Source organism: Malus sylvestris, chromosome 5 (assembly GCF_916048215.2).
Source record: "Malus sylvestris chromosome 5, drMalSylv7.2, whole genome shotgun sequence".
NCBI classification, from domain to species: domain Eukaryota; kingdom Viridiplantae; phylum Streptophyta; class Magnoliopsida; order Rosales; family Rosaceae; genus Malus; species Malus sylvestris.
In genome coordinates this window covers 14,307,981-14,380,069 of record NC_062264.1, presented here as the reverse complement: position 1 = coordinate 14,380,069, position 72,089 = coordinate 14,307,981, and the positions used below count along the sequence as shown (strand labels likewise).

General features: G+C 36.5%; 1 protein-coding gene and 2 long non-coding RNA genes across 5 annotated transcripts; 2 read left to right on the top strand and 1 right to left on the bottom strand.

Moving 5' to 3' along the window:
• The first annotated feature begins 36,852 nt into the window (after positions 1-36,852).
• LOC126623471 (uncharacterized) lies at positions 36,853-39,144 on the top strand. Its single transcript, XR_007623766.1, has 2 exons — positions 36,853-37,791; positions 38,654-39,144. It is a non-coding gene; the product is annotated as an uncharacterized LOC126623471 (long non-coding RNA).
• LOC126623468 (cold-regulated 413 plasma membrane protein 1-like) lies at positions 39,111-40,951 on the bottom strand. Its single transcript, XM_050292380.1, has 4 exons — positions 40,469-40,951; positions 39,997-40,104; positions 39,813-39,883; positions 39,111-39,595 (listed from the first exon to the last, which is right to left on the bottom strand). The coding sequence occupies exons 1-4, from the start codon at positions 40,645-40,647 to the stop codon at positions 39,342-39,344; spliced, it is 612 nt and encodes a 203-aa protein (XP_050148337.1). The 5' UTR covers positions 40,648-40,951; the 3' UTR covers positions 39,111-39,341.
• A 5-nt stretch (positions 40,952-40,956) lies between these two features.
• Positions 40,957-51,941, top strand: LOC126623473 (uncharacterized). Of its 3 annotated transcripts, none has more exons than XR_007623770.1 (6): positions 40,957-41,312; positions 44,080-44,148; positions 44,302-44,388; positions 46,867-46,940; positions 49,376-49,469; positions 51,910-51,941. It is a non-coding gene; the product is annotated as an uncharacterized LOC126623473 (long non-coding RNA). The 3 variants fall into 3 exon arrangements; XR_007623769.1 differs by having other exon boundaries at positions 40,958-41,297; XR_007623768.1 differs by lacking the exon at positions 40,957-41,312 and adding an exon at positions 43,664-43,769.
• Positions 51,942-72,089: the final 20,148 nt, after the last annotated feature.

The following is a 72,089-nucleotide window of genomic DNA, read 5'->3' as shown; positions in this document are numbered from 1 at the left end:
TGAACTTCCAAGCTTCCTTCTCCTCCTCCTTGGTGCGGCAAAGGGTCTAGGGACAAGTTTAGGGCCTTAGGTGTATGGATGAATGGTTATGGAAGGATGTAGTAGTGTTTAGGGGAAGGGGATGATGCGGCAAGAACTTAAAAACTAAGGAGAAGGGTGTTTGGTGGCTGCGGCAAAGGTGTGGAGAGGTTTGGGCGAATTTCTGATTTTGTGGAGTGAATGATGTGTATGAGAGGTGGTGGCTGCTTTATATAGGCTTCTAACCCTAGGTAAATCAGGTTTAAGGCTTATAGAAAGCCAAATCCACAAGGAAATAGGTTAAAACAATCAGAAATCCTAAGGGATAAGGGAATAAGGGTGCGGCAAAGGTCAAGGGGGGATAAGGCTTCTAGAAAGCCTTGCAAGGCAAGGGATTAGGGCATCTAGAAGGCTAGGGTGCGGCACCAATGTAGGGATTAGGGTTAGGGCTTCTAGAAAGCCCCAAAACTGATAGGAAATGTAGGAAACTCACGGCAAGGAGGGAAACACTCTAGAAACTTCTCATTTGTGTCCTACAATACTTAGGAGTCCTTCTAGCATTAGGAAAACATGTCTCAATCCTCCATTGACTTGGAATTCTTCTCCTTCTTCATCTTGGAAACCTTTCCTTCTTGGACTTGGAAATCTTTTCCTTGTAGCTGCAACTTAATGCCATTTGGGGTTTACATTTCCTACTCCAAGTAGGAAACCTTGTTCAAGTAGGGAATTCAATCTTCTAGGTTTCCCAATTCAACTAGGAAACCTAATTCACTAGGAATCATCATCTTCACGTCTTCAATTTCGTCCATCCTCATGGCTCCAAGCATATGATCTTCATTCCAAGCTCTAATTTGCTCCAAAAGGCTCCAAAATGCTTCCCTTTGCATACTTTGCCCTTAAAACCTGAAAACACATAAAACTAGCTTGAAAGACTACTTTACTAAGGAAAAACACTATAAATGCACAAGAACAAGCTAAACTAAGGCGCATGAATATGCTCCTATCATAGGGGTTTGACATAATATATCCATACCCTAGTGATGTGATTGAGAGTATTGTTTTAGAGAAGGGTCGAATTACATTGTAATTCCAACTGAATAGGTTCTCCGAACAACTTCTACATTAGCTTGGGTAGCCATGATATATGGTTAGATGTCACTCATGGCTTGTGAGTTCTTCTAGATGATTAAATGTAGTCGTCAAAGAAGAAGGTGAATTAAAAGTAAGTTTTAATTCACTAAGTGATTGGATTAAATATTATCAATTGGATTGGTGCCAATCACCTCATTGCCTTGCTAATTAGAACCTAAAACGATTGTTCACCAATACACTCTTGTAGTGAGTAACTAATGGATGATGGAAATAATTAATTGGATTAATTAAGTGTTGTGATTAATTAGAATGTCTAAAGAAATCATAAAAGCGATATAAGATCGTTTTGGGCTTAAAGAAACGTTCGGGTTTAATTGGGCCCATTGGGCCTAAACCCATTGGGCTTTTATTCAAGCATTGGATGACTTGAAATAAATAAAAGCCCAAAGCCCAAACAACACAAAGGGGGCCGGCCAAAGGAGGGAGAGAAAGGTCAAATGTTGACTTGTTTCTTTTTTGCTATAAAAGGAACTTTATAGCAAATGTTTCATTAGGGGTTTTTTTTGAAGTGTCAAAAAGAACAAAAGAGAAAAAGAAAAATATCTCTCTAACACTCAAAGGGCCGGCCACCATAGGGGGATTTTAGCTAATCATCTTTTCACCCCTTTGGTTATTCCTTCATCCTTCTCACTACACTAGTGGGTGAGGATCTTTAGAGGTTTTCAATTTTGGAAACTTGAAGAGAACCTAGGAGCACTCATACTAAACAAAGTGGAGGAGGCAAGGAAGGAGGCTAGGCTCAAGGAGTTCAAGGAGCAAAGGGCTTGGAGGTGGTCCATCCTTGGTCTAAGATCTAGATCAAGAGGTATAAAACTACTCCTAAACTTTGTTCTTAAATAAATTTGTTTTTGATGCATCTTACATAAACCTATGCATCTTGAAGGGGATTTACATGACTAGAGCTTTGATATTATTTGATAACATGCTTCCGTTGCTTTCGTATATAAATTTTGAATTGTATATGCATGCTAGTCACTAGAAATCCCACATGAAATCTCATAATTTCCCTTCAATGGTGTCACCGGTTCTCGCATCTAAGTAGTAGCATTCCATTCATGAGATCATATCTAAATGCTTATTTAACTCCAGAAATTGCTTCCTTTGTTATACATTTATGTGAGCGTTCGTTTTTATGTCTACATCAATCTTCTCACGTATAACTAGTATAGGGTGTGTAGTTAGAAAATCTGAGTGAAAATTGAGTGCATATCTTGTAAGGAATTGAGCAAATTCTCTAAGGCATGTTACTGCATTCAAAACATCGTTTTAATTGGTTAAATGTGAACTAGTAAGTCGTGACTATGATTAAGTATGTGCTTAAGTGTGAAGATGACTAAAATCTGTGGGAATGGTGATTTTTAATATGTCATGTGCATTGGAAATCCCTGAGGCAAACGTTGGAAGGGTTAGGTTTTGTTTGTTTGTTTTGTTTCATTTTGTTTATCTTTTGTTTCTTTGTTTTGCTCGAGGACTAGCAAAAGCTAAGTGTGGGGGAATTTGATAGGAGCATATTTATGCGCCTTAGTTAGCTAGTTTTTGTGCATTTTTGTTGTGTTTTTTAGTTAGTCTTTTAAGCCATTTTCATGTGTTTTCAGGTTTTAAGGACAAAGTGTGCAAAGAGATGCAATTTGGAGCATTTTGGAGCAAAATTGTGCTAGAATGGAGTTCATGCATGTGGAGCACAAAGAATGGACGAATTTGAAGGATTGAAGAGGCTAGGAATGTGTTTCAAAGTTGAAGAAATAAAGACTTGAAGATGTGAGGATTCCTAGTTGAAGATGGATTCCTAGAAGAATGAGTTCCAGCAACAAATAAGTAATCCAAGTCAAAGAAGGAAAAGGAATCCGAAAAGAAGAAGGATTGACCAAGACAAGCTTTCCTAATCCTAAGGCATAAAGATTTCAGCTACAAAAGGGATTTCTTTTCCTATTCGGAGACTTAAAACCTGATTTCTAGAAGCCTTATCCCTTCCTACAAAGGTGCCACACCTTATCCCTTGTTTTTCTAGAAATCAGCCACAAAACAACCTTTCTAGAAGGCCTTCTCCCTTGTCCTACAAAAGTGACGCCCCAAACCTTTCTAGAACTTCTAGAAACCTGATTATTCCTTTCCCCCTTGGTTTCTAAAACCTTAGCCATTTCCTTCAAGGATTGTGTGTTATTATCCTATACAAATTAGGCCTTTAAATCCTCCTCCTTTGCTACATAGGGGCTGCGAATTTCAGCCTATAAATACCATCCTTTGCTGCACCATTTAGTCACCATCCTCTACCATATTTTTCTACATTCATACATCCCTTAAACACACTCATCCCTCTAGTGCCGCAGATTGCAAGGAAGGAGAAATAAGGAACAACCTGGTGCCGTGCCTATGCCCAAGCCTTGGGAGTGTTGGAGCGTTTCTAGGTGTTTTCTATCTTTGATTTCAATGTCTAAATTTATTTATCTTTGCTTTGTGAGTATGAGAACTTAAAACCCCCCTTGGCTAGGGGGGATTCGAAACCATGTTTATGCTTGCTATATGATTTGATTACTTCTAATTGCGTTTCATAAGTTGTGAATTCAATTTACTTATCTACATGAATTAAAACTAATTTGTGTATGTTGGTTGAGAGTGCACGCTTAATTTTCATGCATAAGTTTGATGCTAGGATATAAGGGAGTTTCACCAAATCGTTATGAACTTATATTCACAAGTAGTAAAGGTTGTTGATCACAATCGTGTTAAGTAAATTCTTAGCATAAGTTTCATGCAATTCATAGTAACGAGTGCTTCGCCAATGCTTATGATTTTCATAGAACTTAATGATTCTTGCTTGTATCTCTATTATGCAATTCATGTAGGGAACTTGTGGGGAATGCTTTGGGTTGTCGTATGCAATTCATCCAATTCAATAACTTAAGGAAAATTTGAGGGTTAATTAGTGCAATTCACGGTTAATCTGGGGTGTTGGGAATTCATGGTTTATCGAAAAGCAATTGGAAATCGTTTTGTATGCAAGTGTGGCATGTGTGGAGGAGAACCCCTTAGCTAGCCTTCCATCCATTCACTTTTATCAATTTCTTTTTAAAATCTGTTTTGAGTTACAAAGTTTTTGTTTTGTTTTAAATTTCGTCAAAACCAATTCCCCCTTTACTTTGAAGTGTTAGATTAGTTAAAATCTGTTTTGGTTTGTGTTTTTAAGTGTCTTGAGTCAAGTTAAAACCAATGTTCGTCCAAATAATTCCTTAGAGTCAGTTTTGAGTCTACTTGGTTGTTTTGTGCTGTTTTGAGTCTTTTAAGTTTGTTTGGAGTCTTGTGAGTCTTGTTAAGTGTTTTTAAATTTATTTTTGTGTTTTTAAGTCAGTTTCAATTAGATTAGCAATCCCTCATAATCCCCGATCCAGAACGATCCCTACTTATACATATACTACAATTGTCAAAAGAGGGTTTAATTTGTGTGTTAGAATATTTCGCACCAATGGTTGCCGACAAGAGTGAAAAAATAGTACCGGTTATTAATACATATAAATGTCGACGTTCACCCTCCATTGCAAGGCAGACATACATAACCCTTCTTCTCCGAGAATGCCTTCCCAACAAAGCCTCTCAAGTCACTCAGTGTTTCTTATTCCCTGGGATACCTCTGCAAACAACCCATCAAAAGCAAAAGTATTTCATATCATGAAGGTTGAAAGCAAGAGTATCTCATATTATGCTTTCTCCCTGTCATTCTCCTTGTCGTTGTTTTTCACCTGCGGGATAAGGAAAAAGAGAGCAATCAGCCAGCACTTGGTATCAATCTTCCGATCTGGAACAGACTGCCTAGAACCCCTTCCTGATTGCTTACCTAGCCTTGCTCTCGAGTACTCATTTTCAACATTTTATGCTTCCGTAGTCTACGACATATGCTTGGGGAACAAATAAGGGAAGTGAAAATGATACCTCGAAGCATGTGGAGACAATGTGCTAATTCATCCTCAGCTAGGGACAAGGAGAAAGAAAGCAAATGGTGGGCACTTGGAAAGATTAAAGAAAGAAACAAACAATTACCTCTACCTCGTGCCTGCCTGCCGTGCAGAAGAAACAAGCAGAAAAGAATGCAGACTGCACAATCAAATTAACCCAGCAGAACGAGTCTGATTTGAAACCAAGGAACTCTAATATTCCTCACTCAAAATTCCAAACTAGTTCGAGATCAAAGCTGTGGAAAGTCGCCAAGAACATCTATCTCCAAAACCAAATTTGCGTTCTTAAACTCTACTCTGTCTGGTTTTTACTTTACCATACTTGTCATGTTTATTCGTTGTTTGTTTGTTAGCTTGTTTTTGTGTGAGTTTATCTTGAAACATTGAGAACAATGTTTGATTTAAGTGTTTTGGGGGGGGGGGGGGTAACCAAGTTGTTTTGCATGAAATTCGTAGGAGTTTATCACCCATTACTTCTAGTGTTGTTCCTTGCTGTTTTTAAGCTGTTTTGGAGTGTTTTAGTGTGTTTTGACATAAAAATCCAAAAATCTCATAAAAATTTGAAAAAAAAAATTGTTTTGAAAAACCCAAAAAGAGTTGTTTTTGTGTGTTTATTTGTGTCTTAGGGTACCTTCCAACACAATGATGAGGATTTGATTTTTAATTACATGACTGTTAAAGAGAGTTATAAACATGGATGAAAATTTGATTTACTCTTTGGTGTATGCTTGGTTGTGGTTATAATTTATGAATTCACATGCAATCCTAAAGGAAAAATCAGTTTTTGTAACATGCTTGAAGGAAGGAACTCAAATGAACGCTACAACCTTGTGAGACTTGAGCCTAAACATTTATTTGGAGAGTTAATAATCTGTGCATCATTGTTTTCTAAAGTCGTTGCATGATCTCATTATTCTTTGCTTGGTTGCTACTTGGAAGGCGCTTCATCATTTAGTTCCAAATGCTAGAACTCATGCCTATTTCATTCAAAGCATGCTATTGATTTGCATAACACATATTCAAGATGAAGTTGTGTAGTGACCACCAAAGCCAAATTGTCGTGCCCCTATTTCATTATGTGTTTAAGTTTAACCCCGTCGAGCCTTGTTAAGCCTATGTTCTTTGTTAATCCACACTATCCTTACCTATCCTAGTTTTAGGACCATCCATACCCTTGTTCTTAAAACATAGTAAAGCATGACTTAAAATGAACTCCTTTTTTATCAATGTATTGCAGAAAGCAAGTGTGGGGGAAGTGATTCTTGTGTGTGTGTGTGTGTGCCAAAGTCCTTAATAAGGCACGGGTAGAAAAAAAAAAAGAGTGAAAAGAAAAAAGTTTGTTAAAAAAGGGCCCAAAACATTGAATTCGGCCCTCAATGTTGCATGAATCTTCCCTTTGTATTTAAAAGTTGATTATGCATTCTAAAGTGAATTCCAAGTTCCTATTCCATTGCTTTCCTTGCTATCACTTTAAGAACGTTTGTTATTCCTATCCTTTCTTTATTAGCCATTACCCTCAAGCCCTGTTACAACCTTTGACTTCAATCTTGAGTGTTGTGTGTTTCAATTTGTGGAGTTGGAAATTGGTATAAGCATATGGTGTCACTGGTTCTCGCATCTAAGTAGTAACATTCCATTCATGAGATCATATCTAAACATGCTTAATAACTCTAGAAAATTGCTTTCTTTGTTATAACATATGTGAGTCTTAGTCTTTCGTGTTTACATTAATCTTCTCACATATATTAGTGTAGGGTGTGTAGTCAGAAAATGTGTGTGAAAATATAGAGTATCTTGTAAGAAATTGAGCAAATTCTCTAAGGCATGTTACTACATTCAAAACATCGTTTTAATTGGTTAATTGTGAATTAGTAAGTGGTGACTGTGATTAAGTATGTGCTCAAGTGTAAAGATGACCAAAATCTGTAGGAATGATGATTTTTAACATGTCATGTTTCATTAAAAATCCCTGAGGCAAATGTTGGAAGGTCTAGGTTGTGTTTTGTTTGTTTTGTTTCGTTTTGTTTCTTTTGTTTTGCTCGAGGACTAGCAAAAGCTAAGTGTGGGGGAATTTGATAGGAGCATATTTATGCGACTGAGTTCGCTTGTTCTCATGCATTTATGTTGTTATTCCTTAGTTGTTTTAGTGTTTAAAGTCATTTTCATGCAATTTCAGGTTCTAAGGACAGAGTATGCAATAAGGTGCATTTTGGTGCATTTTGGAGCAGTTTTGGGCTTGGAATGGAAAGCACATGCATGGAGCAAAGTGGTTGGACGAAATTAAAGATCTAAAGAAGCTAGGAATGTGTCAAGGAGAGGAAGAAAATAAATAGAGGACCAAGGAAGACAAGGAAACCATCAAGAAAGAGGAAAGACTAGTCAAACTTGCCTTATCTTGTCTTTACCTTTTCTAATCTAAATTACCAAGGATTCAGTCACATGAAGGGTTTCTAAATACTTTGAGACATTTCATTACATATTCTACAAGTCCTAAACCTGCCTTAAAAGTCCAACCAATATCATCATTCACCATTTCTCTTCCTTGCCGTGCAGGGGAGCCATCCCTTTCCTATTTTTTGCCATAAATCACTCCAATTTCCACCCATGCCGTGCATCATCACCCTTGTCCCCTTCATTATTTCAGATTTCATGCATCATTACATTGAATCATTGCACTCAATTGCTACACCATTCCTTGTTCCCTCCATCATTTCAGATTCATGCATCATTACATTGAATCATTGCACTGAATAGCTACACCATTCCTTGTTCCCTTCATCATTTCAGATTTCATGCATCATTGCACTCAATTGTTACACCACTCCATGTTCCCCTGCATTGCCATTTCAACACAACCTTCATCCAAACACATCCATTCATCTTCACATCCATTCCTCCATACAAACAAACCTTCAAACACTCACCAACACCTTGTACCGTAGCAAAGGAAGGAAAGGAAAGTGCTTGGACGTGCTTGCTGTCCAACTTGGATCGTTGGAGCGTTTAGGTGTTTTCTTTCTTTTCTTTCTAATGTTTAAATTCATTTCCTTTCGTTTTGTTGTAAATATGAGTGGCTAACCCCTCTTGGCTAAGGGTGATTTCAAAGCCATGATTATGTGTGCAATATAATTTGATAAATTCCAGTTATGAACTCTTGAATCATGAATGTAATTGGCTTAACTATTTGATTGATAACTTATTTGTATTTGTTAATTAAGGGTCGACACTTAATTGGCATGCATAAATCCATTGCTAAAATATAAGGAAGTTTCACATAATTTTTACAAACTTATATTCACATGTAGTGAAGGTCGCTTATAAACGATCGCGTTAAGTTCAATTCCTAGCATGAGTGACATGATGTCATAGTTTCAAGTGCTTTGTCAATGCTTATGATTTTCATTAAACGTAATCTTTGTTTGTATCTCTATTATGATGTCATGTAAGGAACTTTAGAAGAATGTTTTGGGTTGTCGAATGATGTCATCCAATCCAATAAAACAAGGAAAATCTAAGAGTTAACTAGTGATGTCACGGTTCATTTGGAGCATTGTCATTCATAATTCAATGAAGTAGTAACTGAAAATCGAGTTATTTGCATACATGTCATGTGTGGAGAAAAAGCCTCTAGCTATCCCATCCATCATCTTATTTCTCACATTTGTTTTACAATCTGTCTAGTTTTTCATACTTGTTTGTTTGTTTCAACTTCAACCAAATCAAAACCCCTTTTAGTTTCTTGTTTCAAAGTGTTTCAAATCTGTTTTAGTTTGTGTTTCTAAGTGTTTTGATTCAAGTAAAAGTCAATTTTCGTCCAAAGTCATTCCTAGTGTCTAGTTTAAGTTTATTTGGTTGTTTTAAGTTGTTTTAAGTATTTTAAGTTTGCTTTGAGTCTTGTGAGTCTTGTTAAGTGTTTTTAAGTTTAGTTTTATGTTTTTGAGTCAGTTTAGAGGTTATTAGCAAGCACTTCTAATCCCCAGTCCAGAACGATCCCTACTTATACTTGTACTACAATTGTCAAAAGAGGGTTAAATTTATGTGTTAAGATAATTTTCGCATCAGTGCCCAATTAGATTCAAGTTGGTGGGAGAGTTTACAATGACTTTAGGAAGCTCAACACCACAATCAGGAAGGATCATTATCCCCTTCCGTTCATAGATCCAATGCATGGAAGTTTTGAGGAGCATGTCGTGGAGGATGTACCCCTCCATGCCGTGGGCACTAGTGCAACTCAAATGAAGGTATCGTCCGGCTGGAAGACATTAAAGCAAGCGCTTTTTGGGAGGCAACCCATGTGTTTGAATAAAGAGACCTTGGACTCTCCGGCTCCTACAACCAGATTTTCATTCTTTTACCCTTCTCTTTATTATTTTTACTTTGGCATGCTTGTCGTGTTTGCTAGTCGTCTTTTGTTGCTTTCTTGTTTAAGTTTTATTTTGAAACATTGAGGACAATGTTTGGTTTAAGTGTGGGGGGTAAACATATTGCTTTTCATGACTTATCTCTAAATTACATCACCTATCACTTCTAATGTTGTTCCTTACTGTTTTTAAGTGTTTTAAAGTTAAAATTCAAAATTTTGAATTTTTTTTTGAAAACAAATCGAAAATTTTGAGAAAAATACCAAAAAGAGTTGTTTTTGTTTGTTTGTGTCTTAGGCAAGGAAGAAAAAATCGATAATATCGGCGAAATATCGCCGATATTATCGTTTTTTTGGAGATCCGAAAATTTTTTAACTATCCAAATGATTTTCGTCAAAATATCGCGATATTATGGATAATATCGATAATATCGCGATATTTTTTAAATTATCGATAATATCGCAATATAATATTAAAAAATATTTTAAAATGTTGAAAATCTCAACATATACTACACTTGATCAAAGCCCCCAAAGGCTAACCAAGACATGCTTTTCTCACCATGTGAATGTGCCTTTTATAGGCGTTCTTGGCTTGCTCACTGCTCTTGCTGGGCGATGTGGGACTCGACCAAGGAACAAAATAGGAATTTCGGCCGAAAATCCACACCCACTTTAAACGGCCATAACTTTGTCAAAACGCAACAAAATCAATCAAGACAAAAACAAAAGTTGTAGCCCTCGAAGAGACGAAGAGAATGGTACCTCACACGACGTCTGAATCGTCGTGGTTTGGCCGTAAAATGCCTCGAAAGTCACTGAGGTCGCCGGAAACTGGGTAAGATTCAAATGAGTATAACTTTTTCAATACTCAACGAAATTGAGTGAAACAAAAATGAAAGTTGTACTACTCGACGAGACGAAGAGATTGATACTTTGCACGCCGGCCAAATCACCTTGGTTTGGCCGGAAATTGCCTCGAAAGCCACTGAGATCTCCGGAAACTGGGTAAGATTCAAATGAGTATAACGTTTTCAATACGCAATGCAATTGAGTGAAACAAAAAGGAAAGTTGTAGCCCTCGAAGAGACGAAGAGAATGGTACCTCACACGACGTCTGACTCGTTGTGGTTTGGCCGGAAATTTCCTCGAAAGCCACTGAGGTCGCCGGAAACTGGGTAAGATTCAAATGAGTATAATGTTTTCAATACTCAACGAAATTGAGTGAAACAAAAAGGAAAGTTGTACTACTCGACGAGACGAAGAGATTGATACCTTGCACGCTGGCCAACTCGCCGTGGTTTGGCCGGAAAACCAAAACGTATTGCCTCAAGGGCTGGTACATGTGAACTTGTGACTCCAACTAGGTAAGAGCCAGATCTAATTTGGGGCCTTCTATCCTATATTTGTGGACAACCATCAAATGCTAAAGATTAAACAAACATAATATGTTCTACTGCTTAGCAAAAAAAGCTACAAACCCTTTGCTTATCAACAAAAAAAGACAAGTCCTTGCACTAGATATACTTTCAAATTACGTTGAGTAGCAACCTGATATATGTATTCGGACGAATTATAAAACAATTGACACACTCCTAACTTCCAAAATTCAATTGTTTTACTTTATATAAACTTGAAAAAACATAATCGGCATCCAAATTAAAGTTTAGTCTTATTCAATGTATTGATTTTCAATCGTTAATTGATATACTATAATTTGGAACTTCAACGCCTAGACGCATGCTTATGTGTAAGAAATTTAAAGTGTCAAATTCGGCACATTATTCTTCATCATTTTATTCACTTCCCTTTTTTTTTTTTTTAATATCCTAAATAAAACCTCCAAATATTGTACTAATTCATTATATATAAATGATTATGGTGTGTTTAGACTTCTTTCATTAATTACTACATATTTTCTACACTCACAATGTTTGTCAGCTCGCTATATAATCAACTTGATAATGTTAAATCCATCATGCAATGCATTTCTTTCCAATTTTTTGTGATAAACTAATAGATAATTGACTAAATAAACATCCTACAAAGTTTCAATAAAAATTTCCAAGTTTTTCTAACAATTTCCGTGGTTTCCATGTAATTTTTATCGATATCGATATTTTACCGATATTTCCATCGATATTTCCGTGTTTTCAGACTACCGATATTTCCGATATTACCGATATTTTCTTCCTTGGTCTTAGGGTACCTTCCAACACAATGATGAGGATTTGGTTTTGAATTGCATGACTGTTAAAGAAAGTTACAAACATGGGTGGAAGTTTGATATGCTCTTTGGTTAATACTTAGTTGTAGTTGTCATTAACAAATTCAAATGTAATCACAAAGGAAAAAAAAATCAGTTTTTGTAACATGCTTGAAGGAAGGAACTCAAACTAACGCTATAACCCTATGAGACTTGAGCCTATTCTTTGTTTGGAGAGATAATAATATGTGATATTCTTGAAGGAAATTTTGTGAAAAACATGTTCATTTGAGCAATATCTATATAGCATGCAATTAACAATTAAAGGCGGAATCATGCTTGTATGCACTCAAAACAAAACATTACCCATGAAATTCAAAGCCTAGTAGTTAGGTGAACCAAGACTCAACTCAAAACAAAGTGAGTTGAGAAATTTATACCTTTGTTGATTCCTCTTTGCATAAGCAAAGGATAATCACCCAAGAGATAGGGCCTTCATTCCTTGCTTCTTAGCTCCATGGATTTGGATGGAAAAATTGGTTTCTCCAAGTTCTCAAAGTTGAGAACCTCTAAGTCTCCACACCAAGGATTGATGAAGAAATGAGTGACCTAGAGGAAGTAAGATTGCTAGCTATGTTCCTCTAGGGTGGCCGGCCTCTTAGAGAGCAAAGAGAGCTTTTGTTCTCATCTTTTCTCCCAAAAGAAACCCTAAATGAATTTTGGCTATAAAGTCATATTTATACCTTCCTTCATTGGAGTGGCAAACTTGCAATTAAAGCAAGTTCACTACCCTCCTCTAAATGGCCGGTCATAAGGGTTTATTGGGCTTTCAAGCCCTTTGTTTATTCAAGTTGTCATACAACTTGAGTTAATGGGCTTGACATTCAAATCCCATTGGGCCTTGCGGCCCAAAATTAACCCTAGGTCTATAACGAACTTATTCATTTGATTAATTAACATATTAATTAATCCTAGCCATATATAAATAATTAAACCATTTAATTATCCTTACTCATCTCCGTTGTTTCTTCAATCTCTACCTTACACGGTGTACGATCCATTAGGATCCTTTTAGTGAGGTAGTGGGTGATTGTTACTCTTAACGATCGATTGTTAATTGAAACTTACTTTCAATTCTCCCTTTAGTGATTACTCGCCTTTAGGGCTACCACAAACCATGAGTGACACCTAGCAGTATGTCATGGCTACCCAAGCTAATCAGAAGAGGTGGAGAACCTATTCAGTTTAGGATTACAATGCAATACGGTCTTTCTCTAATACAATACTCTTGATCACATTGTTTGGTTTGATAGTTCATTCATGTCTACTATCCAATGTGATTCATTTACTTATATGATTACTTTGAATGTGATTTGGAACAACTTCCTAAATCTCATTCATACTCTGCCCAGAGATTCTTAATCATATCATAGAGTATTCTCCCTCAAACGGTTTGAAGGTTAAAGATCCCTTGTTGCGCATTCACTTGCCTCCATGGCTAAGTGGCTTAACCCCAACTATGCCGTGGACACCCGCGAATGGAGTGACTTTGACATAATCAAAGATCAAGGACCTAACCACAAGACAACTATGATGCCTCAGGTCAAATGACTACTTTGCATTATCCCAACCATGAGTTCTCATGTGACATGAGTATGAGAACTCTTCGTTGATCGTGTTCAGTGAACTCATTCCTTATTAAGCACCTACGTACTTGTCTTGGTGTCAGTCACACCAATGACTCGAGACCAGTCACTCTCACTAAGAGAATACATAGCACATACTGATCTTAACGGACTGTCAATGCCCAATTGGCAATCCTATGATCAGGAACGTTTAGGATATGTATACGAAAGAGAATGGTCTCATGAATCTAACTTCTTTAAATTACATTCTCCTAATTACATATTCCTTGGACTCATCGTTTAAGCATATAACAGTTATATGAGACGGCTTAAAACAATAATTTATGCCCTTGATATTAAACTAGATTAGTTTAACATGTGAAATGTCCGTAAAGTATCATCATATGATTGGTTTTATGGCACATTTCCAACAATTCTTGCTTTCTAAAGTCGTTGCATGATCTCATTATTTCTTTGCTTGGTTGCTACTTGGAATGCTTTTTCAACATTTTAGTTCCAACTACTAGAGCTCATGCCCGTTTCATTCAAAGCTTAAAATTGATTGCATGACAAATAACAAGATGAAGTTGTTTAGTTACGCCATAGCCAAAAAGCCTTATCCCTTGCATATGTATTGTAGGTTTAACCCTTTTGAGCCTTATTTAGCCTATTTTCTTTGTTATCCTACATTATCCCTACCTAGCCTAGCATAGGAATATCCATACCCTTGTTCTTAAAGAATATTGAAGCATGACTTGTTAGGAATTCCTTTTGATCTACGATTTGCAGAGAAATAAGTGTGGGGGAATGATTTGTTCTTTTGAATCCGATGAAGTGTAGTGTTTATGTTTTATGTTTCAAAAAAAAAAAAAAAAAGAGAGAGAAAAATGTTGAAAAAGGAACAGAAAAGAAAGAAGAAAAAAAAAGTTGAGAAAAGAAAAAAAGAGGTTGAAAAAAAATTGTGAATCTGACCCTAAATGTTGTACGAATCTCCCCTTTGTGCTTAAAGTTAGGTATTGCAATCAAAAGTTGAATTCTAAGTGCTGATTTCATTATTTTGCTTACTATCACTTTAAGAATCTTTGTTTATCTTTAACCTTTCTTTGTTAGCCAATACCTTAGCCCCATTACAACCCTTAGACTTTTATCTTGATTGTTATGTTATTCAATATGTGAAGTTTAAAATTGTTACGAGCATATGGAATCCATGGTTCTCCCTTCTAAGTAGTGGCATTCCGTTCATGAGATCATATACATGTTGTATTAATAATTCCAGAAAGTGCCTTCTTTGTTATAACATATGTTGAAGGAAATTTTGTGAAAAACATGTTCATTTAAGCAACATCTATAGCATGCAATTAACAATTAAAAGGCGGAATCATGCTTGTATGCACTTAAAAACAAAACATTACCCATTAAATTCAAAGCCTAGTAGATTGGTGAACCTTGACTCAACTTAAAACAACATTTGTTAGTTGAGAAATTATACCTTTGTAGATTCCTCTTTGCATAAGCAAAGGCTAATCACCCAAAGAGAGGGCCTTCATTCCTTGCATCTTAGATCTATGGATTTGGATGGAAGAAATGGTTCTCCAAGTTCCCACAATTGAGAACCTCTAAGTCTCTTCACCAAGGTTAGATTGGAGAAGAAATGATTGACCTTGGAGTAGTAGGATTGCTAGCTAAACCCTCCAAGGAGGCCAGCCACTTTAGAGAGAAATGAGAGCTTATGTTCTCATCCTTTCCCCAAAAGAAAACCCTTAATGAATTTTGGCTATAAAGTCATATTTATACCTTAATTCATTGGAGTGGCAAACTTGTAAATAAGTCCAAAACTCACTCCATCTCTAAATGGCCGGCCTTAGGGTATTATTGGGCTAATTGGGCCTTTGTGAATCATTATTCATTAAGTTGTCATACAACTTAAGTCAATGGGCTTGACAATCGAAGCCCATTAGGCCTTAAGGTCCAAAACTATCCCGAGGTCTTTAACGAACTTATTCGTTTGATTAATTAACATATTAATTAATCCTTGCCATAAATAATTAAACCATTTAATTATTCTTACTCATCTCCATTGTTTCTTCAATCTCCACCTTACACGGTGTACGATCCATTAGGTTCCTTTTAGCGAGGCAGTGGGCGATTAAGACCATTTCAAATCAATTATGAATTAAAACTTACTTTCAATTCTCCCTTTAGTGATTATACACGTTTAGGGCTTCCACAAACCATGAGTGACACCTAGCAGCATATCATGGTTACCCAAGCTAATCAGAAGAGGTGGAGAACCTATTCAGTTTAGGATTACAAATGCAATACGGTCTTTCTCTAATACAATACTCTTGACCACATTGTCCTATTCAGTTTAGGATTACAAATGCAATACGGTCTTTCTCTAATACAATACTCTTGACCACATTGTTTAGTTTGATAGTTTATTCATGTCTACTATCCAATGTGATTCGTGTGCTTATATGATTACCTTGAATGTGATTTGGAACAACTTCCTAAATCTCATTCATACTCTGGCCAGAGATTCTTAATCATATTATAGAGTATTCTCCCCCAAACGGTTTGAAGGTTAGAGATCCCTTGTTGTGCATTCACTTACCTCCATGGCTAAGTGGTTTAACCCCGACGATGCCGTGGACACCCGCGGATGGGGTGACTTTGACATAATCAAAGATCAAGTACCTAACCACAAGACAACTATGATGCCTCAGGTCAAAAGACTACTTTGCATTATCCCAACCATGAGTTCTCATGTGACATAAATATGAGAACTCTTTGTTGATCGTGTTCAGTGAACTCATTCTCTATTGAGCACCTACGTACTTGTCTTGATGTCACACACACCAATGACTCAAGACTAGTCACTCTCCCTGAGAGAAGACACAACACGTACTGATCTTAACGGACTGTCAATGCCCAATTGGCAATCCTATGATCAGGAACGTTTAGGATGTGTCTACGAAAGAATGGTCTCATGAATCTAACTTCTTTAGATCGCATTCTCCCAATCACATATTCCTTGGACTTATCGTTTAAGCGTATAACATTTATATGAGACGGCTCAAACAATAATCTTTGCCCTTGATATTAAACTAGATTAGTTTAACATGTGAAATGTTCGTAAAGTATCATCATATGATTGGTTTTAGGGCACATTTTCAACAATCTCCCACTTGCACTAGAGCCAATCAGCTTGGTCATCAGTGATGATACCTCTTCTGTAGTCATTTCATAAATGGCTGAGTAGTAGGCCTAGACAATGGATATCTATATGTTATCCATAGAAGCAACCTTGAGAATAACGATGTCACCATTATACATGATTCTCAATCATGTGGTTTAGTCTCTCATTTGAGTTCGGATCGTGATGAGACCTTGATTCCCTGGCTTGAGCTATCACCTCATTAGTGTCATAGTGTCAGTACACTAGAGACACTTTCTGGTTGAAACCGAATAGAGAGTTCATAAATGAACTTTCCCATCCAAACAACATTGTTGTAAGCTTCTATATGGCAATATATTTTGCATTCACAATGGAACAAACTAAAGTCATTACTTTTAATGTTTCCATCCAAATATCTCTTTTAGTCATCATAATAAAGTGATATCTGATTATCTCTTCATTCATAATGAAGAAACATCCAATGATGGATTAGATTCATAATCTAATACATTTACGCTTCCTTTACGTTACTCTAATTCTTCCTCATTCTTTGAGGAATCTATCATTTAGTATTTCTTAAATACTTAAGGACTCATTTGACAGTTGCCATGGTTCTGATCCTGGGCTTGCATTGATATCGTCTTGTACCTTTCTAGGAACAACTCATATCAATGTTTTTCATACAATATGAAATACATAAATTACCTTTGTGCGTATGCATAAAGGATTCTATTTACGCATTATTTCTTTGGGAGTCAAAGGGTACGTTCCCTTTAAGAAGGGCAACTTGCTAGTCTCACTAGAGTCGTCCTTCTAATTGAAGTTTATCATCATATGAGAAACTTCCTAGCATTTCTTGTCTATTATTAGGGATTGATATAATCGAATTATATCTTGAAATATATCATTATAGATTTCTATCCCATGTATATAGACTATGTCTCCCATATCCATTCTATCGTTATAGAATGTTTAAAGTCATAACTTTAACGAAGAAGTATTCTTTTCATTTCCAAAATTAATATATCATATATGTGTGTGTATATATATATATATATATATATATATATTTAAATTTAGGAATATAATTAACTCCCACTAATCTTTTGTAAACCTAGTAAACAAAAGATTCATTCACATCTTTATGAGAAATCAAACAATTTGATCTTTCTCTCATAAGACGCTTATAGCTCCCACTAGCTTGCTAAGATCCATGATGGATGGATCTCTACAACTTACATGTCTTGTGATTCATAGTTTTAGACATATATATTATCAAGACTATCTTAATAATGGTTTCGAAAACCCATATAATGTCCAAACATTGAATCACCATTTAGTTGTAGCTAGCAATCTTCGAATTAATTGAAACTAAGACTACGTCAAAGATGGTTTCTTCAAAGTCAACCATTCTCTTTGATTGTAGTCACCTTAAGCTACCAATTAGCTATAAAGGTTTCATTATTTCGGGTCAAATGGTACTTTACCATTTCCTTGAGTATATGTCGTTTATACACTCAATGTAGTCATAAGGATTTTCATAATTATTTCTTTCGAATTAAGAGGTGCAACTCTATGACATAGTCATAAAGTTCAAACCATTCAACTGAGACATTTTATAAATCCTTATCGACTACCTTGGAGCTTGTGGTATAGGAACTAGGTTGTTATATTTGTTGGTTATCATCTTGTCTCTCAAAGAACCCATTCTTTGAGTTCTATCTCTGGTTCATTTGCTCTATCTTAGGCAAATCCTAGTGTAGGATTACAATGAACTACCCAACAAACAACATTTGTTAGTTGGTTTATAGAAGTGATATCCAAATGTTAATTTAAGGATATCCACAAGATAATTCTCAAACAAATATTGCTTATTAGCACACAACCCCAAATCTTAACATGATTAAGATTTGTCTTTCTTTCCAACTACATCTTATGGAGTCATGAAAATTTTGGAAGATCTTCTAATTGACAATCATATTGTCTTAGAAGCATATATCCTATATATGGGTAATTGATAACATCCAACGAACTAAATCTTATTCAAGTTCGTTCTTCTCCTAATGGAGAAATCCATTATCTTTTGATGCTTCTTTCCTTGATATTTTTCAAGGAAACTGTTCTAAAGTGTTATCTTTCCTTGGATCAAATCTAAGGAGGCAAATACTTTAGACGTCTTACTCATCAACTTACATTTCTTGAATTCTTTGAAACCTTTTGCAAAGTATTCGGACATGTGTTTATTCAAAATAAACTATAGTCCAACCGAGAGTGATCTTCGGTGAATGTCATACAACATGAGTAGTATTATGTTGTGGACAAGTGCCACTAACATCTAAGTGAATTAACCTCAACAACTTTGTGATTCTTTCTTCTTTCCAAAAGAATAAAGATTCGAACATTTCGCCTCCATACAATTTTAATAAGAAGGTATTGGATCCAGATCTAACGATCCAAAGCATCCATCTATGACCAACTCGCAATTTATGTTTTAAAGGTATCACAACTTTAGTTGGGATTAGTCACTACCTTGCAACCTTTCGGGTTTTAAGCATCGTTATATTCTAAACAGTTAACACTACCATATCATCTCTACTATAGAGACAATCAATTAGATTACTATAATCCAATCATTGACTAATAAAGAACAATGTTTTGTCAAACAAAACATTCATCCATCTCTACTATAGTGACGGAATTAAGTTCCTTAAAATTGGAATGTAAACAGAATCTTTGGTTTTTCCAATTTCTTTGGTAGTTCATATGAGGAAGTAAGTACTATCTGGTTTCGCATAGATCTTTATTTTATTCATGTTCCGAATGTGAAGCACCTTTTTCTTCTCTCATATATCTTCTACTTCTTATTAGTCACACTTTTACAACGATTGTAAAACATAATTACTAATACGGAATCAAGCATTCAAGTAGAAGAACCAACTATTTTGAACTTTTCAAGAACAATTTACAACACCTTCGAAACACTTGCAAGACATTTCTTGCAAATACCCCTTCCAATGTCCATCCTTTCATAAAGAAAGTTTGTTCCCTTGGAGTTATTTCCCTTTCTTCATTTGACTTCTCCTTTGACTACAATAGTCATGGTCCCTAAACTCCCACTATCTCTCTTGAAACTTATTTCAATTGTGTTATACACATCAAACGATTTGGAGAGTGTGTGGTTATTGTTCACTACATAGTTTACAATAAACTTAGTGAACCATTAGGATAGGGACATAAAGGTGAAGTCCTAGCCTAGTTTCCGTCTCTAGAAGTGGTGTAATACTTCAACACTCAATGATTCAAAATCATCATAAGTCCATGTTGATGGACTATTTTTGTCAACCAACCATTATGTTCTAAACATAATTACAAACTTTCAAGAGTTGTTCAAGGCAACTCACATTTCTTCATACAACAATTTGTAAGTGAAGAATTATGGCACATAAAGTGTCCATGCCTTTGTGCTGTCTTCTTAAGTTCCTTGTTCATGTAACAAAGAAACAAGCACTAATGTTTGCGTTGGTTAAGGGTTGTTCAAAGCAACTCTTATTTCTTCATACAACGATTTGTAATTGAAGAATTATGACTTTAAAAGTGTTGTCCTCTTTATGATAGACTTATCTAACATGTTCTTCCAATGGTACATTATCAATAGGAAGATTGTGAGGATGAGACTACTTAGGTACATATACAATCCATTTAAGACAATCTTTGGGATTGTTGTACCAAGTCCGGAAACTAAAGCATTCAGCTTTTCTTTGTCAAGTTTTGGATAGCGTTTGCAAATATATTGGTAAACAAATACATAACGAATATAAATTGATTGATTTTAAGCCATTTGATTCGGGTCTTTAAATCAAATAGCACCACCCATTATTTTTGGCAAATTCCATATCCCTCATTGGAATTTGAGAGTTTTGGAGGTAACTCTTAGTAGGGTATGGGAGACTCACTATTACCAAGCCCACCTCACAATGATACGATGTTGGCTAGCATTAATAATAATGAGAGAGTACGCTTACTCATTTGCATCTCTTGCAAGTACCCATCTTATTTGGCCTCTAGAGAATGTAGCCTCACAATGATATGATGTTAGCTACATTGCACTTAGTTAAGTCATTCCCACCATGCAAGTTCGAGTAGGGGTTCAAGAACAACCTCACAATGATATGATGTTGGCTATTCTCGTTGCCTACCTTTCACAACATCAAGTATGCATATAGACTCCTCCTGAGTGTAAGCACGCACATTGTACTCCCCCATGATAGGGTGAAGCTGGTGTACGAGTCACAAACGATCGGAGCCTACCATGGTGGAAGGCCACGAAAGAGTGTTCAAAGCACTCTCACGCTTCTCAACTTAATAATGGTTTGGTTGAGGGTTTTTAGGTCTCATCACATATAAATATTCATTTTAATCTTTATTAAAACAATTTTGATCCTATTATTGGTCCATTTGATTGAATTTAGTTGTATATAATACTCCCACTATGCTTATAAAACGGTTTTTAAAGCAAGAGTATATGATACTACTAACATAAACTTTGCATTCATTTGATGGACTATATAGTTGCCTTAGGGCCTTAGGATGACTATGAACCTTTGTTTAGATTCAACACGAGCCTAGTGTTGAATCTCGATCTAGGGATGGTGATTGATTTTAGTTACGCGTTTAATCACATTAAGGCGTGTTGTCTTAGGGGCGTTGGACCCGCTACTCCATTTTCATGCATATCAAATAAAACAAGAAAGGAGTACTTCAAAGTAAAGATGAGCTTATGCTCTTTACAACATTTGAATAAAACAAATTACTTTAAAGTAAAGAAGAGCTTATGCTCTTTTACAACATTTGATCAAATCAAATTACAACCAAAATCTAATCTACACATTCCCATGGTTCAAACAAATTTGAAACGGCCTTTCACATAGCTCAATTATCGTAGGCTTAGGTTCATAATCACCCTTTAATTAATTAACACTTTAACTAATTAAATTGAATGCAACATTTTCATTTGGTTTTTGTATCTATAAAATTGATTTAAATGGAGCTAAATGAAATGAAAATCCAATTCTCATTTAAAGAGACAAAACAATTTTGTTCTCAACCTAATTTGGGCCAAAATGCAATTACCACAACTTTTGCGCTATATTGCAAAAACATAAACTTTGGGGGTCACTTTGTAAAAACACAAAAGTCCACTACTTCATGTAATCACAACTAGAACCCAAAAATTTCAACAAATTGAAAAACATCATTAAAGGAACAAAACAATTTGTCCTTTAGCGTTTTTGGACCTAAACGTAAAAACGTAAACTTTTGGGCCAAAGTGCAAATACATAAAAGTATCAAAACTTTATGTAATTGCATAAAAGCCCCAAAAGTACCCTATTTTAATAGGGTGGCCGGTTTTAGATAGAAGGGAGTGATGTGTGTGTTGATTTGTAGTTTTTAGACATAAAGCATACAAGTGGTGCATGACATAAATGTCATGTAAGTGGTGTGTGTGAAAGTGAATTAATCCTTACACACCCACCAATATTTCTTACACCTTTCTAAATAAATATCTAACACATTTAAACATATGAAAAACATAAAACATAAACTTTATGAAATAAATCAAAACTTTGAATCAAAACACCAAACTTTTTGTTCTTGGCAAAAATGTCAAGAACAATGAAGAACACACATGAAAAACTCAAAAAATTTCCATGAACATTTTTCACCCAAAAACATCCCAAAACCACTCAAACTTAAGGGAAATAACATATAACCAAACTAGGGTACATAGGGGTTCCAAAAGTCACTTGAAAACACTTTTAACAAGTCAAACATGAACCCAAAAAAAAACACCCTTTGGATTTGGCCGAATTTTCCCAAAAACATGGCACCAAATTTTAGCTCCAATATTCATGCTCATATGAACTACATCTACAACATTTGAGATGGCAAATTTTCCAACAAAATTTACATTCAAAGAAACAAGAATAAAGCTTGTAACATATTACAACATTTAAATCAAAACTATGAACTACAAAACCCAAAAGGATTCACCAACTACTAGACCTAGGCTCTGATACCACTTGAAGGAATTTTTGTGAAAAACATGTTCATTTAAGCAACATCTATAGCATGCAATTAACAATAAAAAGGCGGAATCATGCTTGTATGCACTTAAAAACAAAACATTACCCATTAAATTCAAAGCCTAGTAGATTGGTGAACCTTGACTCAACTTAAAACAACATTTGTTAGTTGAGAAATTATACCTTTGTAGATTCCTCTTTGCATAAGCAAAGGCTAATCACCCAAAGAGATGGCCTTTATTCCTTGCATCTTAGATCTATGGATTTGGATGGATGAAATGGTTCTCCAAGTTCCCAAAATTGAGAACCTCTAAGTCTCTTCACCAAGGTTAGATTGGAGAAGAAATGAGTGACCTTGGAGTAGTAGGATTGCTAGCTAAACCCTCCAAGGAGGCCGGCCACTTTAGAGAGAAATGAGAGCTTATGTTCTCATCCTTTCCCCAAAAGAAAACCCTTAATGAATTTTGGCTATAAAGTCATATTTATACCTTAATTCATTGGAGTGGCAAACTTGTAAATAAGTCCAAAACTCACTCCATCTCTAAATGGCCGGCCTTAGGGTATTATTGGGCTAATTGGGCCTTTGTGAATCATTATTCATTAAGTTGTCATACAACTTAAGTCAATGGGCTTGACAATCGAAGCCCATTAGGTCTTAAGGTCCAAAACTATCCCGAGGTCTTTAACGAACTTATTCGTTTGATTAATTAACATATTAATTAATCATTGCCATAAATAATTAAACTATTCAATTATTCTTACTCATTTAGTTTGTTTCATCCATCTTCACCTTATACGGTGTACGATCCATTAGGTTCCTTTTAGCGAGGCAGTGGGCAATTAAAACCATTTCAAATCGATTGTGAATTGAAACTTACTTTCAATTCTCCCTTTAGTGATTATACACGTTTAGGGCTTCCACAAACCATGAGTGACACCTAGCAGCATATCATGGTTACCCAAGCTAATCAGAAGAGGTGGAGAACCTATTCAGTTTAGGATTACAAATGCAATACGGTCTTTCTCTAATACAATACTCTTGACCACATTGTTTGGTTTGATAGTTTATTCATGTCTACTATCCAATGTGATTCGTGTGCTTATATGATTACCTTGAATGTGATTTGGAGCGACTTCCTAAATCTCATTCATACTCTGGCCAGAGATTCTTAATCATGTCATAGAGTATTCTCTCCCAAACGGTTTGAAGGTTAGAGATCCCTTGTTGTGCATTCACTTGCCTCCATGGCTAAGTGGCTTAACCCCGACGATGCCGTGGACACCCGCGGATGGGGTGACTTTGACATAATCAAAGATCAAGTACTTAACCATAAGACAACTATGATGCCTCAGGTCAAAGGACTACTTTGTATTATCCCAACCATGAGTTCTCATGTGACATAAATATGAGAACTCTTTGTTGATCATGTTTAGTGAACTCATTCTCTATTGAGCACCTACGTACTTGTCTTGATGTCACACACACCAATGACTCGAGACTAGTCACTCTCCCTGAGAGAAGATGACAGGAGCATATTTATGCGCCTTAGTTAGCTAGTTCTTATGCATCTTTGTTATGTTTTCTTCGTTAAAGTAGTCTTTTAAGCTACTTTCATGTGTTTTCAGGTTTAAAGGACATATTACATGAAATGATGCAATTTGGAGCTTTTGGAGCAAAATGTGAGCTTGGATCGAAAAGGACATGCTTGGAACACAAGGTTGGGATGAAATTGAAGAGTTGAAGATTTGAGGTTTCCTACTTGAAGTAGGAAAGCTAAGCCTAAAAGTTTCCATTTTGGGTTTATCTTTCCTAAATCGGAATTGGCAACCAAAGTTTCTAAAAGTTGGAAGTTTCTATTCTTGGAGGTTTCCATTTTCGTGAGTTTCTATTCTTGGCTTTGGGCTTTTAGATGACTTAAACCCTAATTCCTTGTGGACCCTAAGCCTATGCCGCACCCTAGGCCCTTTCATTTAATTTCTGCCATGTTAAAGCCTAATCCATCTCCTCTAGGGTTTGGGCCGCACTTCTCCCATTCTGGAACACCAATTTCCTTGCCTTGCAAGGCTTTCTAGAAGCCCTAACCCTAGCCCACTCCTTGCCGCACCCTAGGCCCTTTTTCTCACCAAATTTCTGATTGTTTAACTTATTTTTTTCTGGTGGATTTGGGTTTCTAGAAACCCTAATCTGATTTGTTAGGGTTTTTAAGTGCATATATATTTAGTTTCTAAACCTAGCCGCACCACTCCCCCTCTACAAAAATCAGAAATTCACCATCACCCTAATCCCTTCCTTGCCGCAGCCACCACCCATTCCAGCAACCTTTCCCACCTTTTGCCGCAGCTTCCATCAAATCCAGTACGATTCCACACATCCATACATCATTCTCCACCTCCATAAACCATTCCCACACCTTGCCGCACCAATATACTATCCTATCTACCTTTCAAAAACCCAAAAACACATCCAGAAAACTCCATTCACGCCAGAACCTGTCCCTCACCTTTGCCGAGCCCAACCTTCACCCAACTCCATATTTTCTGACCCCCAAACCTTCCTAGCCGTGCCCTACACCCAGCCTAGACATTTTTCCACCATTCTTCCTCGTCCAAAATCATCCAAAACTACCCAAAAATCCCCTAAACCCTCTCTGCCGCAGCAAGGAGAAGAAGAAAGAGGAGCTTGCTGTGCAGAATTCAAAGTGGAATTCTTTGGCTTTTTAGGTGTAATCTTTCTTATGTCTTCGATGTTTCAATTTAATAAACTTTGTGTTGTGAGTATGAGGAACTAAACCCCCTTAGTTGGGGGGTAATTCGAAACCATGTACATGCTTGCAATTTGATTCGATTACATTCAGTTGTTATTTCATAAGTTGTGGATTCAATTCGTTCATCTATTTGATTGATACTTATTTATGTATGTTGATTGAGAGTGCACGCTTAGTTTTCATGCATGAATATGATGCTAGATTATGAGGGAGTTTCACCTAATAGTTACAACCTTATAATCACAAGTAGTGAAGATCGCTTGAAAATGATCGCGTTGAATGAATTCTTAGCATAAGTTTCATGCAATTCATAGTAACAAATGCTTCGTCAATGCTTATGTTTTTCATAGAACGTAATGATTCTTGCTTGTATCTCTATTATGCAATTCATGTAGGGAACTTGTAGGGAATGTTTTGGGTTGTCGTATGCAATCATCCAACTTGATAAATTCTGGAAAAACTGAGGGTTAATTAGTGCAATTCACGGTTAATTCGGGGCATTGAGTCTTTATAATTTATTGGAAGAACAACTGAAAATCGTTTTGTTTGCAAGTGTGACATGTGTGGAGAAGAACCTCCTAACTAGCCTTTTATCCATCTATTTCACCAAAATCGTTTTTACAATCTGTGCTAATTAAAGTTTCTGTTTTGTGTTAAATTTTCGTCCAAAACAAATCCCCCTCTCATTTGAAGTCTTAGATTAGTTAGAAAGTATTTTGATTTGTGTTTCTAAGTATTTTGATTCAAGTTTTCATCAAATTTCGTCCAAATTAGTGTAGGTGCTCAAAACTGCCCAGAAAGTGGTTTTTAGGCAGTTTTGAGCCTTCTAGTTGCTGTTTTGAGTTTTAGGTTTGTTTAAGCGTTTTAACCTTTAGTTTTGCATTCTTTGAGTCTAGTTTAGTGTTTTAAACTTTGTTTTTGTGTTTTTAAGTCAGTTTCCAAGTGTTTAGCAATCCCTCCTAATCCCCGGTCTAGAACGATCCTTACTTACATCTTTGCTACAATTTGACAAAAGAGGGTTTAATTTGTGTGCTTAATATATTTCGCATCAGAAGACACAGCACGTACTGATCTTAACGGACTGTCAATGCCCAATTGGCAATCCTATGATCAGGAACGTTTAGGATGTGTCTGCGAAAGAATGGTCTCGTGAATCTAACTTCTTTAAATCGCATTCTCCCAATCACATATTCCTTGGACTTATCGTTTAAGCGTATAACATTTATATGAGACGACTCAAACAATAATCTTTTCCCTTGATATTAAACTAGATTAGTTTAACATGTGAAATGTCCGTAAAGTATCATCATATGATTGGTTTTAGGGCACATTTCTAACATATGTGAGTGCTAGTCTACATGTTTACATCGATCTTCTCACATATACTTAGTATAGGGAGTGTAGTCAGAAAATCTGTGTGAAAATAGAGCGTATATCCGATGAGGAATTGAGTGAAATCTCTAAGGCATGTTACTATTTCAAATGTTGTTTTAATTGATTAAATGCAAGCTAGTGAGTGGTTACTGTGGTTAAGTATAAGCTCAAGAGTAAGGATGGCTAAAATCTATGTGAGTAGTGATTTTTAATATGTCGTGTTTCATTGGAAATCCCTAAGGTACTTGTTGGAAGGTTTAGGTTATGTTTTGTTTGTTTTGTTTTGCTCGGGGTCTAGCAAAAAGATTAGTATGGGGGAATTTGATAGGAGCATATTTATGCGACTTTGTTAGCCTATTTATTTGCATTTACTTAGTTAGTTTCTATTTATAAGAGTGTTTTAAGCTATTTTCGTGTGTTTGTAGGTCCAATTGGCAAAGGTGATAAGAAATGGCAATTTGGAGCATTTTGGAGTGATAGGAGCATATTTATGCAACTTAGTTAGCTTGTTTTCTTGTATTTATGTTGCTAGTTCATAGTTATTTTAGTATTTTAAGTCATTTTCGTGCAATTTCAGGTTCTAAGGACAAAGTATGCAAAAAGGTGCATTTTGGAGCCTTTTGGAGCAGTCTTGGGCATGAATTGAATAGCTTATGCTTGGAGCAATGTAGATGGATGAAATTGAAGACCACAGTATGCTAGGAATCAGCTAAAGAGAGGAAGAAAAATTAATTCAAGTCAAGGAAGGAAGAAGAATCCAAGAAGAAGAAGGATTGTCAAGTCAAAGTTTCCTAATCCTAATCTACAAAGGTTTCAGCCATAATTAAGGTTCCTAGTCAATTTGGGACACTTAAATCTCAGTCCAAGGGAATGCCGCACCTCTCCTTTCCCTTTCCCTTTCCTTGCCGCACAAGGGACAACTTTCCCCTTCTCTGCCGCACATCCCTTTCCTATTTCGTATTAATTTTTTATTGTTACTTATCCTTTTTTATTTTGGAACTATAATAGCTAAGTTTTAATTCTTTCTTAAACCAAGCCATGTCCATTCACCCTATAAATATAATCCCTTTCTTTGCCGCAATCATCCATCATTCACTACCATAATCCACCCATCCACCCATCCACCCTTCACCATAACTCACCTATATCCATCCACACTCATAATTTATCACTCATCCATCATCCCACACCTTGTGCTGCATCAAAGAAGAAGAAGGAGGATCCTTGGACGTGTTTGCCATTCAAGATTGGATTGTTGGAGCGTTTTTAGGTGTTTTCATTCTTTGTTTTCAATGTTTAAGTTTAATTATCTTTGTTTTGTGAACATGAGGAGCTAAACTCGTTTTAGCTAGGGGGAAATTCAAAACCATGAACGTATTTGCAATATGAATTGATTACTTCCAGTTGTAATTCTATAAATCGTGAATGCAATTTACTTAACTGTATGATTCAAAACTTATTCTTGCATGTTGATTAAGGAGGCCTACTAAGTTTTCATGTTTGAATTTGATGCTAGAATACAAGGGAGTTTCACCTAATCGTTATGAACTTGTATTCATAAGTAGTGAAGGTTGCTAGTCACAATCGTGTTAAGTGAATTCCTGGCATAAGTATCATGCGTTTTCATAGTTACGAGTGCCTTGTCAATACTTATGATTTTCATAGAACTTAATGATCTTTGTTTGTATCTCTATTATGCGCTTTCATGTAGGGAACTTTTGAAGAATAATTTGATTGCGATGTGCTATTTTCGTCCAATTCAATGACATAAGGAAAATCTGAGGGTTAATTTAAGCGTACCTAATTAATCTGGGGTGTTGAGGTTCATGGTTCATTGGAAAAGCAATTGGAGATCGATTTTTATGCAAGTGTGTCATGTGTGGAGAAGAACCCTCTAGCTAGCCCATTATCCATCCAATTTACCCAATTTCGTCCAAAATCTGTCTTAAGTTTTTAGTTACTTGTTTTTACTTTATTTTCGTCCAAAACCAATTCCCCTTTACTATGTTGAGTTAAATGAGTTAGAATCGATTTTAGTTTGTGTTTTAAAGTGTTTTGAGTCAAGTAAAAGTCAATTTTTGACCAAAGTCATTCTTAGTGTCTAGTTTGAGTCTATTTGGTTGTTTTAAGCTGTTTTGAGTATTTCAAGTTTGTTTGAGTCTTGTGAGTCTTGTTAAGTGTTTTTAAGTTTATTTTTGTGTTTTTAAGTCTGTTTAGAGTAGATTAGCAATCCCTCCTAATCCCCGGTCCAGAACGATCCCTACTTATATATATACTACAATTGTCAAAAGAGGGTTTTAATTTGTGTGTTAAGTTAATTTTTGCATCATGGAGTATTTTTGAATTTGGAATGGATAGCATACGCATGTGATTGGAGCATATTTATGTGACTTAGTTAGCTTGTTCTTATGCATTTATGTTGTTATTTCTTAGTTAAATTAGTACTTTAAGCCAATTTTGTGTGTTTGTAGGTCCAAAGGATTAAAGAAGCAAAGAAGTGCATTTTGGAGCTTTTTGGAGCAACTTTGGGCTTGGAATAAATATCACATGCTTGGAGCTAAAGGAATGGATGAAATTGAAGACTTAAAGATGTATGGATTCCTAATTGAAAGAGGATTCCTAGAAGAATGAGGATTCCTACTTGAAGTAGGAGAGTTAAGCCAAGGTTTCCTATTTTGGTTTGACCTTTCCTAATCCTAAATGTCCCTAAGTTCCAGCAACATTGAAGGTCTCCTATGCACTTTAGGACACAAACCAAAGGGTCCTTGCACCATACAAGGCCTTGCCGCACCTTGTCTCCCTTTCCTCTTCCTTACCGTGCAAGGGAGCCATCTCTTTCCTATTTTCTGCCATAAATCACATTCCCTTTTCAATTAAAAGCCTTTCCCTTTCCTATTTCCCTTCAGCCACACCTCCCTTACCTTTTCCTTAGGATTTTCACTTTAATTCCTATTTCCCTTTATGTTTTGGTTTAATTTCTGTTACCTAAATTATTTCCTAGCCTTAAATACCCTAAAGTCTTTAAATAAACACCCTAGTCGTGTGAATCATTCACCATTCATCATCATCCACTTCCTTACACCCTAGCCGCATCTATACACCATCAGAAACCATACACAACATCCTTGTCGCAGCCTTCCATACATCCAAAACACCACCATACCTTTTCCCATCCATTCCTCCATACAAACCACCACTCAAACCTTCACCCAACCCTTGTGCCGCAACAAAGAGAAGAAGGAGGACCTTTGGACGTGCTTGCCATTCAAGTTGGATTGCTGGAGCATTTTTAGGTGTTTTCATTCTTTGTTTTCAATGTCTAAATTTATGTATCTTTGTTTTGCGATTATGAGGAACTAAGCCCTTCTTGGCTAGGGGTTATTCAATTTGCTTAACCATTTGAAGCTAAAATATAAGGGAGTTTCACCTAATAGTTACAAACTTATATTTCCAAGTAGTGGAGGTTGCTTATAAATGATCGTGTTAAGTGAATTCTTGGTAGGGGTATCATGCTCATCACAGTTACGAATGCCTCGTCAATACTTATAGTTTTCATAAAGCTTAATGATCTTTGATTGTACCTTTATTGTGCTTTTCACGTAGGGGACTTTTAGAGAATGTTTTGAATTGTTGTATATGATTTCCCATCCAATTCAATAACTTAAGGAGAACTTGAAGGTTAAAAAAAGTGCTGTCACGGTTAACCTGGGGTATTGAGTTTCATGGTCTATTGAAAGAAACAATTGGAAATCAATTTGAATGCAAGTGTGTCATGTGTGTAGAAGAACCCTCTAGCTAGCCCATCATCCCTCTAATTCAACCAATTTCGTGCAAATCTGTCTAATTCTAGTTCTTGCTTTGTTTTACTTTATTTTCGTCCAAAACCAAATCCCCCTTTACTTTGTTGAGTCATATTAGTTAGAACTTGTTTTAGATTGTGTTTTTAAGTGTTTTGAATCAATATAAAACCAAAATTCGTCCAAAAAGTGTGTTAGAGTAAAAAACTGCCTAGTTGATGTTTTTAGGCAGTTTTGAATCTTTTCAGTTTGTTTTGAGTTCTTTGAGTCTAGTTAAGTGTTTTTAGCCTAGTTTTATATATTTGAGTCAGTTTAGAGTATTTTAGCAATCCCTCATAATCCCCGGTTTAAGAACGATCCCTACTTATCCATACTACAATTGTCAACAAGAGGGTTTAATTTGGGTGTTAAGCTAATTTTCGCATCAGCATGGAGCAGGTTAGATGGACGTTTTTGAAGTTAAAAGAGGCTAGGAATGTGCTACACATCTGGAGAAATTAAATCAAGACTTGGAAGATAAAGAATCAGCTAAGAAGAAGGAAACCTTATCTAACCTTATCTTATCCAACCTTATCTTATCATATCCTAATCTTATCCTACCTTATTTCCAGCTCCAAGGGGGACTCATTTTCATATTAAACCACATGTTATCTGGTTCTAGAAGCCTTAAGATTGTGCTGAACCACCCTATCCATTTCCCCCTAGGAATTTGCCGCACCTAGTCCTTTTCCTTCATGGAGTGGGTTGTGTTGTGCCTATCCTTCTCCTCTACAACTTTGGGCCACGCCAGCCTATATATATGCACGATATATGCCGCACCAAAGGAAGGAGAGAGAGCTTTAGAGAGAAATTCATAATAAAAAAAATATAAAGAGTGCTGCAGCTTTGCAAGGAAGGAAGGAGAATAAGAACTTTGTGTCGTGCCTTCCATACAAGGCCATTGGAGTGCTGGAGCATTGTTGGGTTCTTTCTATCCTTAGTTGATAGGAGCATATTTATGCGACTTAATTAGCTTGTTTCCTTGCATTTACATTGCTAGTACTTAGTAATTTTAGTATTTTAAGCTATTTTCGTGCAATTTCAGGTTTTAAGGACAAAGTATGCAAACATGTGCATTTTGGAGCATTTTGGAGCAGTTTTGGGCATGGAATGGATAGCTTATGCTTGGAGCAAGGTGGATGGACGAAATTGAAGATCAAAGGAGGCTAGGAATGAATAATGAAATGAAGAAATGAAAATGAAGAACAAAGAGTTCAGAATTGGAAACCAAAGTTTCTATTCTTGGAGGTTTCCATTCTTGAAAGTTTCTATTCTTGGCTTGGAAGTTTCCTAATCTTTCCTCACCTATGTTTCAGCCACAAAAGGGTTTCAAAACATGTTAGGTTGCCTAATTACATATTTCTAGGCATTGCCACACCTTTCTCTCCTTTCTTACCTATTTTCTGACCCAAAATTGCATTCCCTTTTGTTTCAATTCTTGCTGCACAAGGGGAGAGGATTCTTACCTATTTTGTGCCTCAAAACACATTCCTAAATCTGTCCTACACTCTCTTCCAAATTTCCTTTCCTATTCTCTTTAATTCCTGCACCTTTCTTGCCTATTTTCCATTGATTTATGATTCCAAATTTAATAAACTCGTAGCCCTTCCTTTCCCTATAAATAAGACCCCTTTCTGACCATTCTAAGCAATCCACCCTTCACCATAACCAACCTATATCCATTCACCACCACAAATCACCACAAAAACCTTCACCCATCCCTTGTGCCGCAACAAAGAAGAAGGAAGGAGACCCTTGGACGTGCTTGCCATTCAAGACGTTGGATTGTTGGAGCGTTTCTAGGTGTTTTCATTCTTTGTTTTTAATGTCTAAATTTATGTATCTTTGTTTTGTGGACATGAGGAACTAAGCCATTCTTGGCTAGGGGGCTATTCAAAACCATGATTATATTTGCATAATGAATTGATTACCTTCAGTTGTTATTTCATAAGTTGTGAATTCAATTTGCTTAACTGTTTGATTGATAACTTATTCTTGTATGTTTATTAAGAGTGCACACTTAGTTTTCATGCAAGGATTTGAAGCTAAAATATAAGGGAGTTTCACCTAATAGTTACAAACTTATATTTGCAAGTAGTGGAGGTTGCTTATAAACGATCGTGTTAAGTGAATTCTTGGCAAAAGTTTCATGCTTTTCATAGTAACAATTGCCTCGTCAATGTTATAGTTTTCATGAAACTTAATGATCTTTGATTGTACCTTTATTGTGCTTTTCACGTAGGGGACTTTTAGAGAATGCTTTGAGTTGTTGTATGTGCTTTCCCATCCAATTCATTAACTTAAGGAGAACTTGAAGGTTAAAAAAGTGTTGTCACAGTTAACCTGGAGTATTGAGTTTCATGACTTATTGAGAGAAGCAATTGGAAATCAATTTGAATGCAAGTGTGTCATGTGTGGAGAAGAACTCCCTAGTTAACCCATCCCCCATCAATTCACCTAAATTTGTCTAAGAATCTGTTTAAATTGTTTTTGTTTTGCTTTACTTATTTTCGTCCAAAACCAACCCCCACTTTACTTTATTGAGTCATATTAGTTAGAACTTGTTTTAGATTGTGTTTTTAAGCGTTTTGAGTCAAGATATAATCAATTTTCGTCCAAAACTTGTGTTAGTAGCAGAAACTGCCTTAGTGTTGTTTTTAGGCAGTTTTGAGTCTTTTAAGTTTGTTTTAAGTCTTGTAAGTCTTGTTAAGTGTTTTTAAGTTTATTATTGTGTTTCTAAGTTAGTTTAGAGTAGATTAGCAATCCCTCCTAATCCCCGGTCCAGAACGATCCCTACTTATCCATACTACAATTGTCAACAAGAGGGTTTAATTTGTGTGTTAAGTTATTTACGCATCATTAGTTTTAGTTCAATGTTTAAATTAGATTGGTTTCGTTTAATTGCAAACATGCATAACTAAATTTCTTTTTAGCTAGAGGTGAATTTGAAGCCATGATCATATGTTTCGTATGAATTGATTACATCCAGTTATTGTTTCATAAACCGTGAATGCAATTTACTTATCTGTTTTATTAAGAACTTGTTATTGTGTGTTTGATTAAGGGTGCACACTTAGTTTGCATGCAGGGATTTGATGCTAGAATATAAGGGAATTTCACCTAATCGTTATGAACTTATATTTACAAGTAGTAAAAGTCACAAGTCATGATTGTGTTAAGTAAATTCCTGGCAGAAGTATCATGCAATTCATAGTTATGAATGCCTTGTCAATGCTTATGATTTTCACAGAACTTAATGATCTTTGATATGTATCTCTATCATGTTGTTCATATAGGGAACTTGATAAGAATAATTTGGTTGCATCGCTGAATCCAATTCAATGAACTTAGGAAAATCTGAGAGTTAATTTGTGCAGTTCACAGTTAATTTAGGGTATTGTCATTCGTGGTTTATAGGAATAATAACTGGAAATCGATTTGTATGCATATGTTTCATGTGTGGAGAAGAATCCTCTAGCTAGCCTTTCACCCCTTAAGTTACCTTAGTTTCGTACCACCCTCACTTTGTTTCTGCAACCTACCTAGTTTTAGTTTAAAATTCGTCCAAACAAATCCCCCTTTAGCATTTCTTGTCAATTTAATTCAATTTTCTTCCAAAACACCCCTTAGTGATTGTTTTGTGTTATTTGAGTCAATCTAGCTTAGTTTTGTGTATTTGAGTCTAGTTTTCAGTTTTTGAGTCAAGCTAGTGTAGATTAGCATCCCTCCTAATCCCCGGCCTAGAACGATCCCTACTTATGCATACTACAATTATCTAAAAGAGGTTTTAATTTGTGTGTTAATTTTTACCACATCACTAACCATTTGCAGGCAGTCAAAAGAATTCTACGATATCTAAAAGGTTCTTTAGGACAAGGCGTGCTGATGAAAAAGAACGACATAATGAGATTGTTGAATACAATGATGCCAATTGGATGGGTTGTAAAGCAGATAGGAAGTCCACTACTAGATATTGTACATTTGTTGGAGAAAATCTAGTCACTTCGAAGAGTAAGAAACAAAATGCAGTTGCTCGTTCAAGTGCGGAAGCTTAATATAGAGCTATGGTCTATAACCAGTAAGGTAATATGGTTTCGAGCTCTTCTTAATGACTTGGGATTTGGTTCACCACAACCCAAGAAATTATTCCGCGATAATCAAGCTGCCATACACATTGCCTTTACTACTATATTCCAATTGTCATTTTGTTTGGGAAAAAGTTCAAAACAATACCATCCAAACGATGTTTGTTAAAAGTGGGGAGCAACTAGCTGACATCTTAACCAAAGGCCTATTTAAGACTCAATTTCAAAACTTCCTCTTCTAGCTAGTCTACTTCAATATTCTTGCATCAGCTTAAGGGGAAGTGTTGGAATAATTATATTGTTCTTTGAATACATTTATAAGAGCATTTCTAAAGGAGATGTCAAATATAATATGTCAAAACTTTATTTGATGGCTAATGTGACCAATTGAATACAAATGTTAAATCTTCTTTTTTGTAATGGATGTGTCAAATATTTATTTTATAATTATATTGGGCTCCGTAGTTACATCAACTATTAAAAAATAATTGAAATTGATTTTAAGTTTTTATTCTATTGGTTGTCAATGGGACCCAAAAATTAAGAAAATTTAAATATTTGACTCCTTTTTTTCTGTAAAAAAAATGCTATAAAGTAAGGAGTCAAATGACTTAACTGCCACACCACATATGGCATCTCCTTTGGAGAATACCTAAATGTCTTTAAGTCCTATTTGATATATTTGACATGGGATGTGATATCCACACACCCTATTTTACTTCTCACATACCTTTTTAATTTTCAACCGTCGGATAAGATGAATTAAAGAAGATCAACGGACATAAATTATCAATGGATGTGTGAAAAGTAATATAGGGTGTGTGGATAGCACACCCCTTTGACATCTCTTTTGGAGATGATCTAAGGTAGTTGCATGGTGTAAATGTGTTGGGTTCCTAAGGGACTTTTCAAATAATGATCAATAAGAATAGCTAATCAACTATACCGTGGATGTAGGCTAATTAGCCGAACCACGTAAACTTGTGTCTTTGTTAGTTCTTACTATTTTTCCACATGAACCATATGTATTTACTCCTAGCCAGTGTATATTTGTTTTATTTCCTTGCTTCCAAGTAAGAATGCATGACTTTGGGAAAGCAATTATCCTCTTTTTTAGCCGAGACAACTAACGCGGACTTGTAACAAAGCAAGATATTAAAGTAATTTATTGCTTTGAATCCAGAGTGGTTAGGTGAGGTTGAATAAAGCAATTCCTCTTAGAAATACCTTATCTCTGATCTCGAAGCCACAAATGCTTGAATCTACATTGCTTAGCGTACAATTAAATGATGTTACCCATTAATTTGTGTAGCGAACCAATACGCCTACAACATTTTCTAATTTTGGTCTCGATTTGTCGGTTAATCCATCACCCTCATCGGCATTGTCAGATGCTGCCAGTATTCTCTGTTCTTTCGATTCAATTCATATTGGAGGTGTGGTTCTAATGCTTATGCTATGTATCACACACTATCTACACCGAAATAGACTCGAACAAAAGGATGAGTCGGCTGGAAACTAACTCGAATGACAATCAAGTGCAGTAGTATTCTCCCATCCGCAGAATCTCCCTTTTCCTTTTATTTGCCTTTCTTTTTTCGTAAAGAAAATTAAAAGGTTTACGTAGCATCTATTCCTCTTTCTTTTCTTCTTTTTCTTTTGCTTTATAAGTTAAAGCAATCTATTAATTGGTTCATATTCACTTCTTGTTTTTCTTTGGAAATTAAATGCAAATGTCAATGTATGAGTTTTGCACTATAGTTTTTGCTCAATACATAAAAATTAATGAAATGCCAATAGGGCAAAAATAAAGCAATGTATGAAAAGAAGAAAACAAAAAATAGTCTTGCAATATTCTTTAAAAAATTATATTTTTGAAGGCTAAACGTAGCCTAAGTTATTTAGGTCTCTATGACCGGAGATGACCTAACACCTAGGCTCTCGCATTTGGAAACAACATGAGGATTTGTAGGTTAGAGAAGGGTTGATGATTGTAGTATTGCAAATGAGACAGGAGTCTCATGGCATTACAAGAACACCAATAATGTTCTTTTTTTCGGTCGTGAATAATGATAGATATCATTTGCACACACAAAACTGACCATTTATTAGAGAATGTGAGCAAATGTGTCATTTTGTACAATATCATTGCCCCAAGAACAAATATTAGAACAAAAACTATCTTGCAACAACTAAAGTGAGAAATGGCTAGTTTGTAAGAACTAGAAAAATGATGGTTTTGTTTTTGTTAACACAATAGCAACGCTTTCTATTGGTCTGTTAGCCAAAGCTTTTGCATAAATGAATCCCAGCCAAAACCAAAACCAAAATGAAAAACAAAAAGAAATAGGAAAAAGGAAAAAGGAAAAAGGAAAAGTAAAGTAGGCCGACAACTACTTTGGCTAAAGCTAGTAGGTAGGACTGTCCGATCCTTGCCTTGCGAAAGTTAGGTTTACCACCTCCTGGCATGGTTTGGGAGTTTTATTTGTTTAATTTCCTCCCGAGAATGCAAGCCTCTGCCGATGTCAATAAAGTGTGGAGTTATAGAAAGACGAGTGTGCGGGTGCAAAGCCAAGAGCTTGTGCATAGCACTAAAGAGTGCAAACATGTTGAGAGAAGCTCTTCCATCCGATCTGGTGATGACCAACAGAGGGGGAGAGAGAGAGATCAGCGTCGACGCTTCTCAAGCATTTGAGGAGTCGAGGACTTGTATATATCATTGCATTTTCTGAAAAAGTATGCATCCGGAACATGGTGTTTGGATAAACTTGGTAAGATCCTTCAATGTAAAGAATTTTCAAAGAAATGAAAAGTTCGGCAAATTTTTTACAAGGTGAATCGCGGAAGCACAAAAATCAAAAGAAAATTTTGCTACTTCTAAGGGATTCAGCTTGTGAAAAATAGATCAAATCTTTTGTTGCTTTGAATATTAGTTACACTAAGGATATTAGCAAGTTCATTCAAACACCATGTTAAGGATGCATAATTTTCACAAAATACAATGATTCAAGTCCTTGACTCCTCAATTGCTTTGAGAAACTTTGATGGTGATATTTCTTTTCCTTTTGGAAGCTCACTATCATCTATGAAGGTTAATCACCTTCTGAACCAAATTGCTATACAGATGGTTTGTAAAGTTGTAGCGTGTATCGCCATGAATAGGTAATCTACTCCATATTGTTTGGTACGGTGGTGGTAACATATTGGTCTCTCTCTCTCTCTCTCTTTCTCTCTCTCTCTCTCTCTCTCTCTCTCTCTCCAATTCATGGTGATATGATGTATTCCGAGCATACACACACATAAATAGCTGAAAAAGGATTGATGGAACGAAGGCAATTTTGGCTTACCTTGGAACAAAGTTGAAAAAGTTTGAAGGGTGGATTGGTTGTTCCTTTACTTTTTGTTTTACTGGCTTACCTTCATGTATAAGTAGTATTGAGACCCTCCCACACATACATATATGTATCCCTACAACACAACTCTGATACATGTTATCTTATAAATTCATATGGACACAATATATCAGCAGTATTGAGAAAATCTCTTGATAAAAAGAACAAAAACACAATTGATTTCTGAGCAATATTTGAATACTTATGACCCTTTCTTAATTGCAATAGTTAGGCTGCAGCAAAACAGTAATTCGGTTGCTTGATTATGTTGGGAAAAAAAGTTATCAATCCTACGGAAACAGAGAAGTGAGAACAAACTGAACAAGATTCAGAAAAACAGATTAGTAAGTCATAGGCCACAACATAGAAGTTTGCTTGATACCTTTTATTTCCTCGATCATTATGCTGCTGTGTTAATATGTAATATATCTGGATGAAGGAAATTTATTAGAAGTAGAAAGCTGTGATGAAGGCAACTTAGTGTTTCCCAGGCTATTTGGGAGGATGCAGTTTATGAATATCACTGATTTCTATGTGAACCTTGATTGCATGTCCACATTGCAAAAACTTGATCTATCAGGAAGCAACTTTGTTAGCCTTCCCACCTGCAATAACAATTTGTTAACTTGCAGGAACTTTGTTGCGTGACCGCAAGCTGTGGTGCCCATGTAATGCCGGAGGATAAACACACAAAGAAGAGGTATCAGAGATAACGAAGGTGGTGAAGATAATGAAGGCCGACTGGCCGAGGTCCATGAGGATGAAGATTCTGCATTTTGTTATTTTTTTTTTCCAGGAGTGAAGCTTGAAGGTTGCTGTTTGGTTCCACCTTTGTGTTTCTGTTGGCGCTTTGCGTGTTCCCTCATCTAGGAGAGAAGGAAAGAAGAAAATAAGGAGTTGCAATCATGATTGAAGGTTGTAATTAAGTTGGCATTTGTTTCTTCTTTTGGTGGAAAAATAAGTTTCTTTGCAAAATAAATAGAATAGGATTAGACGAGATTATTCTCGATAACAATCAATTTAGGAGGCATAACACCCACCCTTCCCCGAAGAAAGGGGACCAATACTTCCCGGGAAAAAATGACTCAGTTTGATTATCCATAAACAAATATACTTTCGATAAGTGAGAAAGATGAACTGTATCTTCAACAAGGTCTATGCTCACGTTTTGATGATTACAAACCATACGATATGTACGGAAATACAACAAAAATATGAATTGTTGTAGGATTACACGAATGAATGACACAAAAAGGAACTCGTGAGAATGTAGAAACTCAAAAACACTCCACATGAATCATGATGCATGGTAGTAAAAGTCTATAAGATGTAAAGTACAATTGCCCAAACAGGGTAGACGAACAAAATGATTATGCCAACAGTGTTTGATATTCCGCCAGGTTTGGTGAAAGCATCTCTGAACCCACCGGCTGCCCGGATGTGTTCTTGAAACAAATAACCTGCGATGAGAAGACATATTACAACACCAATCCAGTCGCCCCTCACAGTGTCCGCATATAAGCTAGGAGCAACCACTATAAGAAGAATCAACACAGCCGGCAATTCCAGCCACTCTGGAGGTTATCATCATAGTTTGTGACCACAATCAGTAAACAGAATGGGATTAGGATAATGTAACAACCATTTTGCTCACCAGCATTATCACTGTATTAATTGCCGTTGGACGAGTTTAAATTTCAAAATTTGCCTAAGCAGACTGATTAAATCAGTCATCCAACCGCGATGAAAGTGGTGGTAATGCTCACATTAGGAATTAAAACAATATTTCGCCTGGGAATCGTTTAGGGAAGAAAAGCCGTAAGACAACACCAACGAAAGCAATCCATTTTCCTACCTCTCCCCTGAGAAAATACAGATTTTTTAGCTATAATCAGGGAGGGTTTAGGGAATAAAACGGACCGAAAACACAGATAACAGGAAATATGTAACTGCTGCACACAGTGTAGAAAGTCACCTGAAGATGTCGAACAATATCGAAGGAAGGGTGAAGAAAATGTAAGGGATCAATAGCCCTGTAAGAATGTTCGATTTCCAGTTTGTTCGATCCAAGATCAACAGATAGCTACAGCAATCACAGAAACAAATAGTTAAGCTTATGTATATTTTCTCGAATCAGTACAAGTGAAATTAAAATGCCACACAAAGAACAATTAACAAAATACAGAACAAACTAAATTAACATAATTTACATGAAAAAAATGAACATAAAATTGGTAAAATAAAAAAAATAAAAAATAAAAAAAGAGATCTAAATTATTGAAAACCAAAAAGAAAAAAAAAGGGGGTTCAATACAGGATCTGGAAACCCTACATCTCCAATAACTCACAATTACCCAGAAACATATTAGTTACCGTGAATTATGATAACTCCAAAACAAACCATAAACCATAACGTCCAATCCAAAACAAGGAGAGAGATGACATACATTGCAGCAAAAGAAGCAACCCATTTGAGAAAAGAAGTTCCAAATCCCAAGCTGCCGAGGCGGACGGCGTGGCCGGCAAGCTTCTTAGCAGCAGCACCGAGCACTTTGAAATCGTTGCTGATCAAATCGGCCGCGTCCGATTCAGTCATCATCTTCAAGTAACTCTGATTTATTGCCATCACCAAAACAGAGACAGAGACAGACGGAAAAAGAGTTTACTAGAAAAAGGCAGAGACAGTGTTAGGGACAATTGGATTTGACCTTATGTTACTGTATTTGTAAAGATCTAAAAATTCAATCTATACCAAAAGAGAAAAACGCCTGAATCACTGTTCATAAGCACAATGGATTTTTGATTTTGCCCCCGGTTATTTTGCTGTTATTTCGATTTTTCCAGTTTGCTTTGCTGTCAAACAGACAACAAAATGAGACACGTGAGTTTTCGCTATTTCTTCCCTCTCTCTCCTCAACTCGTTGTTCATCATTTCCACGGCTTCAATCTTGCTCTCATGGTTTTATTCCCTTTTAATTTTCTTCTCTCGCGGTTTCGTTGCTTCCTTTCCACTGCTTCAATCTTTCTCCAACTGGCTGCAGACTCCATCAAACCCTAGAACGAGAAATCTTAAATCCACAACCCAAAACTCAGTCATATTTACCCAACGAAGGTAGATTAATAGAAGAAAGATTGCTCCATCAGAGCAGGCAAGATGGCTAGATGAGTATAATCCATTTAACTTGGTCAGACGACACTGCTTTGACAAACATATGTTTGTGGATGAGATAGTATACAAAAAGAGTAGGGAGGGCAACCCAGGAGGATGAATTAGAGGTAAATTGTACTAAAGTAGGTTACCCTCTTCATCTCCTCAAATAAATTTGATTATCTATCAATTTCCTTGAAATTATTTTTGGTTTCAAATTTATATCAATTGCTATGGTTTTGGAAGGGTGTATGGATTTGGGTAATTTTCATATTGTTTTGGGAGTTTGCCCACTTGAGGTAGAGCTTTTGTATACAGATTTGGGCTTTAGGCCAGAGTTAATCCAAATTGTTGAAGAGGAATTGGGGATTGATATCTGAAGGGGATGAATCTCTTCATTTTCCATTGCTCTCAACCTCCGACTGCAGAAGGAGCTCAAGTTCCTCCTCACTGATGCGAAATAGATAAGCACACAAATTAAACCCTCTTTTTGTCAAATTGTAGCAAAGATGTAAGTAGGGATCGTTCTAAACCGGGGATTAGGAGGGATTGCTAAACACTTGGAAACTGACTTAAAAACTCAAAAACAAAGTTTAAAACACTAAACTAGACTCAAAGAATGCAAAAGTAAAGGTTAAAACACTTAAACAAACCTAAAACTCAAAACAACAACTAGAAGGCTCAAAACTGCCTAAAAACCACTTTCTGGGCAGTTTTGAGCACCTACACTAATTTGGACGAAATTTGATGAAAAACTTGAATCAAAATACTTAGAAACACAAATCAAAACACTTTCTAACTAATCTAAGACTTCAAATTAAAGGGAGATTTGTTTTGGACGAAAATTTAACACAAAACAGAAACTTGAAACTAAACAGATTGTAAAAACGATTTTGGTGAAATAAATGGATAAAAGGCTAGTTAGGAGGTTCTTCTCCACATATGTCACACTTGCAAACAAACGATTTTCAGTTGTTCTTCCAATAAATTATAAAGACTCAATGCCCCGAATTAACCGTGAATTGCACTAATTAACCCTCAGTTTTTCCAGAATTTATCAAGTTGGATGATTGCATACGACAACCCAAAACATTCCCTACAAGTTCCCTACATGAATTGCATAATAGAGATACAAGCAAGAATCATTACGTTCTATGAAAAACATAAGCATTGACGAAGCATTTGTTACTATGAATTGCATGAAACTTATGCTAAGAATTCATTCAACGCGATCGTTTTCAAGCGATCTTCACTACTTGTGATTATAAGGTTGTAACTATTAGGTGAAACTCCCTCATAATCTAGCATCATATTCATGCATGAAAACTAAGCGTGCACTCTCAATCAACATACATAAATAAGTATCAATCAAATAGATGAACGAATTGAATCCACAACTTATGAAATAACAACTGAATGTAATCGAATCAAATTGCAAGCATGTACATGGTTTCGAATTACCCCCCAACTAAGGGGGTTTAGTTCCTCATACTCACAACACAAAGTTTATTGAATTGAAACATTGAAACATAAGAAAGATCACACCTAAAAATTCCAGCAATCTAAATTGCACAGCAGGAACATCTAAGAACCTTCCTCCTCTTCCTTGGTTGCGGCACAGGGGTTTGTGATGGTTTTTGGGGGTTATGGATGGTGTAGAATGGTGGAAAAGTGTGTAGGATAGGTGTATGGGACGGCTAGGGTGGTTTTGGGTCAGAAAATATGGTGAATGATGAAGGATAGGTGCTGTTGAAGATGGGGAATGGTTTCTGGCGTGAAGGATTAATTTCTGGATTATGGAGAGGGTTGTGATTCGGCCAAGGGAGGTAAAACATATATATATAGGCAGCCAAACCCTAAAGAAATCAGATTAGACAAATGGGCTAGGGTTTCTAGAACATTAGGTGCGGCATGGGCTTAGGGTAAGTAATCAGATTTTTTTTTTTCATGTGAACAAGGCCTAGGTGCGGCTGATTAAGTGGGCTAAGGTTAGGGTTAGGTGCGGCATAGGTCCAAGAGGCAAAGATGGGTCATCCAAAAGCCCAAAGCCGAGAATAGAAACTCTCGAAATTGGAAACCTCCAAGAATAGAAACTTCCAACTTTAGAAACTTTGGTTGCCAATTCCGATTTAGGAAAGATCAACCCAAAATGGAAACTTTTAGGCTTAGCTTTCCTACTTCAAGTAGGAAACCTCAAATCTCGAACTCTTCAATTTCAACCCAACCTTGTGTTCCAAGCATGTCCTTTTCATTCCAAGCTCACTTTTTGCTCCAAAAGCTCCAAATTGCATCATTTCATGTAATATGTCCTTTAAACCTGAAAACACATGAAAGTAGCTTAAAAGACTACTTTAACGAAGAAAACATAACAAAGATGCATAAGAACTAGCTAACTAAGGCGCATAAATATGGTCCTATCACTCACTGACCCTCCACCTACCTCCATTGCTGCAAGCAAAGACTGTAACAAAAATCACAAACGCATAAGACGAAAAGAGAGAGCGAAAGCATGTCTAAACGTTAGGCCAACCTCGATCTCCTTCTTTCTTTTCAAAACGGGGTTTTGGAAACCCCTCTTGGTTCTCCTTCCCATTCGCCAGGTGTATATAAACCTCCCTAATTATTTGGGTTGCTCATTTTCTCTATCAATCTTGAAAAATCGACATGGGTATCTCTCAAGTCGAAAAGTTAATGGGTATCTCCCAAATCGTTGAAATGTTTGTTTAATGGGTATCTCTCAATTTCAGACTCACTAGGATAGTTTAGTTCTTGAGATCATGACTTTCTACATGATTTAGATATCTTCTAATTTCTTGGTTTTGAATTAAATACACGTTCTTAAGTATATTTAAGTTACATGTTGCTAACCCAGTTAATTTTTTTATGCTCTATTTGCCTTCTCTATAACAGGTCTTGGATATTGATAAAGAACAAATGGTTGATTTACTGAGAAAAATAATAAATGAACAAAAACTAAAGGTATGAACCTCAGAGTGTTGTTTTTGGTAATTAGTTCTTGAATAATATGTAGTAACAATCTTAGTCGTTGAGTTGCATGTATGCAAATTTAGCCCTTTGTTTGAAATTTGGATTGTATGATTCAAATTTTATCGTATTTTGTTCAATTTCCAGCTTTGAACTCAGAGAAAGAGGTGGCTGTCATCGTTCAAATTCAATTTGAAATCATATTTCTTAGCATGTTGTTATATCACTGATCAGGTAAGGCTCAATTCTTTCGAAATTGTCTTAATTATGGATTGCATCTATTGAATAATATTTGAGGCTAAGCTTAATACTAATCAATGTAGCTTCAAATTATTTTATTTTCAGTCTTCAAATTAAGACTAAAGATTTAACATCCTACAAGGTTCTTTGAATCATGTTGGTATTGGTTTTTTATGCGAAAATTAACTTAACACACAAATTAAACCCTTTTGTTGTCAAATTGTAGTATAAATGCAAGTAGGGATCGTTCTAAACTGGGGATTAGGAGGGCTTGCTAATAACCTCTAAACAGACTTAAAATATATAAATAAAGTTAAAAACACTAAACTAGACTCAAAGAATTCAAAACAAACTCAAAGAACTCAAAACAACTTAATAACACTCAAAACTGCCTAAAAACACAAATTGGGCAGATTTGGACTCTAAAACAACTTTGGAGGAATTTAGTGTTTTGACTTGAATCAAACCACTCAAAAACACAAACAAAACAGGAATTTAACACTTTGAAACAAGAAAGTAAAAGGGGGTTCTGTTTTTGTCTAATTTGAAGCAAAACAAGTAAACTAAAAACTCAAACAGAAAGTTGCACGAATTTGGTAAATTGGATGGTTGATGGGCTAGCTAGAGAGTCCTTCTCCACACATGACACACTTGCATACAAATTAATGTTCAGTTGTTTTTTCGATAAACTATAAATCTCAATGCCCCAGATTAACTGTGAATTGCACTAATTAACCCTCAGATTTTCCTATTTTCATTGAATTGGATGATTGCATGCGACAACCCAAATTATTCCTCACAAGTTCCCTACATGAATTGCATAATAGAGATATGAGCAAAGATCATTAAGTTCTATGAAAATCATAAGCATTGATGAGGCACTTGTAACTATGAATTGCATGAAACTTATGCCAAGAATTTACTTAACGCGATTGTTCACTACTTGTGAATATAAGTTCATAACGATTAGGTGAAACTCCCTTATATTCTAGCATCAAATTCATGCATACCAACTAAGTGTCGACCCTCAATTAACATACAAGAATAAGTTTTGAATCAAACAGTTTAAGTAAATTGCATTCACAATTTATGAAATCACAACTAAAAGTAATCAATTCATGTTGCAAATATAGTCATGGTTTTGAAATACCCCCTAACTAAATAGGGGTTTAGCCACTCATAGTTGCAACAAAATCAGAAAATAACAAAGTAGACATTAAAAGAAAGAATGAAGTACACCTAAAACGCTCAAATCTTCCAAGCTTGAAACGCCAAGGACCTTTGTTTTCACCACCTTGTTGTAGCACAAATGTCTAGGATGTGTATGGATATGTGGGAATGAATGGATGAAGATGGTATTTGTGTTTGTGAATGTAGCTCTTTTTTTATGGATCAAGATTGTTCTTAGGAAGGGGAATGGTGGATGTATTTATAGGCTAAGGAGAGGACCACTTCAATTCCTTGCATGTGCAGTTTGTATGGGTGTGTGATGTCCATGTTTCCCTTTACATTTGCACACACATGACCTCCATCATTTCAGCCACAAATCAACCCATTTTCTGCCCATGTGTGTGTGTTTCCTTTGCATTTGCACACACATGTTCTTCATTATTTCAGCCAACAATCCACCCATTTTCTGCCCATGCCAAGCCCTCCATGTTGTGTAGTTTGCATGTGTGTAGTTGATCATGTTTCTCTTTTGCATGTGCCATGCCTTCTCTTTCTAGCTGTGCATTTCCACTTGCTCCAAAGCCAAATGAGTGCAATCATAACCCCATTTGCTGCTGAGTGTTGATGACAAAACAAAACACCAAACAAGTGCCTTTACTTTCTCATTTTATTAGCCAAATCTGCTTAGCTCTTTTCTGAACCCTTCAGTGTTACAATGCCCATAACTTCTTCTAGAAACATGATATTAACAATCTGTGAATTGCTCCAGAAAGTAGACATTCGTAGCTTTCCAAGCATATAAGGCTCATTTTCTCATTCATTCTGAGCTGTTCGTAACATGCTTCCAAAGTCAGCGAATCTGCACAGGCAGTTTTGACGAATTTCTTACTTAATATCTCACCTGTGCTACTTTTATTTTCTTTGCTTGATAAATCACACAAAACACAAAAACATAGTAAATAGCTCAAAAATATAAGGAACTAACTAAGAAAAGACAAGTGAATTTTATGTAAAATATATATAAATATGAGCTTATCAGTTTTTGGTATTGAATTTTAGTTTTGAATGTGATTTTTATGAAAGAGAATAAAACTAGCCATTCCATCATTAATAATTTGTATCAAACTCGCCATTTCATAAGACTCGAACCTCAGAACTGTATGAAAAAAGAATAAAACTATACCATACCATTTTATTTATGTTTGATTAAATTGGTTATTATTACTAATAGTTATGTTTTGTCCATATTGTATCCTTCATTTTAACTTCCCTAAACTTTCTTCTACTTTCCCTTTCTTACAGGGTTTTATTTAAGACAAAATTATACATCCCAACACAAAGGGAGAGAGGAGGCAAAGGTTGGCATTGTTGATAATGTAAGTGAGTTTGAAAATAGGATTTCTAATAGTTTGTGATGCGAAATATATAAGCACACAAATTAAACCCTCTTTTTACCAATTGTAGCAAAGTATGTAAGTAGGGATCGTTCTAAACCGGGGATTAGGAGGGATTGCTAAACACTTGAAAACTGACTTAAAAACGTAAAAACAAAGTTTAAAACACTAAATTAGACTCAAAGAATGCAAAACTAAAATTTAAAACACTAAAACAAACCAAAGGACTCAAAATAGCAACCAAAAGACTCAAAACTGCCTTAAAAACACTTTCTGGGCAGTTTTGAACTCTAACACAAATCTGAACGAAATTGGGTTATAACTTGTATCCAAACACTTAAAAACACAAACCAAAACACTTTCTAACTAATCTAGGCCTTCAAAATAAAGGAGAGATTGGTTTTGACGAAATTGAAAACAAAACAAAAACTTTGTAATTAAAACAGATTGTAAGACGAATTGGAAGTTTAAATGGATGATGGATTAGTTAGAGGCTCTTTCTCCACACATGACACGTATTCAAACGACTCGATTTCCAGTTATTCCTTCATAGAATTATGAACGACATTGCCCCAAATTAACCGTGACATCACTAGCTAACTCTCAAATTTCCCTTGTATTATTGGATTGGATGGCATCATTCGACAACCCAAAGCATTCTTCAAAGGTCCCCTACATGACATCATAATAGAGATACGATCAAAGATCATTACGTTCAATGAAAACCATAAGCAATGACAAAGCACTTGCAACTATGACATCATGTCACTCATGCTAGGAATTGAACTTAACACGATTGTTACTAGCAACCTTCACTACATTTGAATATAAGTTTGTAACGATTATGTGAAACATCCTTATACTCTAGCATCAGATTTATGCATGCCAATTAAGTGTCGACCCCTAATTAACAAACACAAATAAGTTATTAATCAAATAGTTAAGCCAATTGTATTCACGATTCAAGAATTCATAACTGAAATTTATCAAATCAAATTGCACACATAGTCATGGCTTTGAAATCACCCCTAACCAATAGGGGTTTTAGCCACTCATGTTCATAGCAAAACGAAAGGGAAAGAAATTACACATTGAAATCATAAAACGAATTACACCTAGAATGCACCAACAATGAAGCTCGGACATCCAAGGATCCTTCCTTCTTCCTTCTTGCTGTAACACACAAGTGGGTGACTGTATGGATTGTGTTTAGGGTCAGAAGTTATGGAGATTGGTGAAGAATGGGCACGGCAAAGGGAGGTTGGATGGTTTCTTCGTGAATGGGAGTGAATGAATTGTTGTGGATGGATATAGGTTGGTTATGGTGAAGGGTGGAGTGCTTAGAATGGTCAGAAAGGGGTCTTATTTATAGGGAAAGGAAGGGCTACGAATTTATTAAATTTGGAATCAGAAATCAATGGGAAATAGGCAAGAAAGGTGCAGAAATTAAAGAGAATAGGAAAGGAAATTCGGAAGAGAGTGTAGGACAGATTTAGGAATGTGTTTTGAGGCACAAAATAGGTAAGAATCCTCTCCCCTTGTGCAGCAATAATTGAAACAAAAGGGAATGTAATTTTGGGTCAGAAATAGGTAAGAAAGAATCAGAAATTAAAGAGAAATAGGTAACAAAGATGTGGCACAATATAGGAAAGGTACTTAAGGTCAGAAATTAAAAGGGAAAGAGGATGTATGGTGCGGTAAGGGACAAGGGAGAAAGGGAAAGGTGTTTTTGGTTCAGAAATTAGGGAAACATGGCAAGGGAAATTGTTGCACAAGAGGAGACAAGGAGGAAACACAAAGGGGACAAGGCGCCACCTTTGTAGGAGGTGCTGAAATTGTGTCTTCTAAGCTTCCAAACTGACTTCTAACATCCTTTAGGCCTTCAATTTCGTCAATCAATATTACTCCAAGCATAAGCTATTCAATTCATGCCCAAAACTGCTCCAAAAGGCTCCACAATGCATCTTTTTGCATACTTTGTCCTTAGAACCTGAAATTGCACGAAAATAGCTTAAAATACTAAAATTACTAAGTACTAGCAACGTAAATGCAAGGAAACAAGCTAATTAAGTCGCATAAATATGCTCCTATCAGTTTGCTAGCTGTAAAGTTATTTTTTCGTCTCCCATAAGGTTCAACTTTTTATATACACATTCACGCTTTCTCCATTTCTCTTTTCAACTACTGAAGCAAAGAGATATTTTATGTCTACCAAATTCATAAAATCAATAATGTTTTACACAATTCTTTCAAACGGTTAATTGTTGTGCTATATCAAATTAGTCGGAGAGTTGAAGATAGAAAATTTAACCGTGTCAGTAATTCATCGTGTTCAATTTTCATGCTTTGCCATTCTTATCCACTTTATTACTTCTTTTAATGTAATCTGAATTATATTTTTTTTTCATCTTCATCAGGCACTTCTCTTTGGAAAGAAGCATGTTTGGTATTCAATCCACCATTTAAATGGGAAAGAGGAAGTTCCCCCGTCACATGGTTAAAGCTGTAGAGGTAAATGATTGTTTTTTCTTGGATTAAGTTTTTGGTACTTTATCTTATGTCTAATGGCTTTTGTTGCTGTTTGTTTGCGTTAACTAATATTTTTGAATCCCTGGTAGTATTTTTATATTCTTTTGGAAAGAGATAATGCTATTGCATCCTGTGTTTTTTTCTCAAATAAATCCATGCTTTGTTAATTGTTAGCTTTTCTTTGGTCACTAAAATTGATGTGAAAATTAACTAGCACTCAAATTAACCCTCTTTTTATCAATTGTAGTAAGTATGTAAGTAGGGATCGTTCTAGGCCGGGGATTAGGAGGGATTGCTAAATCACTTGAAAACTGACTCAAAAACGTAAAAACAAAGTTTAAAACACTAAACTAGACTCAAAGAATGTAAAACTATAACTTAAAACACCAAAACAAACCAAAAGACTCAAAATAACACAAAAACACTCAAAACTGCCTTAAAACCACTTTCTGGGCAGTTTTGAACTCTAAACAAGATTTTGACGAAAATAGGTTTTAACTTGACTCAAAACACTTCAAAACACAAACTAACACTCTCTAACTAATTTGACACTTGAAAACAAAGGGGGATTTGGTTTTTACGAAATTGAAAACAAAACATAAACTTGTAAATCAAAACAGATTTTAAAACGAATTTGATTGAATTGAATGGATAGAAAGCTAGCTAAGGGGTTCATCTCCACACATGTTATACTTTCATTCAAAACGATTTCCAATTGCTTTTCAATAACCCATGAATTCTCAACGCCCCAAGTTAATTAGGTCCGCTTAAATTAACCTTCAGATTTTCCTAACGTTATTGAATTGGATGATTGCATACGACAACCCAAAGCATTCCCCACAAGTCCCGTACATGATTGCATAATAGAGATACAAGCAAGAATCATTAAGTTCTATGAAAACCATAAGCATTGACGAAGCACTTGTTACTATGATTGCATGAAACTTATGCCAAGAATTTACTTAACGCGATTGAGATCATCAACCTTTACTACTTATGAATATAAGTCCATAACGATTAGGTGAAATTTCCTTATATCCTAGCATCAAATTCATGCATGCAAATTAAGTGTCGACCCTCAACCAACATACACAAATCAGTTTTAATTCTTGTAGATAAGTAAATTGAATTCACAACTTATGAAACGCAATTAGAAGTAATCAAATCATATAGCAAGCATAAACATGGTTTCGAATCCCCCCCTAGCCAAGGGGGGGTTTAGTTCCTCATACTCGCAAAGCAAAGATACATAAATTTAGAAATTAAAATCCAAAGAAAGAAAACACCTAGAACGCTCCAACTTGGCAACAAGCGCATCCAAGAATTCTCCTTCCTCCTTGCTACGGCAGAGAAGTTTAGAACAGGTTTTTGGGGTTATTTGTGGTGTAGAATGGATGGGGAATGGTATGGAAAGGTGTAGGGTTGATGGGTGGTGCGGCTAGGGATGATTTTGGGCAGAAAATATGGAATATGGTGGTGGAAAGGTGCGGCAAAGAGAGCCTCTTTGTTTCTGACGTGAATGATGTATATGAGAGGTGATATCTCCGGCCAAAAGGGTTTAATGAGTATATATAGGCACTTCAAAACCCTAGCAATCAGATTAGGGTTTCTAGAAGCCCAAATCCACCAGAAATTAGGTTAAAACAATCAGATTTTTAGTGGGAATAAGGCCTAAGGTGCGGCTAGGGTTAGGGTTTAGAGATGGGCCTTTTAGAATGCCTTGCAAGGCAAGGAAATCAGATATTCTAGAGGCCTAGGTGCGGCTAGGGTTAGGGTCCACAAGGAATTAGGGTTTAGGTCATCTAAAGCCCAAAGCCAAGAATAGAAACTCTCGAAAATGGAAACCTCCAAGAATAGAAACTTCCAACTTTAGAAACTTTGGTTTCCAAATCTGAATTCTTTGTTCTTCACTTTCATTTCTTCATTTCTTAAGCTCTTTTGACCTTCAAACTCGTCCATTCCTTGTGCTCCATTAGCATACACTCCATTCCAGCTCAATTTTGCTCTAAAATGCTCCATTTTGCACTTCTTTGCATACTTCGTCTCTAAATCTGAAATTGCACGAAAATGACTTTAAACACTAAAATAACTAAAGAAAAACAACATAAATGCTTAAGACAAAGCCAACTAAGTTGCATAAATATGCTCCTATCAAAAATATGCCACCTTAATTAATTAAGGTCTCTTGCTGCTGTTTTTGTGATAATATTACCATGTTTATTTCATCTTCTTTTTTTTTTCATTACACTTTGACTTCATGTTACTTTTTACAATTGGTCCTTACTTGACTAAGCCATAGTAAATTGTCCATAATTCACCTATATACACTCTCGACTTTGATGATTACTCAAAAGAAATTTGTGATTAATTTTATTTAATTGTTTTTATTTAATTTAATCTGTAATTTTTTTAAAATATGCAGGGGGAGTTGAAAGTCAAGAGGAGGGGGAAAACACATATTAAGTTTCTGATTGTTTGATTTCAGATGCTGATTGTCTTTCTCTTTTCCTTTTCCTTTTGTTTGTAAAGAATCAAATTGTTTCAGTTGCTAACAGTGTGGATCAAGTTGTGGTAAAAAGGTCCTCCGCTTATATCATGATTTAATATGTGAACAATTTAGATATTCCGTTAATTGACATTTCAATTGAATTTTACTTTCATATAATTTGCTTCACATAATGTAAAAACTATTTTAATGGTTTCAATAGGATGATATAGAACAACTATATTCATTTTTTTTTTGCAGCTCATGAAATACTTTCTCGAGCCTTGAACCAATAAAAAAGTGAAACACAGAAGTTCTATATTACATGTTAGTTTTAATCCATTACTAAAAATCTTTTTTTTTTTTTTTCAGGAAATAAACTTTATTAAGATAAAGAGGACTGAACAATGACATGAAAAGCTAAGAATGAACAGTCGAATACTGAGTTGAATCCACTGCTACCACCCAACAAATCCAAGTGTTGAAATTTCAATTATTGTTCTTCGAGGAGGTAAAGTTGCTATCTTTCTATACAATATGTTGGATTTTTTATTTGCAGTATTTTTTTTTTCTCTGTTGGAAACATTGGTATTTCTGTTAGTTGTTGATGGGTAGCTTGAATTTTGTTCAAGTCGTAGTAATTTCCATACAAGTTTACATTTTTGTGTGGAATTGGTGCTACTTTTGGTGTTTGTGTGGTGTTATTTTGATTGGTTGTTGGCTGAAACTTGGTTCCTTTGATTTTGTTATGGTGAAATTGTTTCCCTCTCTTTGCTTGATAAAATCATGTGTTTTGGATTATGGTGCTTATTTTGGTTCTTATCTTTGACTGTTGGTGATATAACATTATAAGCTTTAGGTAGGAGGTCATGTATTCTAAAAGATAACCGAGTACATCCTAAGAGCTGCATCCCTTGGTTTATGATTTTGTTGCTTGATTACTGAGGTTTATTTTTCAGTGCTCTTTGCTTGGTTCTCACATTTGAATCATCTCACCAAATCATTATATAGATTTTCGCTTGAAATTTTAGCTTTGGAATAGGTAGGTAGCGAGCTCTGCTTGACTTTGTCAATTGAGTCACATCACCTAATCATTGGAGACTTCTTTTCCTTTGATCGGAAAAATCATTGGAGAGTAGTATTTGCTATTGAAATTAGCTTTGGAATGTAGTGCTGCTCTGCATTTGTAATAGGTGAAAACTGACGAGTGCCAAGTAGGATTGTGTAAACTTGGATAAGTTTTAGAGTTATGTCATACCACATATCGAATGAGTAGTATGTGCTGGTGAATTTATTATGTTAAAAGCTTAAAATTTTCCATTCTAGCCTAATTGAATTTTCTTCTATTTTGAATTCGATATAAATGCTTAAGACCACTCCAGTTTCATGTGTTTCGTCTAAATTATGATTATTATTATGACTTTCTACATGATTTAGCTATCTTCTAATTTCTTGCTTTTAAATTTATTATACTTTCTTAACTAAATTTAAGTTACGTGTTGGTAGCCCCATTGACATTTATACTCCATTTGCCTTCTCCATAACAGGCCTTGGACATTGGTAAAGAACAAATGGTTGATTTGCTGAGGAAGTATGAATCACTAGAACTAAAGACATGAGCCTCAGTGTTGTAATATATTGTACAAACATGTATCTTTTGTTTTTTTAATTGATTATAAAGATGTAAATATGTTTTGATATAGAAGTAAATATATTTTATACGTTTAACATGGTTTTAGACCCGCGGCATCGCGCGGGCTAAGTTGCTTATAAAGAACTAAAACACTGTTGGTGCCACGTGGTCGAGCAGCTGCACCAATAATATATATATATATATATATATATATATATATGTTTTTTGGTGAACTGGATACTTCATTACCAGGGTAAAGATGACGAAATTACAGAGAAAACCTGCACAGAGGCAAGCAAACAACTTAAACCAAATAAAATCGAGTAGTGTAAGGAGGTACAAGAATACTCGACGCCGCATCTAATACTAACAACGTCACCTATACGCTACCAAAATAAGACCTAAGGGGGGCAAGGTGATGTGAGAATTAACTTGACACACAAATTAAACCCTATGGATGACAATTGTAGTATATGAGCAAATAGGGATCGTTCTAACCGGGGATTAACTAGGGATGCTAATAAATGTAAAACTGACTCAAGAACATAAAAATATAATGTAGAACACTAAACTAGACTCAATTAATGCAAAACTAGGGTTTAAAACACCTAAACAAACTAAAAACTCAAAACAGCAACTAAAAGGCTCAAAACTGCCTTAAAACCACTTTCTGGGCAGTTTTGAGTACCTAACACTAGTTTGGACGAATTTGGACTATGACTTGACTCAAAACACTTAAAAACACAACTAAATGGATTTCTAACTAATCTAACACTTTAAAATAAATGGGGGAATGATTTTGACGAAATTAAAACTTTAAAACTCAAACTTTAAAAACAAATGTAAAGCAAAACAGATTGTGATTAAATAGAATGGTTAGAAGCTAGTTAGAGGGTTCCTTATCCACACATGAACATATGCATACAACTCAATCTCCAATTACTCTTTCAACAAACCATGAATGACAATGCCCCAAATTAACTAGATTGCACCAATTAATTCTCAGATTTCCCTAGATTCATTGAAGTGAATGGAATACGCATTACAACCAAATTATTCTTATCAAGGACCCTAACTATGGAATACGCATGATAGAGACACATATCAAAGATCATTAAGTTCAATGGAAATCATAAGCATTGACGAGGCATTCATAACTATGGGATACAAGTTAATAACGATTAGGTGAAATTCCCTTATACCCTAGCATCAAGTTTAAGCATGCAAATTAAGTGTCGACCCTCAACCCACATACATAAACAAGTTATCAATCAAATAGATAAGTAAATCACATTCACAATTTCTGAAATCATAATTGGAAGAAATCAAATCATATAACACATATGTCCATGGCTTCAAATTCACCTCTAACTAAAAAGAAATTAGTTCCACATGTCTAACATAATTGAAAGGCAAGTTAAATTAAACATGAAAACAGAAACAAAGAAAGAAAGAACTCCAAACACTCCACTAATGGCAGATTGCATGTGCAAGGCTTCTCCTTCCTTTGGACTGCACGGCACTCCTTCTTTCTCCTCCTTTAGTGGCTGCACAAGGTGGTGATGGTGGTGGGAAGGCACGGCAAGGGTGAATTGTGGCAGAAATATGGGAGTTTGGGGCTGGTATGTTGCGGCAAAGAGAGAACTAGGGTTTTTGGCGTGAATGAATGATATGGGGGCTGGTATGTTCGGCCAAGAGGTTTAAGAGAGTATATATAGGCACTTAAAAACCCTAGCAATCAGATTAGGGTTTCTAGAAACCCAAATCCACCAGAAAATAGGTTAAAACAATCAGAATTTGCAAGGGAAAAGGCCTAGGGTTCGGCTGGTTTAGTGGGCTAGGGTTTAGGCTTCTAGAATGCCTTGCAAGGCAAGGAAATCAGAAATTTTAAAGGCCTAGGTGCGGCAAATTAGTGGGCTAGGGTTAGGGTTTGTAGATAGGGCTTCTAGAAAGCCCAAAACCAAGAATAGAAACTCTCGAAAATGGAAACCTCCAAGAATGGAAACTTCCAACTTTAGAAACTTTGGTTTCTAATTCTGAATTCTTTGTTCTTCACATTCATTTCTTCATTTCTTAAGCTCCTTTGCCCTTAAAACACAGAGAATTCAGAATTAGAAACTTTGGTTTCTAATTCTGAATTCTCTGTGTTTTAAGTCAGATTTTCATCTCCACACATGTTATACTTGCATACAAAACGATTTCCAATTGCTTTTCAATAAACCATGAATTCTCAATGCCCCAAGTTAATTAGGTCCGCTTAAATTAACCTTCAGATTTTCCTAACGTTATTGAATTGGATGATTGCATACGACAACCCAAAACATTCCCCACAAGTCCCCTACATGATTGCATAATAGAGATACAAGCAAGAATCATTAAGTTCTATGAAAACCATAAGCATTGACGAAACACTTGTTACTATGATTGCATGAAACTTATGCCAAGAATTTACTTAACGCGATTGAGATCATCAACCTTTACTACTTGTGAATATAATTCCATAACGATTAGGTGAAATTTCCTTATATCCTATCATTCAATTTATGCATGATAATTAAGCGTGCACTCTCAACCAACACACACAAATCAATGTAATTCTCATAGATAAGTAAATTGAATTCACAACTTATGAAACGCAATTAGAAGTAATCAAATCATAACACAAGCATAAACATGTATTTCGAATCCCCCCCTAGCCAAGGGGGGTTTAGTTCCTCATACGCACAAAACAAAGAGAATTGAATTTAAACATTGAAATCAAAGGAAAAGAAACACCTAGAAATTCCAGCGACGCGAACTTGAATTGCATGAACTTCCGAGCTTCCTCCTCCTCCTTGGTGCGGCAAAGGACTTTTAGGGACAGGTTGGGACTTTAGGTGTATGGATGCATGGTTATGGATGGATGTAGTAGTGTTTAGGGGGTGGGGATGGTGCGGCAAGATTTAGAACTAGGGGGAACGGTGTTTGGTGGGTGCGGCAAGAGTGAGGTGATGCGAAATATATTAAGCACACAAATTAAACCCTCTTTTGTCAAATTGTAGTAGAGATGTAAGTAGGGATCGTTCTAGACCGGGGATTAGGAGGGATTGCTAAACACTTGGAAATTGACTTAAAAACTCAAAAACAAAGTTTAAACCACTAAACTAGACTCAAAGAATGCAAAACTAAAGGTTAAAACACTTAAACAAACCTAAAACTCAAAACAGCAACCTAATGACTCAAAACTGCCTAAAAACCACTTTCTGGGCAGTTTTGAGAACCTAACAAGAACTTGGACGAAATTGGGTGAAGACTTGAATCAAAACACTTAGAAACACAAATCAAAACATATTCTAACTAATCTAAGACTTCAAAATAAAGGGGGACTTGTTTTGGACGAAAATTGAAAACAAAACAGAAACTTTAAAACAAAACAGATTGTAAAACGTTTTTGGATGAAAAGGATGGATAAAAGGCTAGTTAGGAGGTTCTTCTCCACACGTGTCACACTTGCAAACAAAACGATTTTCAGTTGTTCTTCCAATAAATTATGAATACTCAACGCCCCAAATTAACCGTGAATTGCACTAATTAACCCTCAGTTTTTCCACGAGTTATTGAGTTGGATGATTGCATACGACAACCCAAAGCATTCCCTACGAGTTCCCTACATGAATTGCATAATAGAGATACAAGCAAGAATCATTAAGTTCTATGAAAAACATAAGCATTGACGAAGCATTCGTTACTATGAATTGCATGAAACTTACGCCAAGAATTCATTCAACGCGATCGTTTTCAAGCGACCTTCACTACTTGTGATTATAAGATTGTAACTATTAGGTGAAACTCCCTCATAATCTAGCATCATATTCATGCATGAAAACTAAGCGTGCACTCTCAATCAACATACACAAATAAGTTATCAATCAAATAGATGAACGAATTGAATCCACAACTTATGAAATAACAACTGAATGTAATCAAATCATATTGCAAGCATGTACATGGTTTCGAATCACCCCCTAACTAAGAGGGGTTTAGTTCCTCATACTCGCAAAGCAAAGATACATAAATTTAGAAATTAAAACCCAAAGAAAGAAAACACCTAGAAGACTCCAACTTGGCAGCAAGATCATCAATGATTTCCCTTTCCTCCTTGATGCGGCAGAGAAGTTTAGAACAGGTTTTGGGTGGTATTTAGGGTGTAGAATGGATGGGGAATGGTAGGGAAAGGTTTAGGGTTGATGGGGGTACGGCTAGGGATGATTTTTGGGCAGAATTTTGGGACTTTGGTGATGGGAAGGTGCGGCAGAATGCAAGGGCAGATTTCTGGCGTGAATGATTGTGTATGAGAGGTGGTGGTCTGATCTAGGGGTTATAATGAGTATATATAGGCATCCAAAACCCTAGGGTAATCAGATTAGTGTTTCTAGAAGCCCAAATCCACTAGAAATTAGGTTAAAACAATCAGATTTTTAGTGGGAATAAGGCCTAAGGTGCGGCTAGGGTTAGGGTTTAGAGATGGGCCATCTAGAAGCCCAAAGCCAAGAATAGAAACTCTCACAAATGGAAACCTCCAAGAATAGAAACTTCCAACTTTAGAAACTTCGGGTTCTAATTCTGAATTCTTTGTTCTTCACTTTCATTTCTTCATTTCTTAAGCTCCCTTTGACCTTCAACTCGTCCATTTCATCCCAACCTTGTGTTCCAAGCATGTCCTTTTCAATCCAAGCTCACTTTTTGCTCCAAAAGCTCCAAATTGCGTCATTTCATATAATATGTCCTTTAAACCTGAAAACACATGAAAGTAGCTTAAAAGACTACTTTAACGAAGAAAACATAACGAAAATGCATAAGAACTAGCTAACTAAGGCGCATAAATATGCTCCTATCATGAGGAGAGGGTTGGACGAATTTCTGGACTGAATTGTGAATTGTGGTGAGTGGTGATCTGATTTAGGGGTTAGTAGGAGTATATATAGGCACTTAAAACCCTAGGGTAATCAGATATGGACTTGGATAACCCAAATCCACAAGGAAATAGGTCTAAACAATCAGATTTTGCAAGGGAAAAGAGGTCCTAGGTGCGGCAGGGATAGGATAAGGTGATAAGGTTTCTAGAATGCCTTGCAAGGCAAGGAACTAGGCATCTAGAAGCTAGGGGGCGGCACCAATGTAGGGATTTAAGGATAGGACTTCTAGAAAGCCCCAAAACTGATAGGAATTGCATGAAACCCACGACAAAGATGTAAACTTTCTAGAAACTTCTCATTTGTGTCCTACAACACTTAGGTGTCCTTCTAGCATTAGGAAAACATGTCTCAATCCTCCCTTGACTTGGAATTCTTCTCCTTCTTCATCTTGGATTCCTTTTCCTTCTTGGACTTGGAAAACTTCTTTGTTGCTGAAACTTGATGCCATTTGGATTTAACTTTCCTACTTCAATTAGGAAACCTTGTTTGAGTAGGAATCTTCATCTTTAAGGAATCCTAATTCAACTAGGAAACCCATTTTGACTAGGAATCCTAATTCAACTAGGATTCCATCTTCACTTAGGCACTTTCCTACTTCGACTAGGAAACCTTGTTCAAGTAGGAAACATCATCTTCAAATCTTCAATTTCGTCCATCCTCTTGGCTCCAAGCATATGACATCCATTCCAAGCTCAACTTTGCTCCAAAAGGCTCCAAAATGCATCCTTTTTCATATTTTGCCCTTAGAACCTGAAAACACATAAAACTAGCTTAAAAGACTACTTTACTAAGCAAAAACACTATAAATGCACAAGAACAAGCTAAACTAAGGCGCATAAATATGCTCCTATCAAATTCCCCCACACTTAGCTTTTGCTAGTCCTCGAGCAAAACAAAACGAAACAAAAGAACAAAACGAAATAAAACAAGTAAAACAACCTAAACCTTCCAACAATCGCCTCAGGGATTTCCAATGCACATGACATGTTAAAAATCATCATTCCCACAGATTTTAGCCATCTTTACACTTAAGCCCATACTTAATCATAGTCACTACTTACTAGTGCACATTTAACCAATTAAAACAATGTTTTGAATGTAGTAACATGCCTTAGAGAATTCCTCAATTCCTTACTAGATATGCACTCAATTTTCACACAGATTTTCTGACTACACACCCTATACTAGTTATATGTGAGAAGATTAATGTAAAAATAAAAACGAATGCTCACATATATGTATAACAAAGAAAGCAATTTCCGGAGTTAATAACATGTTTATAAATATGATCTCATGAATGGAATGGTACTACTTAGATGCGAGAACCAATGACACCATATGCTCAAACCAATTTCAAACTCCACAAATTGAAATACACAACACTCAAGATTAAAGTCAAGGGTTGTAACGGGGCTTAAGGTATTGGCTAACAAAAACGGATATGGAAAACAAACGTTCTTTAAAACAATAGTAAGCAAAGTATGGAAATCGAAACTTAGAATTCACTTTAGCATGCCGAAATCAATTTCAAAACAGAAGGGAAGACTCAAACAATCAATTAGGGCCGAATGCAACTCTTTGGACCCTTTCTTCAACAAACAACACTTTGGAACTCTTTTTCACATGCATTTCAACTATTTTGCATGTTTTTCACAACTTTTCTTTTTTTTTTCTTTCTATTTTTCACGAATTTTTTTCTTTCTTTTCTCATTTTTTTTTCTCTTCTTTGCCGTGCCTCATTCAAGACTTTGGCACATCCCTATATCACTAATCCTTCCACCACACTTGTTTCCCGCATACATTGATCAAAAGGAATTCATCTTGCGTTATGCTTTACTACGTTTTAAGAACAAGGGTGTGGATGGTCCTAATCTAGGCTAGGTGAGGCTAATGTGGTTAACAAGGAAAATAGGCTAAACGAGGCTCAACGGGGTTAACACCTACAAAACATAATGGAATAGGGATATACGGCTTTTTGGCCATGGTGGACACTACATAACTTAATCTTGAATATGTGTTATGCAAATCAATGACTGATAGGAGCATATTTATGCGCCTTAGTTAGCTAGTTTTTATGCATTTTCGTTATGTTCTCTTCGTTAAAGTAGTCTTTTAAGCTACTTTCATGTGTTTTCAGGTTTAAAGGACATATTACATGAAATGATGCAATTTGGAGCTTTTTGGAGCAAAATTGAGCCGGAATGTTGTGTATGCTAATGGAGCACGAGGAATGGACAAGTTTGAAGGTCAAAGGAGCTTAAGAAATGAAGAAATAAAAGTGAAGAACAAAGAAGTCGGAATTGGCAACCAAAGTTTCTAAAGTTGGAAGTTCCTATTCTTGGAGGTTTCTATTTTCGTGAGTTTCTATTCTTGGCTTTGGGCTTTGAGATGACCTAAACCCTAATTCCTTGTGGATCCTAAGCCTATGCCGCACCCTAGGCCCTTTTCATTTAATTTCTGCCAAGTTAAAGCCTAATCTATCTCCCCTAGGGTTTGGGCCGCACCTCTCCCCTTCTAGAACACCAATTTCCTTGCCTTGCAAGGCTTTCTAGAAGCCCTAACCCTAGCCCACTCCTTGCCGCACCCTAGGCCCTTTTTCTCACCAAATTTCTGATTGTTTAACCTATGTTTCTGATGGACTTTAAGCCTTTGCCGCACCTAAACCCTAGCCCATGGTCTAATCTGATTTCTTTAGGGTTTTAGGTGCCTATATATATGTGTTTTACTCCTTGCCGCAGAGATCACCCTCTCCATAATTCAGAAATTCGTCCAGCCACTTCCCACTCTGTGCCGCAGCCATTCTACAACTCCAGCCACAATTTTACACCTCCATACACCATTCCACACCTCCATATTACATGAAATGATGCAAGTTGGAGCTTTTGGAGCAAAATATGAGCTTGGATTGAAAAGAACATGCTTGGAACACAAGGTTGGGATGAAATTGAAGAATTGAAGATTTGAGGTTTCCTACTTGAAGTAGGAAAGCTAAGCCTAAAAGTTTCCATTTTGGGTTGATCTTTCCTAAATCGGAATTGGCAACCAAAGTTTCTAAAAGTTGGAAGTTTCTATTTTTGGAGGTTTCCATTTTCGTGAGTTTCTATTCTCGGCTTTGGGCTTTTGGATGACCCATCCTTACTTCTTGGACCTATGTCACACCTAAACCCTAACCCTAGCCACTTAATCAGCCGCACCTAGGCCTTGTTCACATGCAAAAATCTGATTAGTAACCCTAAGCCCATGCCGCACCTTTCCATCCTAGAAGCCCTATTTTACAAACCCTAACCCTAGTCCATTGAGGTAGCCGCACCTAACCCTAGCCCAATCTGATTTAATTAGGGTTTTAGGTGCCTATATATAGGTGTTTTACACCTTGCCGCATGATATCTCCCATTCTACAATTCAGAAATCGTCTAAACCCTATTTCCCCACCTTGCCGCATCTTCCATCCATTCCAGCCACTTCCCATCCTTGCCGCAGCCACCATCCACCTCCATACACCATTCTACACTTCCCTACACCACCCACACACCTTGCCGCACCACCATATCATCCTAACTCCATTCTTAAACCAAAACCACATCCAAAAACCCCCAAAACCATCTCTGCCGCAGCAAGGAGAAGAGAAGAGGAGCTTGACGTGCAGAAATTCAAAGTAGAGTTCTTGGGCGTTTTAGGTGTAATCTTTCTTATGTCTTCGATGTTTCAATTCAATAAACTTTATGTTGTGAGTATGAGGAACTAAACCCCCTTGGTTGGGGGGTAATTCGAAACCATGTACATGCTTGCAATTTGATTCGATTACATTCAGTTGTTATTTCATAAGTTGTGGATTCAATTCGTTCATCTATTTGATTGATAACTTATTTGTGTATGTTGATTGAGAGTGCACGCTTAGTTTTCATGCATGAATATGATGCTAGATTATGAGGGAGTTTCACCTAATAGTTACAATCTTATAATCACAAGTAGTGAAGATCGCTTGAAAACGATCGCGTTGAATGAATTCTTAGCATAAGTTTCATGCAATTCATAGTAACAAATGCTTCGTCAATGCTTATGTTTTTCATAGAACGTAATGATTCTTGCTTGTATCTTTATTATGCAATTCATGTAGGGAACTTGTAGGGAATGTTTTGGGTTGTCGTATGCAATCATCCGACTTGATAACTTATGGAAAAACTGAGGGTTAATTAGTGCAATTCACGGTTAATTTGGGGCATTGAGTATTCATAATTTATAGGAAGAACAACTGAAAATCGTTTTGTTTGCAAGTGTGACATGTGTGGAGAAGAACCTCCTAACTAGCCTTTTAACCATCTATTTCACCAAAATCGTTTTTACAATCTGTGTTAGTTAAAGTTTCTGTTTTGTGTTAAATTTCCGTCCAAAACAAATCCCCCTTTCATTTGAAGTCTTAGATTAGTTAGAAAGTGTTTTGATTTGTGTTTCTAAGTATTTTGATTCAAGTTTTCATCAAAGTTCGTCCAAATTAGTGTAGGTGCTCAAAACTGCCCAGAAAGTGGTTTTTAGGCAGTTTTGAGCCTTCTAGTTGCTGTTTTGAGTTGTAGGTTTGTTTAAGTGTTTTAACCTTTAGTTTTGCATTCTTTGAGTCTAGTTTAGTGTTTTAAACTTTGTTTTTGAGTTTTTAAGTCAGTTTCCAAGTGTTTAGCAATCCCTCCTAATCCCCGGTCTAGAACGATCCCTACTTACATACTTTACTACATTTGTCAAAAGAGGGTTTAATTTGTGTGCTTAATATATTTCGCATCAGTGATTATAAGATTGTAACTATTAGGTGAAACTCCCTCATAATCTAGCATCATATTCATGCATGAAAACTAAGCGTGCACTCTCAATCAACATACACAAATAAATTATCAATCAAATAGATGAACGAATTAAATCCACAACTTATGAAATAACAACTGAATGTAATCAAATCATATTGCAAGCATGTACATGGTTTCGAATTACCCCCCAACTAAGGGGGTTTAGTTTCTCATACTCACAACACAAAATTTATTGAATTGAAACATCGAAGACATAAGAAAGATTACACCTAAAACGCCCAACAATTCCACTTTGAATTTCTGACTTCAAGCTCCTCTTTCTTCTTCTCCTTGCTGCGGTAGAGAGGGTTTAGGGTGTTTTTGGATGTGATTTTGGTTTTAGAAGGGATTTAGGATGGTATGGTGGTGCGGCAAGGGGTATGGATGGTGTATGGAGGTGTAGAATGGTGGCTGGAAGGGTAGAATGGTTGCGGCAAGGAGGTATATGGGTGATGGTGGCTGCGGCAAGGTGGAGAAATAAGGTTGGAATAATTTCTGAATTGTGTCTAGAGATCATCCCTGCGGTAAGGAGTAAAACACATATATATAGGCACCTAAAACCCTAAAGAAATCAGATTAGACCATGGGCTAGGGTTTAGGTGCGGCAAAGGCTTAAAGTCCATCAGAAACATAGGTTAAACAATCAGAAATTTGGTGAGAAAAAGGGCCTAGGGTGCGGCAAGGAGTGGGCTAGGGTTAGGGCTTCTAGAAAGCCTTGCAAGGCAAGGAAATTGGTGTTCTAGAAGGGGAGAGGTGCGGCCCAAACCCTAGGGGAGATAGATTAGGCTTTAACTTGGCAGAAATTAAATGAAAAGGGCCTAGGGTGCGGCATAGGCTTAGGATCCACAAGGAATTAGGGTTTAGGTCATCTCAAAGCCCAAAGCCAAGAATAGAAACTCACGAAAATAGAAACCTCCAAGAATAGGAACTTCCAACTTTAGAAACTTTGGTTGCCAATTCCGACTTCTTTGTTCTTCACTTTTATTTCTTCATTTCTTAAGCTCCTTTGACCTTCAAACTTGTCCATTCCTCGTGCTCCATTAGCATACACAACATTCCGGCTCAATTTTGCTCCAAAAAGCTCCAAATTGCATCATTTCATGTAATATGTCCTTTAAACCTGAAAACACATGAAAGTAGCTTAAAAGACTACTTTAACAAAGAGAACATAACGAAAATGCATAAAAACTAGCTAACTAAGGCGCATAAATATGCTCCTATCAAATTCCCCCACACTTAGCTTTTGCTAGTCCTCAAGCAAAACAAACAAAAGAAAGAAAACAAAACGAAACAAACTAACCAAAACAAAACCTAAACCTTCCAACGTTTGCCTCAGGGATTTCCAATGCACATGACATGTTAAAGATTGCTATCCCCACAGATTTGAGTCATCTTTACACAAGCACATACTTAATTAAAACCACTACTCACTAGTTCACAAGTAATCAATTAAAACAATGCTTTGAATGTAGTAACATGCGTTAGAGAATTCCCTCAATTCCTTACAAGATATACACTCTATTTTCACTCAGATTTTCTAACTCCACACCCTACACTAGTCATATGTGAGAAGATTGATGTAGATATGAAAACGAATGCTCACATATATGTTTCACAAAGAACGCAATTTCTAGAGTTAAGAAGCATGTTTAGATATGATCTCATGAATGGAATGCTACTACTTAGATGCGAGAACCAGTGACACCATATGCTCATACCAAATTCAAACTCCACAAATTGAAACACATAACACTCAAGATAGAAGTTACGGGTTATAATGGGGCTTAAGGTATTGGCTAACAAAAACGGATATGGAAAACAAACGTTCTTCAAGCAATAGTAAGCAAAGCAATGAAATTGAGACTTAGAATTCACTTAGATTGCAGAAATTAACTTTAACACACAAGGGGGATACTTAAACAACTTCTTAGGGCCGAATTCATTGTTTTGGACCCTTACTTCAACAAACAATACTTTGGAACTCTTTTTCTCAATTTTTCAACTCTTTTTTTTTTTTTTTTTCAAACTTTTCATATTTTTTTCTTCAACTTTTCTTTTTCCACGAAATTTTTTTTTCTTTTCTTTTCTTTGCCGTGCCTTTGGCACACAATTCCTCATGAAAAACACTTCCCCCACACTTATTTTCTGCCAACATAAATCAAAAGGAATTCAATTTGAATCATGCTTTACTATGCTTCAAGAACAAGGGTATGGATAGTCCTAATCTAGGCTAGGTGAGGGTAATGTGGGTTAACAAAGAAAAGGCTAAACAAGGCTCAACGGGGTTAAACTTAAACATATAATGGAGTAGGGCACACGGCTTTTTGGCTAAGGTGGTGGTCACTACACAACTTCATCTTGAATATGTGTTATGCAATTCAATGACATGCTTTGAATGAAATGGGCATGAGTTCTAGCATTTGGAACTAAATGATGAAACGCCTTCTAAGTAGCAACCAAGCAAGGAATAATGAGATCATGCAACGACTTAGAAACCAAAGAATGCACAGATTTTAACTCTCCAAATAAACGTTTAGGCTCAAGTCTAACAAGGTTGTAGCGTTAGTTTGAGTTCCTTCCTTCAAGCATGTTACAAAAACTGATTTTTCCTTTATGATTGCATGTGAATTCATGAGTTATAACCACAACTAAGCATAAACAAAGAGTACGTCAAACTTTCATCCATGTTAATCACTCTCTTTAGCAGCCATGTAATTACAAACCGAATCCTCATCATTGTGTTGGAAGGTACCCTAAGACACAAACAAACACACAAAAACAACTCTTTTTGGGTTTTTTAAAACAAATTTTTCAAATTTTTATGTGATTTTCGGATTTTTGCATCAAAACACACTAAAACACATCAAAACTGCTCAAAAACACTTAAAAACAGCAAGGAACAAGTATCCAAGTTAAGGGTGATAAAATCCCACGAATTTGCATCTAAAACACTTAGTTACCCCCCCACACTTAAATCAAACATTGTCCTCAATGTTTCAAGCATAAAATCACACTACACAAAAAGAAACACACAAACAGCAACTAAAACAACTAAATAGGCAGATTCGAAATAAATAACAAAGTGAAGAGTTTAGGAACGCAAATCTGGAATTGGAGTAATTCCTTGGTCTTCCTTTGTTGAATTGCATGGGTTGCCTCCCAAGTAGCGCTTTCTTTAACGTCGTACAGTCGGACGAAAAGCCCATTCATTCTCCATTTGTGCCCACGGCACCCAAAGAAATATCATCCACGGTTTGTTCAACAAAGTTCTCATAATATGGCTTCAAACGGTGTCCGTTCACTTGGAATTCATGACCTGTTTTGAGACTTTGAATCTGGATGGCACCATAAGAAGATATGTTAGTAATAACAAACGGTCCAATCCACTTAGAACGTAACTTACCGGGAAACAAACGTAAACAGGAATTGAACAATAGCACTTTCTGCCCAATTGAGAATGATTTCCCACGGATCATGTTGTCATGGAAAGCTTTGGTCTTTTGTTTGTAAATGCTTGCATTATCGTACGCCTCGTGCCGTATCTCATCAAGCTCATTCAATTGCAATCTCCTTTGACTTCCTGCTTCCTCGAGGTTCATGTTAAACTTCTTGATGGCCCAAAGTGCTTTGTGCTCCAATTCAACAGGAAGATGGCACGCCTTGCCATAGACAAGTCGGAAGGGGGACATCCCAATGGGGGTTTTGTACGCCGTACGATACGCCCAAAGTGCATCATCTAACCGTAAGCTCCAATCCTTCCGTGTTGGCCCAACGGTCTTCTCAAGTATTTGCTTGATCTCTCGGTTGGAAACCTCGGCTTGGCCATTCGTTTGAGGATGGTAAGGTGTAGAAACCTTATGGGTGACACTGTATTTCCTCAATAACGCTTCAATGGTCCGATTGCAAAAGTGTGACCCTCCGTCACTAATGATCACTCGTGGCATTCCGAACCTTGCAAAAATGTTAGTTCTAATAAAATCTGCAACCACTTTAGAATCATTAGTTCGGGTGGCCTTTGCTTCCACCCACTTCGACACATAATCAACCGCAAGCAAAATATATGTAAAACCATACGAAGAAGGAAAAGGACCCATAAAATAAATACCCCAAACATCAAAAATTTCAACATTTAGGATAGAAACCTGCGGCATTTGGTCCCTAGCACTAATACCACCCATTCGTTGGCATTTATCACATGTTAAGCAAAAAGTTTTAGCATCTTTGAAAATACTAGGCCAATAAAATCCACATTGTAACACCTTAAGGGCTGTGCGTTGTGTGCCAAAGTGCCCTCCACATGCATACGTGTGACAAAAACTCAAAATTGAATAACATTCAGAATCGTGCACACAACGACGTATAATCTGATCGGGGAAAATTTTCCATAAGTACGGATCATGCCACACATAAAACCGTGCATCATGCCTAAGTTTATCACGTTGGTGCCTAGTGAACTCACTTGGAATACGTTTTGACACCAAATAATTAACAATATCGGCATACCAAGGTGCACTAACCTTAATGGACAGCAATTGTTCATCGGGGAATGTCTCCAAAATCGGCAAAGACTCCTCATTATGCACCATTCGGCTTAGGTGGTCAGCCACCACGTTTTCACTTCCCTTCTTGTCCCGAATCTCTATATCGAACTCTTGAAGTAGCAATATCCATCGAATTAGCCGTGGCTTGGCCTCCTTTTTGGTGAGCAAGTACTTCAGAGCTGCATGATCAGTGAAAACAATTACTTTAGTTCCAATTAAATATGATCGAAATTTATCTAAAGCAAAGACAACGGCAAGGAGTTCTTTTTCTGTAGTGGAGTAGTTCAATTGTGCATCGTTCAACGTCCGTGAGGCGTAGTAAATGACATGCGGCCTCCTGTCCTTTCTTTGTCCTAAAACAGCTCCTAAAGCATAGTCGGACGCATCACACATGAGCTCGAAAGGTAGACTCCAATCCGGTGGAACAATGATGGGTGCCGTGGTTAACAACTCCTTGAGTTGGTTGAATGATGCCGTGCACTCCTTGGTGAATTCAAACGCCACTTCTTTTTGTAGGAGTCGGCAAAGAGGTTGTGCTATCTTCGAGAAATCTTTGATAAACCTACGATAAAATCCTGCATGGCCAAGAAACGAACGAACCTCTCTAACCGAAGTCGGAGAGGGTAAGTGACGTACAAGATCTATTTTCGACTTATCCACCTCAATACCCTTTTCAGAGATTATATGACCTAAAACGATACCTTGTTTAACCATAAAATGACACTTTTCCCAATTAAGTACAAGGTTAGTTTCAACACAACGTTTTAGGATCAAACTTAGATTATGCAAGCAACTATCAAACGAATCACCAAATACACTAAAATCATCCATAAACACTTCAATTATCTTTTCTACGTAATCAGAAAATATGCTCATCATGCATCTTTGAAATGTAGCAGGTGCATTACATAAACCAAAAGGCATGCGACGATATGCAAAGGTACCAAACGGGCATGTAAAAGTGGTTTTTTCTTGGTCCTCGGGTGAAATGACAATTTGATTATAACCAGAATAACCATCAAGAAAACAATAAAAAGCATAACCCGCTAACCTCTCAAGCATTTGGTTAATGAACGGCAATGGGAAGTGGTCCTTCCTCGTGGTGGTGTTTAGCTTCCTATAGTCAATGCACACCCTCCAACCGGTTTGAATACGTTGAGGGACAAGCTCATTCTCGGCATTAGCTACCACCATCACTCCGGATTTCTTTGGCACGCATTGAACGGGCGAAACCCACTTACTATCCGAGATTGGATAGATAACCCCACAATCTAGAAGCTTTATGATCTCCTTTTTCACTACTTCCATCATCGGAGGGTTAAGACGGCGTTGAGCCTCTCTAGTTGGTTTGGCCCCCTCCTCAAGAAATATGTGATGCATACAAGTTGTAGGGCTTATACCTTTAATATCGGCCAATGTCCAACCTAGGGCAGATTTGAACTCCTTCAAAACTCAAAGCAATTTCTCCTCCTCTTGTGCCGTGAGGGAGGAGGAAATAATGGCAGGTAGTGTTTCATTTTCTCCCAAGAAAATGTACTTCAAATGGCTTGGCAAAGGCTTGAGTTCAAGGATAGGTGCCTGAATTATGGATGGAAGCAATTTGTTAGTCGAAATGGGAATGGACTCACGGGTAGTATACTTACCATCAAGCTTAGGTGAGGACTCAAGGGCAGCCACAACTTCAATTATTTCCTCATTAGGGTGCACGGCATGGCCTAGTCCATGTATGCCGTGGGTTACACTAGAATCTGCCCCCTTGGTTGTAATTTCCATGCCTCGTGTAATGACTTTTTCAAGCGCATCATCATTCAAATCGTCGAGATATCCCTGCGCCAAAGAGTCAATTATATCAATAGAGAAACATGAATGGTCCTCACTAGGGTATTTAATGGAATCAGAAAGATTAAAATTAACAACTTCCCCATCGAATTCCATGGACAAAGTTCCACTATACACGTCAATCTTTGTCCGGGCCGTCTTCATGAATGGCCTTCGAAGTAGAATGGGCAGCGAAGGAGCATGGTCCGATTCATCCATTTCAAGGACATAGAAATCCGCCGGGAAAACTAAATGATTAACCTGCACAAGAACATCTTCCAAAACTCCCTTTGGATAGGCGTTAGATCTATCGGCCAATTGTATTATTACCCCATCATTTTTCAACGCTCCTAAGTTCATAGATGCATAAATGGAATATGGCATAACAATTATAGAAGCACCTAAATCAAGCATGGCAGATTCAAATCTAGTGTTCCCAATGACACAAGGAATGCTAAAGCTACCTGGATCTTTGCATTTGGGAGGTAGTTTGCGTTGCAAGATGGCGGACACATTCTCACCTACCTTTACCACTTCCTTAGTCGACATCCTCTTCCTAGTGGTACACAACTCTTTCAAGAACTTAGCATACCTTGGAACTTGCTTGATTGCATCTAACAAAGGTATGTTAACTTGAACTTTCCGAAAGGTTTCAAGGATATCCTTTTCTGCCTCTTCTTTCTTCGTTTGCATGAACCTACTAGGAAAAGGCACAATTGAAGGGAAAACATTAGTATGAACCGAATTGGACACATTCTTACCTTTATGGGACAAATTGGGCAGATTTGGGGCCTTAGGGACTTGCGGCAAAGGTGGAACCACCTTTGCCGTGGGCAACCTTGATTCCTCCTCTTCCATTTGCAAAATTTCATCCTCGTTATGACCTGTTTTTGATGTAGGACCTGCCCCAACTTCCTTACCACTTCTTAGGGTGATTGCTTTTGCACTTTCGAAACCTTCCTTCGGATTTGGAATGGTGGAACTAGGAAGTTGTCCGGGATCTCGAAACTTACCTACAAACTCGGCAATCTGCCCAATTTGTTTCTCAAGTTGATCCACCCTTTTATCTTGGTTTTGCATAGCCTTAGCTTGATCTTCCTGCCCATTAGACAACTTAGTTAGTATCTTAAGAAGTGCATCATTGTCAAGAGACGTACCTGAGGCACTTGGGCCGGATTGGGCTTGATTTTGGGGTGGGCCGTAGGTTTTGGGAAAGAATCCCGGGGGTTGTTGCCTAAAGCCTCCTTGGTTTTGAGGTTGTTGGGGATCCTGATAGGAGCATATTTATACGCCTTAGTTAGCTAGTTTTTATGCATTTTAGTTATGTTTTCTTAGTTTAAAGTAGTCTTTTAAGTTAGTTTCATGTGTTTTCAGGTTTTAAGAGCATATTACATAAAATGATGCAATTTGGAGCATTTAAGAGCAAAATTGAGCTGGAATGGAGTGTATGCTTATGGAGCACAAGGTGTTGGAAATGTGCCCTAAAGCCAATCATGTGATGATACTTTACGGACATTTCACATGTTAAACTAATCTAGTTTTACATATAAAGGGCATACATTATTGTTTGAGCCGTCTCATATAAATGTTATATGCTTAAACAATAAAGTCCAAGGAATTTGTGATTGGGAGAATGTAATCTAATGAAGTTAGATTCTTGAGACCATTCTTTCGTAGACACATCCTAAACGTTCCTGATCATAGGATTGCCAATTGGGCATTGACAGTCCGTCAAGATCGGTACGTACTATGTCTTCTCTCAGGGAGAGTGATTAGTCTCTAGTCATTGGTGTGTGTGACATCAAGACAAGTACGGTAGGTGCTCAATAGAGAATGAGTTCACTGAACGCGATCAACGAAGAGTTCTCATATTCCATGTCACATAAGAACTCATGGTTGGGATAATGCAAAGTAGTCCTTTGACCTGAGGCATCATAGTTGTCTTGTTGTTAAGACCTTGATCTTTGATTATGTCAAAGTCATCCCACCAGGAGGGTGTCCACGGCATCGTTGGGGTCAAGCCGCTTAGCTATGGAGACAAGTGAATGCGCAACAAGGGATCTCTAACCTTCAAACCGTTTGAAGGAGAATACTCTCTGATATGATTTGAATCTCTGGCCAGAGTATGAATGAGATTTGGGAATGCGTTCCTAATCACATTCAAGGTAATCATATAAGCACAAGACACACATTGGATAGTAGACATGAGAAAATAAACTATCAAACCAAACAATGTGGTCAAGAGTATTAGATTAGAGAAGGACCGTATTGCATTTGTAATCTCGAACTGAATAGGTTCTCTAACCTCTTCTGATTAGCTTGGGTAACCATGATATGC

Coding starts and splice junctions, on each gene's coding strand:
- LOC126623468 (XM_050292380.1), bottom strand. CDS start 40,647: ATGGCAATAAATCAGAGTTACTTGAAGATGATGACTGAATCGGACGCG. Junction 40,105..40,468: donor GTTGCTTCTTTTGCTGCAAT/GTATGTCATCTC, acceptor TGATTGCTGTAG/CTATCTGTTGATCTTGGATC. Junction 39,596..39,812: donor CTTCCCTAAACGATTCCCAG/GCGAAATATTGT, acceptor GATAACCTCCAG/AGTGGCTGGAATTGCCGGCT.